Source organism: Aotus nancymaae, unplaced genomic scaffold, assembly GCF_030222135.1.
Source record: "Aotus nancymaae isolate 86718 unplaced genomic scaffold, 86718_ANA_hifiasm-v0.15.2.pri h1tg000011l, whole genome shotgun sequence".
Taxonomy (NCBI): domain Eukaryota; kingdom Metazoa; phylum Chordata; class Mammalia; order Primates; family Aotidae; genus Aotus; species Aotus nancymaae.
In genome coordinates, this window is record NW_026988422.1 from 17,874,059 (window position 1) to 17,946,147 (window position 72,089).

Consider the following 72,089-nt stretch of genomic DNA (forward strand, 5'->3'; position numbering starts at 1 on the left):
TGAAATAAGGATTGCTTTTTTTAAATAGGACATAAGCCTACCTGACTATTAACTTAAAAACTGTAATTTCTGAATTACTGCACTTTGTGTGCAGTCTGGAGATATAGAGAGCCAGAAGTTGAGCTTCCTGTGTTAGTGACCTGAGGAATGTCTAAGGCTAGATAGAATCTTCTCTATAATGTGAAGTCTTCTCTTCACTGTAACTGCAGACCACATTGCTCATCTGCATTTGGTAATCCTTCTTACAATGACCCCTTCTTGTGGGAGAATTATACATTCCCATTTTGTTGAAGTGAGTCATGGCCATATAATTTGGTTTTCCCAAATGGTGATGATCCAGATAGAAGCCATTCCATGAGCTGGAATCCTGAGATGAGAATAACATCGAACAGGAGCCAACTCATGTTACACATGCTGAATGAGTTGAAATTGTACTTACTACTCTGAGAAATTAGGGTGTAAGTGATCAGTTGCTACTTCGGCATAACCTAATTTCTCATAATTGATTACAATTTTTAATGTTGAGAGACTTAGAGGAGCTAGGCTGAAAGAGAAGCCACGCTCCTACAAACAGTAAGTGATACTACAGAACAAGCAAGGAATCTCAGTCAGTTGACCTTCCCCAGGTACAGGACTAACAGATTTAAACAAAGAGATAGACCCATATAAATGTTTTAACACCTATACCCTGCTAAAAGATCAAAGAAAACTCAAACAGAACGATGTGCACATAGAGAAATATTGAGGTACTGAGTACGAAAGGTTGGGCTAGATTGGAAGGAGTTTATAAACTATGTTTAAGACAATGACCCTATAAGGAGATCTATATGCCATCTAGGGAGTGAAGTGTCTATCTAGAGAAGTGATGCCAAAGTCTGAAGAATGGGAAAGACATAATAAAAGAATAAATATTGAATCAAGAGATCAGAATGATCAGAGTTATGGAGAGAATCTTATTTCAAACCAGCTCGGAGTAAGGGATTCAGTGCTGTAACTAACTCCTAAAAGGGTTAGAGCCTGGAAGGTGCTCTCACTGCAGTACAGGAAACCTCCTCATAAATTGCATGGATGTGAGCAGTACTCCCGATCTTCTATGCTCAAGAGCTCTGCATTCCTAGGGCCTACTACTATATAAAGGTTTCCCCAGGCTGGATGCCTGGAGACTTATCTGGATCTTGAACACTATGTGTCTGATGTTTATATTATACTACTGGCAGAGCACCTGCTATGCATTACCTGCAGTGGTTTCACATTCACAGATCACTCCGCTTTGCCGAGGAATGCCGTTTTCAGTATCTGCATGTTTATGCTATGAAATTTTCACTCCTTTTGGAGGCTGAGGCAGGTGGATTGCCTGAGCTCAGGAGTTCGAGACTAGCCTGGGCAACATGGTGAAACTCCATCTCTACTAAAATACAGAAAATTAGGCGGGTGTGGCAGCATGTCCCTGTAATCCCAGCGACTCATGAGGTTGAGACAGGACAAACACTTGAACCCGGGAGGCAGAGGTTGCAGTGAGCCAAGATCGCACCACTGCATTCCAGCCTGAGTGACAGAGTGAGACTCTGTCTTGAACAACAACCAAAAAATTTTTTTCAATCAAGCACATGGGAATAGAACATAAGTCTATTTGCATGACTCTTTAATTAGAGATCATAACAACACAAAAGCCCAGTGAGTAAACCAGATCTGGTCACTTCAGTTGTATCTCATTCCACCCTCACAGCAACCAATCTAAGGGGGTATAATTATTCTAATTTTGCAAATGAGGAAACTGAAGCCCCAAGAGGTAAAGAAACTTACTTGCGATTATACAGCTAAAAATGGTGGAGACAGGTTCTGAATCAAAAGATCTGGCTTCCGAGCCTATGCTTTTTCATCAATAGCTAAACTGCAGTCCATGCTGTTGTATAAATCTATTTAGTTATGGATTTGTGAGTTAAAAAAATAGGAAAATATACTATAGATATTTTTCACAGAGCCCAGCTGACCTTATGATTGTCCTTTCACGCATTATTTGGCTATGGAATATGTGATCTGATTATTTAATGAATCACTTTCTTTCTTGTCCAGTGCTCAAAGTAAGCCAAAGTATATCTTAAATTTAACTGATATTATATAGAAATTTTTAGGCTATATCTCTATGAAATAATCCAAGACAAGAGAAGTTCACCTGAATAATCTTGGGGGGAAATTTATTCTTCCTCCTTCCCTAAGGTATCCAGTTAGCTGACAGCAAATCAGTTGCTGTCTGCGAATAATTTGTGAAAATGTGCCCATTCTGATGCGGGCTGATGAGAACAGATTCTATTTGATCCTTATCTCATTATTCAGTGGCAGTGCACATCTCAGGTCATCAATTGGCAGCATCTGAGGAGCAGGGGTGAATAGCTGGCCCATTACCACTGATAAGCCTTTTACCAAAGACAGCTCACACTGAGAGCTGAGAACAAGACTCCAACTGGCTACAAAGTGGGTTTTGGATAAAAACTCATTACTCTCCAAAATCCAGCTCAAAGACCAGAGAGTTATCCTGAGGAGGCTAGAGTGAAGTTCACCTAATTATCAATAGCACTGTATCTTCCTTCCTCTTCTCTTTAATTTAATCTCTTAAATTCATCTTTTGAAATAATGACAGCTCGAATTTTTTGATCAGAAATACAATCAACTACAGACTTTTAAGAAACAGAGGTAAAAAACTATCCTAGAGAAAGCTTCATTATGAAAAATTATCTCTGATGTGTAATCCATGACTAAAACCAGGAAAGGAAAATGAAAGATAGCATGGCAATGAGGTCTGTCCACAATCACACCCTGCAGGGAGGCTCCATTATCTCACAAACCATACATAAGGTTCAAAACATGAATCGTATTTTTTTAAGTAAATATGTGGAATGGCCAGGCTGATGGGGAGAAAGGAAAAAGAAGGGACTTTATCTTTCTTCAGCCTGACACTAATCCTTTGTGATAGGGTGGGGAGCTGCATGTAATTTTTATAACTAAAGAGTTGGTTTATCTTTCTTAGCAAGAGCAAAGCTCCTCTCTTCTGCCTTTTTAAGATTGCTATTGGAGTAGGATTATATAATCCCCCAAATAATTTCTTTGACCCTCACTTTTGCTAAATTTTCAAGCATGTGTGAATCAATATTCCAAAGTATTGAGAGTCAAAGGGTTTTCCGGGATAGGAAATTCAGAATCTTTAAGATTTTGGAAATGCACATTTTCTCCCCTCAGAAATCATTACTCCAATCACAATCTTTCAGCTCCAGAACCACCCTATCCAAGAGAAACAACCTGGCAGGACTGCGCCACAGGATGGGCCTATTACAGAAATAAATCTCCATGGCACCAGCCAGGAGAGGGACTCAGGACAGCCCCGTGCTATCTGATCAGTTCATGAAAGAAAAAGCTCTCACTGAAAGTACCTGCTGACCCAGAGTCTCTGCAAGGCTTCAGAGGCCTTCAGAAGTTTCCCAGGGTTCAGGGAAAAACTGGGGGCAGCTAAAAATAAATAAATTTTAAAAAAAGGAAAAAAAATTCATCTGGTTGCTTCTCTACAACTAAGAAAAATTGTTTAACTAGACCTGAAAGCTCTGTTACCTGCCTGTAGCAATTTAGATATACCCCAACAGGTAGGTTTTCACAATACAGAAAAAGAGACTTCTGAGTATTTGTTTTATGGCTCCTGAACATCTAGCACTGCAAGTTGACATGCTCTACAAATATATGCAGTGATGCATTCCGTATGGATTTTCAGAATCCAAGATTAGGAATACAGCATTGGCACCAAGAACTTCAAGAGAACCTAGGTAGACCTGGAAATGCGGGCCGGGCATGGTGGCTCATGACTGTAATCCTAGCACTTTGGGAGGTCGAGGTGGGTGGATCACCTGAGGTCAGAAGTTTGAGACCAGCCTGGCAAACATGGTGAAACCCATCTCTACTAAAAAAATTAGCTGGGCATGGTGGGGCATGCCTGTAATCCCAGTTACTTGGGAGGCTAAAGCAGGAGAATCGCTTGAACCCAGGAGATGGAGGTTGCAGTGAGCCAAGATCATGCCACTGCATTCCAGTCTGAGCAACAGAGTGAGATCCTGTCTAAAAAACATTTGGGAATTAGGATACTCTAGGTTTTATTTCTTTTTTGAGCTCTATGCTAAAGGTATTTACAATATACACCAGCAGGCTGAAATATGGTTTGAACATGTACACAGAAAACGGCAAACACATTAATGTATGTGTGCAATATTGTCTATAACCATCTTACAGACATATTGTATTACATCTACTACATCCCTGACTGCTAAAATGAAGAGTGGGAGGAAGCCTGAAGGCTATCTACGCCATAAGACCATTGAATAATTCTCAATTTCTCACCTGTGAAGAACATATCCGAGTGGAGTATTCGTAAGACTTTTGAGAAAAACTTGAAAAGCAACCATTGCTCAAATAAGAAAGCAGATTTCATTGCATGCACAAGCCATGCCAAGATCTAGTCAAAAATGAAGAGACTTTAAAATGGCTAAGTAACACAACTGGAAATATTCATTGTAAGAAATTCAAATATGGATGCTTTCAGTGATAACTGCTAAAAAAGCAAGCCAAAAAAATATATCTGAAGTGCTCACACTTCTTTCTGCCTTATGTTAGACAGGCCCCTACCCTCACGGAGACTCACTGTCCCTGTCCTCATGTAAAATGAGAATAATGACAATATTGGCCCAATTTATTTCATAGAGTCATCATGAGACTTGAACAAAAATGTTGTGAAAACCCTTTACACACTGTAAAATAGCCTGCACCAGTTAGTAAATTTATTTGTTGTTAAGTTACCCGGGAACATTTGTTACCTCTCAAAATACAAATTCTTAGAGGACAGATTGCCATTTTAGGTCATCTGTGAAGAACTTCAATTCAAGATTGCTACCCAAAGGGAAAGTAACAAGTGGTTTTGTAAATGATTTGAGTAATGACATGACCATCAGAAGAAATCCTCCATTTCTTTGCCTCCTCGGTAACGAGCTCAAAATTTGTCAAAAAGCACCTACTCTTAACAAAATAAAAGTACTTCTAAATTTTCCCATTTGCTTTGGCTTGTGGTCTTTCTCTGTCAAATCCTACAATCTACGCATTGTGAATTGTTCAGTGTTTTCAAATTATTTTACAATGCACAAATTATTTTACAATGCACAGGGCTGTATTTAAATATATTAAATATATAAAATATATTTAATATATATAAAACATGAAATCTATCTATAGCTAAAATCACCTATATCTATTTACATATTTCTATATATACATATATATTTATGCTATGGAATAAATTAGAGGAACAGAGCCTCATATAACAGAAGAAAACACAGCCATATTTATCTTCTCCTTTTCTGTTTTGTTGAGGCTGCTGTTGCTTCCTTAGAGAATTCTAACCATTCTTTGAGACTCAACTTCAATACCGCCCCTCCCTTGAGCCTTCTCTAATTTCTACCAAACAAGAATCGATCTTACCTTTTTCTAAATTTCCTTGTCACTTTGTCTCCAATTCTCTCATGAAACCTAACTCAATCTAATATTTTATATCCTTCTTTTGGAGTTGTGACTCTGACACACTCTTCTGTCTCCTGTCTGCACTATGCAGGCGTTGGCTTAACACATAGTAGTTGTTCAATAATTATTGATTAGTAAGTGAATATCTGAAAAAAATTAAAATGCATGTGTGCTTTGCTTTTACTGTTATACAGGGAACCAAAGCTACTAGACATCAGTAGATAAGTAAATGATAAAAACCCCACCGTAGGCTGACTTTTTGCAGGCATATAGCCAGCTCTCATTAAAGAGTCCAGATGCTGGGGACTGTGAGCATCCAATCCACACCACATGAAACGTCCAAGCTCTGGATATATGTGTACTGAAAAATAATAGGTTAACATGGTTCTTGCATAGTATTAAAGTTCTACTCTACTAGGCTCTCAGGCACCTTGAAAAGTCAAATATTTAGGGGTCTGGCATTCTTATTCACTGACAACATGTTTTTGAACTTCTTTCTCTTCTTTTACTTTTGCATTTAGCCATAGCTCCATAAGTGCTTCCCCTGTATTGTGCTGTGGCTGCTGCCTTTCTTAAAGACAACTTTTTGCTTTGATTAATTATTAATACCTCAGAGCTGAGGGTTCTCCACTCTCTAATTCTCATTGCCAAGGTCTTGCAGGCTGCCTGCTCTGCTTGTCCTGATGCAGGGCTTCACGAATGCTCCACCCTGAGAAGATTTCATGTGCTCACAACTGCTGTGGCCTGGACAGGATTTTGTACATATTTACTAGAAACAGAAGCAACAAAACGTGTGTGTGTGTGTGTGTGTGTGTGTGTGTGTGTGTACGTGTGTGTGTGTTTAACCCAGAAGTCCGTCTGGTATAAAATGCCCAGACTACACCAAAGCACGCTTGACAGCAACAATGGAGCTGAAATTTATTTGTTTTTGCTCGAATTTTTGTTCCCACTTTAACCATAGGTACCAAACTTCTGATCATTTCACCCTTGGAAGAGACAAGCTTTCTTTATTTACTTTTTAATTTTTTGCTATTTATTTTTGCATACTTCTTATCAACTGTCTGTACCCAATGTTCTTAGGGATCTCCTTGAATTATCTAGCTATGCTATGCACCTCTTTTGTTCCTGTGGCTTTATGAAGTAAAACTCCCTTCCCTGATTTTAAAATCACCTAATGTAACTCTCACTCTTATTTATTCTTCTATACAATTCCATTGTTCCTTTTCTCTTCCCCAATCCTGACAGAGAACTTCCATATACTGAGCAAGGTTTAGTTCAGGGGAGGATGGAGCGAACCTGGTGAGGTGAGGTCAGGTATGACAATAATAACAGGCACTGTCAAGTCATTTTTCCACTTTAGCAAACTGGAAGCTGAGGGTTTTGGCTAGGCCTTTTCTGAGATGGTTCTAAAAAACCTGATGGTATCAGGCACTGTTGACACCACTTTATTCTAGCAAATAAGCCACTTATTTAAATGTTCTCCTTGGCTTTGTTTCTGAACAAACACGAATTCCCTAACTTCTCTTGCCTGGACCTTGCCATCCCTCTTTGGAAATCATACTGAACATGAGAAAGAATCACAGACCCCCAGTGCACCCAAGTATGCACAGTGACCCTCTCCCCCTGGATCAGTGCTTCTGCAGAAACCAATGAATTACAGGCTGTACAGAGTTCTCTTTGCTTCTCTCAGTATCTATGAAATAAGAAAAATTAGTTTCCATTGTCCTTCCTCACAAGGATACCATGGAAATTAGTGACCTAATGTCTTCAATCTGCCTCAACCCTATGGCACCAAAGTATGAACACAGGACAAAGAATAACTGTGACCATTTTGTTTCTGAAGCCTAACTTAAAAAATCTTTCCACTATGGAAAACTACCTAATTCTCCTGACATGGACTAGAGTACTTCTGATTCATGCCAGAGACTATTTCAGCGAAAAGAAATTAACCACAAACTTTTGTTCACACGCAAACACTTCTTCTGGGGCCTCATACTCATTTTTTTTTATCATGGTTATTACTGAAAAGACTGGAGAACTACATCCCACTTGGCTGTCTCAATTTAACCTTTTTCTCTTCAATATTCTCAAAACACATTACTCCAGAGGGCACAGCTGAGAAGGGTAGGCCAGGCAAGTCGGCTGGTGAGCACACACTCACCAGATCCAGTGGTAGCAGCAGGGTTGGGGGTCACGGCGGACGTGCACAGAGCAGGGGCATAATCATACCTGAGGTCAGACAACATCCAACAGAACTATGTGAACTGGTAGCCAATAGGTTCAAGACTTACTCTGGGCAGCTTACAGATGCACCATTTCATGGGCTAGTTTGTGGCCAGCCTAGTGAGTATGCTTCTAGCATTCATTTTTTGTGTGTGCAAATTTAGAGGCTACCATTTTGGAAGATTCCATTAAATGTGAAGCAACTCACAAAAGAACAGCTGCAACAGTTATGAGAATCAAGCATTTTGTTAATGAGAAAGATTGAAGAATGTTTAATGTATGCATCTTAGCTAGGTGTTAACTGGGTCATGAATCAGAGATGATTCGACTTCAGGAATAATTGAAAGCAAAAATAGGAGTTTTATCAAGAATACTGGGAGTCGCAGTATAATGAGGGTAGTTCAAACAGCAAAGTTGGCAGAAGATGTGCATTTGGTTAGAAATGATAGCCACCTTCTTGACTGGGAGCCCCAAAGAAATGCTCATGGAATAATTTTCCAAATGTTAACAAACAGCACTGACATCAAAATGAAAATTAGAGCTTTAAGAAATTAACTAAATTGAAAATTAACTAAGTTAAATTAGTAAATAACTGCCATTTTCTTTGTTATTATGTTGCATTAATGCCTGTTATTTGGTTTCCCATGCTTCTAATGAGTTCCATGGAATCTAAGCTATGACCAAAAAAATCATAAATTTTTTTGGCGTAAGGAAAATCATACATTTTTCCACAACTGATTGTTTGTGAAAATAATGTTCGTAAAAACTAAATGCTAGAAGCATGGCCAGAATTAAATTATTAAATTATCTGACTGTGTGAGCATTTTCTTTGTCAGAAAATGAAAAACTTTCTTCAAATTTAGCAGGCAGATTTGTGGTTTGGAGAAGTTGTGTGTTAACTGATCAAGCCACTCCTAAAGCTTTCTCACCATGCGCTCACAGATTGTTAAGGAGACAATCAGGTGTCATGCATTTAGATAATTTCTTACTCATAACACAGAACGCTCAAGTATGTTTTTCTTGCCCCTCAGGGTCCGGAGTAGTGAGGTGGAGCCATCCCAGGCAGATACTAAGCACTGAATTTAGGAGTTAGGAAATGCTTACTTTTAGAAGGAGCTGCTGGCAAGCCTGCTCATCATTCCCTCTGAAGAGAGATTTGGTTTGTTTTCTGTTTTTTGAGATGAGGGTCTTACCGTGTTGCTCAAGCTGGAGTGCAATGGCGCAATCATAGCTCACGTCAGCCTTGTATTACTAGGCTCAAGGGATCCTTCTACCTCTGTCTCTGGAGTAGCTGGGTCTAGAGGCATGTGCAATCACCCATGGTTAATTTTTAAAAAAACCTTGTTTTGTGGAGGCAGGGTCTTGCTATATTGCCCAGGCAGCTGTCAAACTGTTGAACTCCTCGCCTCAAGTGATCTTCCCACTTCAGCTTCCTAAAGTGCTGGGGTTACAGGCTGAGCCACCATGCTTGGCTGACGTTAGGAACTTTTTACTTTGAAAATTAAGCAAAACTCCACAAAGAAAATAAAAATTAATAAAAGAGGGCAGAAGACTTTACCAGATTGAAATATCTATCTGAAACTCTAAAGAATCACTCACTATGACTTCCAAAGCTGTTTGTAATGCAAAAACCCTTCTGATGAGTGAGAAGACACATAAAAATGCCAGAATTATCTCTGGCTTAACAGAATACACTTTAAGGCAGAGAGACCTAGGTTCAAATCTCAACCCCAATATTTTTTCACCTTTGGCAACTTACATAGACTGTCACAACACTAAGCTAAATACACGAATTGTTTCACTGTTGCACAACTCTCTAAAAGCTAAAATAAATAACTTAATGCCTTGCATATATTAGATCATTAAATTTAATTACCTGCCTTCCTTGATCTCCCAAACTCATACAGCTTGAGACAATTCATCAAATTGTACACTTTGTGTTGCTTCAGAAAATAAATGGGGGTAACCAAATAACATCTATATTAAACCACAACTACTTTACACATGCAATATTTTTGTCCTAGAAAATAGACAAGTACTCATTAGCTTCTTAGGCTTCAGTAAGTTATTGGATCTATTCTAGTCTCAATTTTTTAATTTTAAGATAATTACAGCATGATCACTGATTGCTCTTTTAAATTCTAAGCTATATTTTTTATAAATATTTTTATTAAGGACAATGCTATTTAATTTTTTATATTGCATTTTTATTAAACTGTGGATTGTTTAAAAATATTGCAGTTTTTTTAAATTACCTTTGCCAACACATAGTACAAACATGCTCACAATCAAACCTTTTATAACCACACTTGTTTAAAAAGCAGTCATAAATATACATATTTAGGATATATTCTCTTCTTGCCATATAATATCCTTAATATGTGCACGTTTATTACAAGATTAGAGTGGTTTCAAAAAAGAACCAATCTTCAAAGATTAGCATGAATGAAAGGACAAAACAATGAGTATAATCCAAAGAGACACAATCCAAATAACCGGTATTTGGCATAGGATTTGTTTATGTATTTGCTTTTGAATACAGGTGTCCTTTGTGCCCTAGGATGTCACTTCAGACAAAAAAGTGTAGCCACATTAAAAGCTCCCCCAGAAAACAGGATGCTTTTCCCACCCAACATGGAAAAGACCATTCACTTTTACAGGCCATTTCACTCTTGAGAACAGGGCATATATTTTACCATTATTTGCTCTGACAAATTCCACCTCTCAATTTTCCCTTTGGACTATGGTATTACTTTCATGTACAGATTTATAAAGTATTTATCTATTATCATAAATTTGCATGTGATAATTAACCTATCTGATATCTAGCACAAAGTTGGACACTGTTTAAGGGCTGGTCCACAGGAAATAAAGGTAAAACAAATTTCAAGGTAGATTTGCTAGAGGAGAGCAAGAGGTTAAATTAAGTTAAAAGAATATGAACTTCATCTGGCCTTTGGCTCTACTGGGAATCAGGAGATCTATGTGAGTCACATTGCCAGGAGAGGACCTTCAGCATAGGCTGAAAGTAGGAAGTAATTAGAATGGCAATACACAAACACGTCAAAAAAACAAAGAAAAGTGATCCAGGCCATTAACAAAAATGTGCTCAAAGGTGGAGCATAAATTCACAAGATATGTACTATACTCCTATTATATGCAAAATACTATCCCAGCTGTGTTTTGCCCAAAATGGGATCAGAGAGTTGAGAAAGCCACAATCTTGGCTCAATATGACACAACTTCTAGCTTATGATGAACTTCAATGCCAGGTATTGAATTAATCTACATACTCTTGTATTTTTATAGCTGTGACTTCATATCTCATTATTTATATATAAAAAGTAATCTTGCCATAAACACTATCTTGAGAACATGTTAAGTACAGTGAGATTTTGACAGAAAGGATATTTTAAATCCTTGCTAGCTACAGATACAAATATTTTAATCAAGATTATATATCAACATTGTTGACTTTTTGTAAAGATAGTATTTTCTGAACAAAACCCTATTTGCCAATTTATTCTTGGATCAATATTCTATATGATGCTTTTGACCCATTTCCATCTTTTTCCATTCTCATTTTCACTTTGCTAAAATTGTCTTTATTGTGATCAATGATGTTTTTTCTGTGTACACTGTACAATGAATAATTGAAAGATCAAGGTCTTTTGTTCATATTGAGTTTCATCAATTATGGCTTCTGCATTTTACATGAAGAGTTTTTCTGCTTATATATGTGTTTATTAATTCTACAAAATCCAATTTTTGGACCATTTTTGCAGATCTAAATTTTGTCAAGAATATTTTATTTTTTCATCAATTTTTTAGTCAATAACATGTTATTTTATAGAGTTTTAGTTGTTCTAAATTATATTTTGTTCCATTTGTTTCTACTATTTCTAATTTACTTTGGGTCAATTTTTGTAGTTCTTAGTGCTCCCATGAGGTATTTTTCTTCAGTCAGTTTTCAACTATAATAAATTTTAGTATGTGTACTTTTAGTTTACATGATTTCTACAAGTCTAATTTTTCCTGGGTCAGTTGTTACATTTCTAAAATTTACCGACAAGTGTTTCTTATATAACAGTCAAAAAATCAAGGTATATGGTAGAATCCAATTATCTTCAAGGTCAAAGCAATGGGGTCAACATTTTTTCCTTCAGTTGAGGATATAGGTAGCAAATTGGATGACAGCAATAATTCTAAATATGATCTATTATATTCCAGTCTAATAAGAAGGTGTTGAGGCATATTTCAGGATAAAGACAATTCCCAGGCCCAGAGCTAGACCTTGAAATTTTAAGGGTAGAGTATTCAGTAGTTCCCACTTAATCCATAGCTTCTCAGAGACTTTATTTCTTCCATGGCATCACTACAGTTCAAGGAGACTCATACTGTAGCATAATACTACGGTTTTCAAAGAAAGATTGAGATTTAGGAGAGACCAACTAAAAAATAAAACATGCTTCTAATTAAAGATGGGGCAGGTTGAACCCAAATTTACCTCTGCTTCTTTCCCAAACTTCACTTACCTGACAAAAGGGAGAAAATATTTTAAAGGGATTAAAAACAATAAAAGGGAAGGGGAAGAATGAGTATAACAGAACTTTGGAAACTGTAAAACAGAACTGCTAGTAGTAACTGACATAGACAACTTAGAAAAACAAATTCTAAACTTGAAAGCTAAGAGACATCCAATTCACCCCTTAGAAACAGCTTCCCTCTTCAAGGATTTGGTATTTGTAGCAACTAGGACCACTATAAGTCAGGTAAAAGTAGAAATAAAACAGAAGATTTTTTTTTTTTTTTTTGCAACTGTTTAAGAAATAGCCAGTCTTTCCAGTTACCTCCCCACTTATGTATAGAAAATGTCTATCCAGCCTTATCCCTGCCTTTCCCCACAAAAGACAATGGGTAAGTTTATTATCTGGAGAGGATAAAACAGAAGGTCTACATTGGGGAAACGCTGTACTGTCATAGTCCTTTCTGTATTTCTGTGAGCTGGGAATAGGAGCATGCATACTGTTATACTATGGGCATTTTAAAAAAATCATTTCATGAGGATGCCAAACATGAACATGTGTTGTGTTAGCTGCAGGGACGGTCAAATATGCTTGCATAGATGTGCAGGTACAAAGCTACTATCTGACAAGAGTGAGCACATAGAGCCATGCATTCTGCTGCAACCATCCTTCATTCTGAAAGATGCCATTCAAATCAACAATCAACCCACATAGACCTGTTGTTGCTATGATACTAACACTGCAAATTATTTACTACATTTTAGGAAATTTGTCACAGAAACAAAGTTGGAGGGGGAAAATGCAAACAGAAAGAAATATTCCCATATGTCAGGAAGCTACTGCTACACTTTTGTCCTTCATCCTCAAATACAATCTGCAACAGGTTAAGAGCTAGGAAATGAGGCATGAAAGCACATACTGAAGCCACTTCTAACACCTACAGTTTTTCATCTGCTCAGCCCAAAGAATTTAGAATGCAGTGTTCATTAGATATAGCTCAGGGCACAACTGAGAATCTGAAAGTTTTCTGAATCCACCGCCTTCTAGGAAACTACTGAGCCAGCCATGATTTGCTCACACCTGTCTCTCCTACATTCACCACAGCATGTACAATGCGACCTAATGAGCTTTAACTTTGTCCCAGATACTTTTATTTATTGTTACTAACTCCTGCAATACCTTCAGGTCAATATCTGGGACAATCCAATCTGATTTTGAATCTAGATACAACATCCCATCTCTCCTTTCCTCTCTTTTTCTTTCAGAAGCAGTGTAAATTACTGGCATTAGCAATGACAGCAAACAGAAATTCTCAATAGCAAAGGAAGATTTTGGCTGCAATGAGTAGATGTAATTTTCTTATATGAGTGCTCTCATCATAAAACCCAATCTCTTTATGTGCTAACACTGACACCAACACTTGGAGTGTCTAACTTTCAGCATCACTGTCTTACAAGTATTGGACAATTCTTACTCCCTCTTCTATTAACTGGTTCCTAAAAGTATAATATGGCCATAATATGTCCAACACTTATCTCTATCAACAGGCATGCCTTATTGTCTGAAAGTAAGCATCACTTGGTGGCAAATAGGACAAATTGCATGTGACTTTGCAGTTACATATGCCTGGAGTCATATTCAAATCCTAGGTCCACAACTAACTAGATAGAGCTCGAACAGGTCATAAACATTACCTTAGCCTTTGTTTCTTCAACTGAAAAATCAGAAGGATCATATTTACCTCAAGGGGTTAGTGTGAAGAGTAAATGACATCATGAAGGTACCTAGATTGATAGATTATATATATTGCTATATTACATATAGAAGATATATAGAGAGATTATATTACATATAATCTCAAAAGAAACTGATCCAGCAACACGTAGTAGGTGCTTAATACCTAACACTGTATTACAGAAGAGCTTTGCTGTTAGATTCTTTTAGGTTAAGATATTATTACAGAATTACTATGTCCACCAAAAGGTACAGATGTGCAAAATAAAGAAGTCAAGTACTTTCTCCTTGAACTCAGAACAACAATAGCAAAAACAAGAATCTATTTTTAAAAAGAACTTGTCCTCCTTCTTCCTAACTCCTTGGACAGAGGAATCTGGGTCCACTGGGAGCAGGGCTCTCATTGGCCGTGTTACTAATATGTATAATTCTTTCTTGCCAGTTATAGACAGAAATGAATCCTTTAAATGTGGCCTCTCATCAGAAGCTGTGCCAAGCCAGTGGCATCTCCCTGGCAGCAAGTATCTCACCAGCTCCATTTTCATCTTTCAATGTCAAGTTCACTTTAAGAATCAACCTTTGAAGAGTCTCCTGTGGCCACCTGCCACCTCCACTAAAGGCTGCCTCTGTAAAGTGTTTTTAAAAAAACAAAAACAAAGAAATTATTTTCATGTTCCCATAGTGATATGGCATCTTTGAAGTTGACCTAAGATAGAGCCAGAGATTCCATGTGATGCAGAACTTCTCTTCATCCGCAGCTACCCTCTGGCCCCTTGGGTTTTGGCAAAAGAAACAAAAAGACAATGAAGACATGATAAAGATAAAAGAAAGCCTCCCTTTAAGGAATCAGAAATTGTTTTTTTTCTCCTAGAAAGCCATTATGAAATATGAGGGTAGAGAGATGATGACTCCCTTAATACTAGTGTTGCCCTCAGAACTGTACGACTGAGGGCAGAAGATTCTATAAAGCCAGGAACCATAATAGAGAAGTGGAACATGCCTTTATAGCTAAACATATGCAACAATACATAAATTTGGTTGGAAAATGGATATGAATTCAAGTATTTTGGAGAAATGAGAGGAGGACCAAGAAAATGGTATTCCTAGGGCTAAATCAGCTAACTACAGAGCAATCCATCACTGGCTGGATCATACGTGTGCAGTAGTTAACAGATACCATAAGAGAATACCCAGAAATGAACTCGTTAAGAATACTCAAGACTAGAAGCACCAAAAGTGTGAGACAGAAGACATTCATTCACCAATACTCAAGTTAATTGCCAAAATGAATGACCAGCTAGAGATTCCTATACTTTTTTCCCCTCACTGGACTCAAAGAAGAGTCAGAACTAAATTTTTTGTGACATAAAATTTACATACTGGGAGAGAGGACCCTTTAAAAAATAATTCATTATTAGAAATGTAGCATTACTACAGTCCTTTTCAAGGTCTAGAAAGGAGCCCATGAAAATGAGGGGCTTATGCTTTATGAGCCCGACAGTAAATCCACCTCTGTTCCAAACATTATCAATGAGGAACTCATTTTGCTGTCTGAATACTTTCTTTGGGAACCATCCCCATAATATCTTACTATAACTTTCTGGGTTGAATTGGGAGTTAGAAAAAAACAACACTGCCAAACTTGAATTAGTAGAATTGCAATAGATAATTTGATATGGAAAGGAGATCTTAGTTTTCTCTCTAATTTATTTTGACATGTTAAATGACATTTTAAAAAGTAGTTTTAATTATAAATATGGTAGATTTAATTAAAAATGAATTTAAATAAAGGAATACAGCAAATATCCATCAGAATCATGTCATTATAATTTCTTTCTAGGTTTTTCAAAGGTCTGTGTGTATGATTGTGTGTGTTTAACCCAAATTATATTCATGACATAGTCATTCTATCAGATGCCACCTTATTCTTCTACAAGATTTAGTGGTTGACCTTTCTTCTCTTTCTCTTTTTATTATTTATGTGTGGTAGTTTGTTTTTGATGGCATTCTAGAATCAAGTTCCATGTTAACATATTGGTTTTAACATAGAAATAATACAGTTTTAGAATTTTGAAAATTAAATTGCTGTAGATGGAAGAACTACATTAAGATGTGTATACTGAAAATCTTGACATAAATTAACTCCTTCTAACTGGATTGCTGAAAAACAAAACTTACCCTAAAGTCCAGGAAATCTCTGACCTGATGATTGGCCAACTTCTGGAATGGGGTTATAATCTATAATTCCTACCTCTGTTATTTATCACATCTGGATGGAACAAGAAGAGGAACTGCCTTTTACATTTAAAAAATGGCTTTAATGTATGCAAACAATACTTCAGAAACAGTAAAAGCTTTTTTGGGTGACTGCCATAATGCCATTTTCTACATAATATGTTTCAGAGATAATATTCAGTCTTTTTTAAAATTTATATGGCAAGAAAGAAAACAAGGCTACAGATTATCTTTTTACAGTACGTGAATTCCACTGACTTTCTTTTTATAATTTCTTTTTAAAGTCCAAGTATCCCTGACAGCTATTATTTTTTTGTAAGCAGAATGGTGTGGCAAAGAGAGCACGCATTACTTGTAGAGACCCTAGGATTATTGTTGCAATTCTGCACTGTGAGGATTCTGCTTTCTCTTTTTTAAAAGGGGAAGATTACTTCTACATAACGTTGGGGATTTTTTCTAGCTCTAACACTGCATGACTGTTTTATAGATTTATTTAGAAACTATTTTCTTGATGGTTTTAAAGTGTTATCTTGGCAATCATTAGATTACATTGCTTTTCTTCATCCAGAGTCTGCTGAATTCAGCATCTTTCATTCAGCCCAGCTGATGGTATTCTTTAAGCAGAGGAGAGAACCCTAATATCCTGTATTCTTTCTGCAGCCAAGCCAGTGAAACATTTCTGCTAGAGTTTTTTCTGTTTGTCCAATATCCTAGTTATGTTTGATGGCAATACAGGCATGAGTTAAAGTCAACTTTCAATCATTCAAAACTTTTTTTTTATTTTAAAAAACAGGTGCTATATACCAGAAACCCCTGTAGGCACTAGAGATGCACAACAGTGAACAACACAGGCTAGATTTCCCTTCTCAAATAGCTTAGAGTCTAGTGAAGGAGGTAGACATTGATTGAATCATATAGATAAATGTGAAATTGCACATGTGATAAGTGCCATCGAAGAAAAATATATGATGTTCTGAAAATCTCTAAGTATTATTTGACCTGCTCAGAGAAGTCAAAGAAGGTTTCCTAAGAAAATAATACTTATACAAGATCTAAAGGGTGTCTTAGAGTAAAGAGCAAAAGAAGGAAAGGAATCTACGTAGAGAGCATATCACATTCAACTGTCCTGTGATGGCAGCAAGGAACATGAGTATATGGAGTTATAGAAGGCAGATGGGCTGGATCCCAGAAAGTAAAGAATAGCCAGATAGGCGATGATATTGGAGATGTTTGCAGGGGCCTTATCACATAAAATTCTTTTGTATCAATTAAGAAGTTTCACCTTTAAGAACAAAGAAAAATCATGGATAAGAACATAGCAACATAATTAGATTTACTTGTTAATCACCTTTCACTTGAGAAAGGAAAGAGGTGAGGCAAGTTTGCCTAGAGTTAGATTATGTGGAGAATCGAACAGTAATGTAATAGGTTTATTGTTATTCTGGATTCTGCTCTGGACTGGTAACCAAACTTTTCTTGAATGCTTTATTTCTAGAGTACATCATGGAACTAGTCAAGACAGTACCAGAGAGACAATAGACAATTTATGTTCTCTTAAGCATTTCTGTATTATTTATGTAACTGTAATGAACTTAGACTTCTGAAGGGTAGTCTTAGTTCCCACAGAATTCCTAGGGTAGACTTGCAGCTTTTGCAGGTGAGTGGCAACACAGCTGTATGTTCTCCAGGAGCAGTTCTTTCATGAGCCTGACAGGTAATAGACAATATGCCCAAGAGAGGTCACACAAATTATTCTGCTCATTCTTCCTGGGTCCTTGAGATAGTTCCACATTTTCTCCCTTTTCTTTTTCAATTAAATGCACACATCTTCTTTATTCCTGAGAAACTACATAATTTCCAGATTCCCATTTCTGCTAAATAGCACCTCAGCATCATATAGCCACTATTCAAAAATAATTTCCCACAATATTGAGCACCAGGAAGCCCACGTCCTTTCTAGCTTAGAATGCCCCAAGGGAATCTTATGAAGTATCTCTGGCACTCACCTACCCTTTACCCTGCCACTGGGGTGATTTCAGTTGAGTCTTAAGAAGTAGGGGCTGAATGGGACATAGCTTGATACTTATCCTTTCAGTCTCCTCAGTCCCAGTTTTCTAAGGCAACACCAACAGAAACTTCTAGTAGATAATGTCACAACATTATTCAGTTTCTTCTAATATGTCACAAGACTAAGAGCTCTGGATCTGGTTAGTGGACAATATATATGCTTAAGACACATCAGACACCCAATGACTATCCAGAAAATACATATTCATCTTATTCTATGACTAAGCCCATTTGTTGACTTGTCAAGATTGGCATGCTGAACTTGATAGTAGAGTAACAGGCATAAGAACAGGAAATAACATTGAGGAAGAGTGAGATGGGGCAGGGAGCAGGTAGTTTGTTAACTTCCGGACTCTACAAAGCTATATAACCTGATGAATGATAAGTTCATCCTCTGTGTTCTCCACAAGATCAGATACCTCCCACTTTAGATGAAATTGTTCCCTAATTAAACAAAGTCTGGTAATGGAAAAGAACATCAAGCAATTATTTGAATAGCTTCAGAAGGATGCAGTGATTGTAGCTGTTAAATCAACTGGCCAGGCGCAGTGGCTCACGCCCGTAATCCCCAGCATGTTGGGAGGCGGAGGTGGGTGGATCACAAGGTGGAGTTCAAGACCAGCCTGACCAACATGGTGAAACCTCGTTTCTACTAAAAAAACAAAAATTAGCTGGGCGTGGTGGCACACACCTGTAATCCCAGCTACTCAGGAGGCTGAGGCAGAAGAGTTGCCTGAACCTGGGAGGCGGAGGCTGCAGTGAGCCAAGATCATGCCTCTGCACTCCAGCCTGGGCAACAAAGTGAGACTTTGTCTTAAAAAAGAAAAAAAAGTAAAGCAATGACAAAAACAAAAATAGGAAAAATACATGGGGATTTGATTACTCTGTGTAGAGATACATTTTTTTCTCTTCTAGAAAAATGGGATTAGAATACAAGGGAGAATATGAGTACAAATGGCAATGTCTTGCTGATACAACTAGAAGTGTGCATGTTTATTTCTGTTATTCTTCCAAATACGGTTAAATAAATTTTACTGGTTGGTAGGTAGCCTAAACATTACATCCATCATCTTTTTTCTCTGATTTTTTTTCCCTCTTTGAAATTTTTATTAAAATGAGAATAGAATGGTTAGTGCCTGTGATCATTAGCTTGCAGAGGCTGGCTATAAAACAGATTGTTAGTGCCATAAACACAGGCCTAGGAATTCTATCATCCAGTCCCTGATGTGGCATGTCAATTCTCAGGAAATGGCTTATCCTAAATAGTGTTTGCTGTTATTCATAAATATATAATGACAGTGATCCTTAAGTAAACTTCATCCAAATCACTCAATTCTGCACAGCAATGACTGTACACCCAATAAAAAGCAGTAAGAGGCAGATGCTCTACACTGTTTGCAATATTTGCCATTATTCAAATACTGTGTCACTAACCCTTCACAGCTAAAAGGCTAGTCTCCAAAATTTGGAAGCACTAATTCTCTGCTGTGGACTTTTTAAATGTCCAAGGTTAATGAGAAGACAAAGCGATGACATCAGGAAAAGGAAATGAGCAATGAAAATAAAAACATTTTAGAGGTTTGGATGATAAACATCATTTTCTCTCAGAATTTATAGAGGTTATTACAAAAACTAAGAAAGGAAAATATTAATATTTAGTTACCCTGTGGTACTAAAAATGAATAAATGGAAAAATGCCTTATTCTAGGATAAAGATTTGATTTATAATGATAGCATTTCTCTATAAAATTGGCACAATCTCAATTGAAGTACCAAGGAAATCTAAATTTTGTAAGGAAAAAAAAGCATGCAGAAAAGTCAGGATAAAATGAAAATAAAATTTAAAAAAGAAAAGTTGGCCAGGTGTGGTGGCTTGGGTTGGGCACAGTAGCTCACCCATAATCCCAACACTTTGGGAAGCTGAGGCTGGCAGAATGCCTGAGTCCAGGAGTTTGAGACCACCCTGGGCAACAAGACGAAACCCTGTCTCTACCAAACAATAACAACAACAACAATAAACAATTAGCCAGGCATGGTGGCACACAGCTGAAGTCCCAGCTACTTAGGAGGTTAAGGTCGGAGAATCACCTGAGCCTGGGAGGTCAAAGCTGCAGTGAGCCGAGATCACGCCACTGAACTCCAGCCTGGGCAACCGAAGTGCAGTGAGACCCTGTCTCAAACAATGAGATACAATAAAAGAAGGGAAACTGGCACTACTAAATATTAAAACATATTGAGCTACAATATTTTACACAGTTTATACTGGCTCAAGTTTTCAGAAGGACAATGAACAAGGAAAATAACAGACAGATAAATACTTAAGGGGATTTAACATTTGATAAGGGTGAGTAAATGACAGATTAAAAAAAATTCACAACATTGGGCTAGTACTTTAAAAAATATGACTGGATCCCTGTTTTATATCATACATGAAGGTCCAAGTAGAAAAAAGAATTAATGAAAATATGAACAGAAAAAAATAAAGAAAAAGACCATGTAAGGACAAAAGATAAATATATAATTTTTTTCTAAAATACCTGAGGTGGAAAATCAAAACCAAGAAGCTGTAAAAAAAATTTAATAACTTAGTATAAAACTTTAAAACTCCTGCCACTTTCCAATTTATCATAAACTAAGTCAAAAGAAAACTGATACTTGTGGAAACTACTTCCATCCCATATGATAGTCTAAATTCAGTATTAAAATCATTTTATAAAATAAAATTTTATTTTGTTTATTTTTGTGGGGGTTGTCACCTAGGTTGGAGTGCAGTGGCGCAATCTTGGCTCACTTCAGCCTCTGCATCCCAGGTTCAAGCAATTCTCATGCCTCAGCCTTCTGAGTAGCTGGGACTACAGGTGCATGCCACCACACCTGGCTAATTTTTTTTTTTTTGTACAGATGGGGTTTCACCCATGTTGGCCAGGCTGGACTCGAACTCAGGTGATCCGCCTGCTTGAGCATCCCAAAATACTGGGATTATAGGTATAAGCCACCATGACTGGCCATGGATAAAATTTTAAGCTATTCAATGGATAAAATTTTAAACTACTCAATAGAAAAATGAGAAAAATAACATGGACAATTTATAGAAGAACAAAACATCAGAATTTTAAAAATTTAAAACTTTAATGTTACATAATGCTGAAGGGAAATACACTGAAACACTAGATACAGTGTCGGTAGAGATTTAAATTGATGCATTTTGCATAGTCTTTGGTAATATCTGTAACAATGTGTAAGCTGTATTTCCTTTGACTCAACAATTATATTTCTAAGAACTTATCCTACAGAGATATTCACCAGTTTCTTAAAATATGTGTGTAAAGAGGTTCATTGTAACATTCTTTGTAATAGCAAAACAAACCATACAATAAAAACAAAAACCATGGAAACAACTTCATCTGTAAAAAGAAACAGATTAAGTCACTATGCACTGATTAAAATGAATGAATATGCCTATTTATAATGTGTGCTTAATGTCCTGGTGACACTGTTGTGTTAAAAAAAAATCAAATTATATAACTGGGAACAGTTTGATCTCGTTTCTGCTTTTTTCCTCTTAAAAAATGTAAATTTCATATGAGTTTATATAAACAAGAAAAAGCTAAACAACACTTTAGTTCATACAACATCCCTGATAAGTACTGTTTGGGACCATTCAGTTGCCTCTAATTAAGAACCTAAACTTTAAGGCCAACCAGTAATTCCCAACCCCATTTGCACAAATCTAACTTATTCAGCTTTAAGAATACCCTGTTGTCTCTTAACTCATGCAAGTATGTTTCCTCTTTAACATTTCCAGGGACAAATGAGAACACAATACACACAAGTACACTGGATGAAATATTTATATCGGAAAGCATATGAGTGTTATAGATCAGTGGATGTTATATAATGGAGAAGCTGCCTAAACCACAGTCTATAAATAACTGCAGTTTTAAGTATGCAGGTAAATGAGGAAAAAGTAGAATCTATCATTTCCATCAATATATTAATCCTGCTGAGTCTTTCCATACAGTTCAGTTAATTCCTAAAAGTCAAGAATGTTCAAAGGTGGAAGATTCCAAGAAGGGAAGTATTTTCAAGTAACATATGCTGGCTTATATATTTCTTCAGTGTTACAAGAAAGAAAAATATATTTTTGTATTTGAAGGGATTATGGGTAAAGCTGTAGGGGTCAGTCTGGCAATGCCTTAGGTCACTTTAAATGAGAAGAGTGGAATAAAGGGGATTTGACTGGTCCTCGACAGGATGTTGCTTATTATCATCTCGGCACGGTGTTTATGCCATTTTCCTATCTGATCTTCCCAGGCAGCATAAATTTGCCATAAATTCGTAAGTTCTGAAATACACAGGTTCTGAAATTTGCCAATTTGCTGCCTACTGATTTGGACAAGTTACTTAACCCTCAAACTATGAAATATACCATAATCCTCTCATCTATAAAATGTACCATAAAGCCTATGTCCTTGGGTTGTTGAAAGGATTAAACTACATGAAGAATGCAAAGTGCTTAGCATGGTGCCTCACACATAGTGAAGACTTAGAAGATGCTGTTTTTATATTACTTTCTAATCATCTATTAGAAATTTGCCATCTAATGTGAAGTTTGTCTGATGTCTTTTTCTTTTATTTCTACAGCTAGCACCTATATAAATTAATCCTGAAACTTCACAATTCTACATCCCCTTGTGCTTTCACGTATCTGTTGATCCTGCTAATCTCCCATAACATGGTAAACAATTACAGGGTACAGACTATGCACTTTTTTTTTTCTCTAAGCAGTATCTGTTACATGCACACACAACAAATGACCAATAAATGGTGCTGCCTTAGCTCTCTGACAGCTAGAGAGATGAAGCACTTCCAGGTTGTAATATTTACTGCCTGAATCTTACAACTGAGTAACTAGTTAACCAACCATCCAAAGAAGAAAACAACAGGCTGATTAGAACTTATGTTAACAGTTCTTGTGGGTCGATTTCAGAATTCACCTTCTCACTCAATTTGTTTAGCTGCTTCTCTAGGAGAAACACCAGGGCTACATGTCATAATTCCCCTTTAGTATATGGGCTGCTGTACAAATGATGCAATCAGTGAGGAAGAAGCAGCTTACTTTCTCAAGCTTTTTAAATATCATACCAAGAGATGAGTCATCTCTGCTGGGAGATATATAACAAAACAATTACAGAGTGTTTGCAGGATATGAATATAATATTTACATAGGGCATTTCACCCAGGTATATCCACTTGCACATGTGTATTGTACCACTAATATTAAAACACTAATTTAATATTTAGTAATTAGCAGTAAGGCTATTATAGTGATATTTCTCTATAAGGATCCTTCTCATATTTCTAGGGAAAAATGAATCAACTATGTGTCTAATTAAAAATTCTTACTGCCTCACACATCAGACACCAGTTTGATTTCTCCTTTCAACTGCAATGAGGTCACACTCCTGCATTTGTGACATAGCAGCAGGTTGCCATGGAGATGATAGCTTTATCAGCAACTCTGCTTTGCAATGACTTCACAGCAAGGTTACCAAGAAGCAGATGGGCTGTGAAGGAGACAAACCCTCTTGTCTAAACACAAATAGCACTGATAATTAATTAGCTGAAGCAGCAGGGGAAATTATGAAAATGTGTGAAAGGTAAAATGATTTCTATTTATTACAAATTTGATAGTTTTATTCCTCTTGCCAGAGGAAAAGCACAGCCCTCTCCACCTTGGAAAGGGTGTATGATATACTGACTCTGGCACTAATTGGTTTGAGTACGCTGGTGTTCACTTTCTAGACCCTTGATTTCTTGGTTAAGAAAGCAAAGTAAGTATAATAAGTATTTTCAGCAGCCATGAGTGAGATTCCAGCAGTCCCATTATTCTTGCATTCATCGTGATCCAGTTTCTGAAGTTGTAAGCTAAACTGCAGGTGTCATTCAATTGATGGGATTTGGGAAGGGGTGGAAACAACTTCCAGTGTTCCTGAAATCACATCATGGTTCTCTCTGGCATTGAAGAATTTTCAACCACAGGATAATAAAGCTTTAGTTATAGAAAGGACTTTGCAGACTGTCCTTGTCCAGGGTCTCTGAACAACTAGGTTCTTCAAATGTTTTTAATAATCAGCTCATATTCATTCAAGATAAAACTGAATAGTTTAACATGATTTAATTTTTTTTATTATACTTTAAGTTCTGAGATACATGTGCAGAACGTGCAGGTTACATAGGTATACACGTGCCATGGTGGTTTGCTGCACACATCAACCCATTATCTTCATTAGGTATTTCTCCTAATGCTATCCCTCCTCTAGCCCCCCAACCCCCAGCAGGCTCCTGTATGTGATGTTCCGCTCCCTGTGTCCATGTGTTCTTACTGTTCAACTCCCACTTATGAGTAAGAACAGGACTTCTGTTCTTGTGTTAGTTTGCTGAGAATGATGGTTTCTACCTTCATTCATGTCCCGGCAAAGGACATGTACTCATTCTTTTTATGGCTGCATAGTATTCCATGGTGTTTATGTGCCATATTTTCTTTACCCAGTCTATCATTGATGGGCATTTGGGTTGGTTCCAAGTTTTTGCTATCGTGAACAGGGTTGCAATAAACATGTGCATGTGGCTTTATAGAATGATTTATAATTTGGAGCATATATACCAAAAAAATTACTGGTGTATTTGACCCAGGTTTTGGATCGCTAGGTTAAATGGTATTTCTAGTTCTAGATCCTTTAGGAATCACCACACTGTTTTCCGCAATGGTTGAACTACTCTATACTCTCAACAACAGTGTAAAAGTGTTCCTCTTTCTCTACATCCTTTCCAGCATCTGTTGTTTCCTGACTTTTTACTGATCACCTAACTGGTGTGAGATGGTATCTCACTGTGGTTTTGATTTGCTTTTCTCTAATGACCAGTGATGAGCATTGTTTCATCATATGTTTGTCTTCTTTTGAGAAGTGTCTGTTCATAAACTTTGCCTACTTTTTGATGTGATTTCTTTCTTGTAAATTTAAGTTGTTTGTAGTTTTGGATATTAGCCCTTCATCAAATGGATTGCAAAAATGTTCTCCCATTCTGTAGGGTGGCTGTTCACTCTGATGATAGTTTCTTTGGCTGTGCAGAAGCTCTTTAATTAGATCCCATTTGTCAGTTTTGGCTTTTGTTGCCATTGCTTTGGGTGTTTTAGTCATGAAGTCTTTGTCCATGCCTATGTCCTGAATGGTATTGCCTAAGTTAATTTCTAGGATTTTTATGGTTTTAGGTCTTACGTTTAAGTCCTTAATCCATCTGGAGTTAATTTTTGTATAAGGTGTAAGTAAAGGGTCCAGTTTCAGTTTTCTGCATGTGACTAGCCAGTTTTTCCAACACCATTTATTAAATAGGAAATCCTTTCCCCATTGCCTGTTTTTGTCAGGTTTGTCAAAGATCAGATGGCTGTAGATGTGTGGTGTTATTTCTGAGGCCTCTGTTCTGCTCCATTGCTTTATATATCTGTTTTGGCACCAGTATCATGCTGTTTTGGTTAGCCCTGTAGTATAGTTTGAAGTCAGGTAGCATGATGCCTCCAGCTTTGTTCTTTTTGCTTAGGATTGTCTTGGCTATATGGGCTCTTTTTTGGTTCGATATGAAATTTAAAGTAGTTTTTTCTAATTCTTTGAAGAAAGTCAAGGGTGGCTTGATGGGGGTAGCATTGAGTCTATAAATTACCTTGGGCAGTATGGCCATTTTCATGATACTGATTCTTCCTATCCATAAGCATGGAATGTTTTTCCATTTGTTTGTGTCCTCTCTTATTTCCTTTAGTAGTGGTTTGTAGTTCTCCTTGAAGAAGTCCTTCGCACCCCTTGTAAGTTGTATTCCTAGGTATTTTATTCTCTTTGTAGCAATTGTGAATGTGAATCCACTCATGATTTTAATCTGTTTGTCTATTATTAGTGTAGAGAGATGCTTGTGATTTTTGCACATTGATTTTGTATCCTGAGTCTTGGCTGAAGTTGCTTATCAGCTTAAGGAGATTTTGGGCTGAGAATACAGGATTTTCTAAATACACAATCATGTTATCTGCAAACAGAAAAAAAAGTGACTTCCTCTCTTCCTATTTGAATATCCTTTATTTCTTTCTCTTGCCTGATTGCCCTGGCCAGAATTTCCAATACTATGTTGAACAGGAGTGGTGAAAGAGGGCATCCTTGCCTTGTTCTAGTTTTCAAATGGAATGCTTCCAGATTTTGCCCATTCAGTATGATATTTGCTGTGGGTTTGTTATAAATATCTCCTATTATTTTGAGATAAGTTTCATGAGGATTTTTAGCATGAAGGGGTGTTGAATTTTACTGAAGGCCTTTTCTTCATCTATTGAGATAACTGTGGTTTTTGTCACTGGTTCTGTTTATGTGATGAATTACGTTTATTGATTTGCATATTTTGAACCAGTCTTGCATCCCAAGGATGAAGCTGACTTGATCATGTTCAATAAGCTTTTTGATGTGCTGCTGGATTTGGTTTGCCAGTATTTTATTAAGGATTTTCACATCAATGTTCATCAGGGATACTGGCCTGAAATTTTCCTTTTTAGTTGTGTCTCTGACAGGTTTTGGTATCAGGATGATGCTGGCCTCAAAAAAATGAGTTAGAGAGGAATCCATCTTTATCTATTGTTTGTAATAGTTTCTGAAGGAATGGCACCAGCTCCTCTTTGTATTTCTGGTAGAATATGGCTATGAACCAATCTAGTCTTGGACTTTTTTTGGTTGGTAGGCTAGTAATTACTGCCACAATTTCAGAACTTGTTATTGGCCTATTCAGGGATTCGAATTCTTCCTAGTCTTGGGACAGTGTAGTATGTGTCTGGGAATTTATCCATTTCTTCTAGATTTTCTAGTTTATTTGCATAGAGGCGTTTATAGTATTCTCTAATGGTAGTTCATATCTCTGAGGGATCAGTGGTGATACCCCTTTGATCATTTTTATTGTGTCTATTTGATTCTTCTCTCTTTTCTTCATTAGTTTGGCTAGCAGTCTATCTATGTTGCTAATCTTTTCAAAAAACAGCTCATGGATTCATTGATTTTTTTGAAGGGTTTTGTGTGTCTTTTTCTCCTATAGTTCTGCTCTGATCTTAGTTATTTCTTGTCTTCTGCTAGCTTTTGAATTTGTTTGCTTTCTTCTCTAGTTGTTTTAATTGTGATGTTTGGGTGTAGATTTTAGCTCTTTCCTGCTTTCTCTTCTGGGCATTTAGTGCTATAAATTTCCCTCTAAACAATGCTTTAGCTGTGTCCCAGAGATTCTGGTACATTGTGTCTTTCTTCTCATTAGTTTCAAATAACTTATTTATTTCTGCCTTAATTTTGTTATTTACCTGGTAGTCATTCAGGGGCAGGTTGTTCAGGTTCCATGTCACTGTGCAGTTTTGAGTGAGTTTCTTAATCCTCAGTTCTAATTTGATTTCACTATGGTCTGAGAGACTGTTCGTTATGATTTCCATTCTTTTGCATTTGCTGAGTAGTGTTTTACTTCCAGTTAAGGGGCTGATTTTAGAATAAGTGCTATATACTGCTGAGAAGAATGTATATTTTGTTGATTTGGGGAAGAGAGTTCTGTAGATGTCTATTAGGTCTGCTTGGTCCAGAACAGAGTTCAAGTCCTGAATATCCTTGTTAATTTTCTGTCTCATTGACCTAATATTGACAGTGCAGTGTTAAAGTCTCCCACCATTATTGTGTGGGAATCCGAATCTCTTTGTAGGTCTCTAAGAACTTGCTTTGTGAATCTGCATGCTCCTGCATTGGTTGCATATATATTTAGGACAGTCAGCTCTTCAGTTGCATCGATCCCTTTACCATTATGTAATGCCCTTTGTCTTTTTTTGATCTTTATTGGCTTAAAGTCTGTTTTATCAGAGACAAGACTTGCAACCCCAGGTGTTTTTTAGTTTGTTTGTTTTGTCTTCGTTTTGTTTTGTTTTTTTGCTTGGTAATTATTCCTCCATCCCTTTATTTGGAGCCTAAGTGTGTGTCTGCACGAGAGGTATCTCCTGAATACAGTACACCGATGGGTCTTGACTCTTTATCGAATTTGCCAGTCTATGTCTTTTAGTTGGGGCATTTAGCCCTTTTATATTTAAGGTTAATATTGTTATGTGTGAATTTGATCCTGTCATTATGATGCTAGCTGGTTATTTTGCCTGTTAGTTGATGCAGTGTTTTCATAATGTCAATGGCCTTTAACATTTGCTTTTTGCAGTGGCCAGTGCCAGATTTTCCTTTCTATGTTTAGTGCTTCCTTTAGGAGCTGTTGTAAGGCAGGCCTAGTGGTGACACAATTGCTCAGCCTTTGCTTGTCCATAAAGAATTTTATTTCTCCTTCGCTTGTAGAGCTTAGTTTGGCTGGATATGAAATTCTGGGTTGAAAATTATTTTCTTTAACAATGTTGAGGCTGGGCGCTGTGGCTCACGCCTGTAAACCCAACACTTTGGGAGGCTGAGGTGGGTGGATCACAAGGTCAGGAAATTGAGACCATCCCAGCCAACATGGTGAAACCCTGTCTCTACTAAAAATACAAAAATTAGCTGGGTGTGGTGATGTGTGACTGTAGTCCCAGCTACTCGGGAGGCTGAGGCAGGAGACTTCCTTGAACCAGGGAGTCGGAAGTTGCAGTGACCCGAGATTGAACGACTGCACTCCAGTCTGAAGACAGAGCAAGACTCTGTCTCAGAAAAAAAACAAAAGAATGTTGAATATTGACCCCCACTCTCTTCTGGCTTGTAGGGTTTCTGCAGAGAGATCTGCTGTTAGTCTGATGGGCTTCCCTCTGTGGGTAACCCGACCTTTCTCTCTGGTTGCCCTTAACATTTTTTCCTTCATTTCAAACTTGGTGAATCTGACAATCATGTATCTTGGCGTTGCTCTTCTTGAGGAGTATCTTTGTGGTGTTCTCTGTACTTCCTGAATTTGAATGTTGGCCTATCTGCTAGGTTGGGGAAGTTCTCCCGGATAATATCCTGAGGAATGTTTTCCAACTTGGTTCCATTTTCTCTGTCACTTTCAGGTACACCAATCAGAAGTAGTTTTGGTATTTTCGCATAGTCCCATATTTCTTGGAAGCTTTGTTCATTCCCTTCCATTCTTTTTTCTCTAATCTTTTCTTCACTCTTATTTCAGTAAGTTGATCTTCAATTTCTGATATCCTTACTTCCACTTGATCGATTCGGCTATTGATACTTGTATATGCTTCATGAGGTTCCCCTGCTGTGTTTTTCAGCTCCATCAGGTCATTTATGTTCTTCTCTGAACTGGTTATTCTAGTTAGTAATTCCTCTAACCTTTTTTTTTTTTTTGAGACAAGTTTTGCTCTTGTTACCAAGGCTGGAGTGCAATGGTACGATCTTGGCTTACCGCAACCTCTGCCTCCTGGGTTCAACCGATTCTCCTACCTCAGCCTCCAGAGTAGCTGGGATTACAGGCACCCGCCACCACACCCAAATAATTTTTTTGTATTTTTAAGAGAGATGGGATTTCTCCAAGTTGGTCAAGCTGGTCTCAAACTCCTGACCTCAGGTGATACACCCACCTCAGCCTCCCATAGTGCTGGGATTACAGGCATGATCCTCTAATCTTTTTTCAAAGTTCTTAGCTTCCTTGCATTGGGTTAGAACACGCTCCTTTAGCTCAGAAGAGTTTGTTATTATCCAGCTTCTGAAGCCTACTTCTGTCAATTCATCAAACTCATTCTCCATCCAGTTTGGTTGCCTTGCTGGCAAGAAGTTGTGATCTTTTGGAGGAGAAAAGGTGTTCTGGTTTTTGGAATTTTCAGCCTTTTTGGACTGTTTTTTCCTCATCTTCGTGGATTTATCTACCTTTGGTCTTTGACGCTGGTGACATTCGGATGAAGTTTCTGTGTGTACATCCTTTTGTTGATGTCGATGCTATTCCTTTGTCTCTGTTAGTTTTCCTTCTAACAGTCAGGCCTTTCTTCTGCAGGTCTGCTGGAGTTTGCTGGAGGTCTGCTCCAGACCATTTGCCTGGATATCACAAGCAGAGGCTGCAGAATAGCAAAGATTGCTGCCTGTTCCTTACTCTGGAAGCTTGACCCAGAGGGGCACCTGCCAGATGCCAGAAGGAGCTCTCCTGTATGAGGTGTCTGTCCGCCCCTGCTGGGAGGTATCTCCCAGTCAGGAGGCACAGGAGCGAGGGACCCACTTGAGGAGGCAGCCTGTCACTTAGCAGAGCTCAAGTGCTGTGCTGGGAGATCTGCTGCTCTCTTTAGAGCCAGCAGACAGGAACATTGAAGTCTGCTGAAGCTGCACCCACAGCTGCCCCTTCCCCCATATGCTTTCTCCCAGGGAGTTGAGAGTTTGATCTGTAAGTCCCTGACTTGGGTGGCGACCTTTGTTTCAGAGATGCCCTGTCCAGAGAGGAGGAATTTAGAGAGGCAGTCTGGCTGCAGCAGCTTTCCCAAGCTGCAGTGCACTCCACTGAACTTCCTGGTGGCTTTGTTTACACTGTGAGGGGAAAACCCACCTACTCAACCCTCAGTAATGGTGGATTCCCCTGCCCGCACCAAGCTCAAGCATCCCAGGTCCACTTGAGACTGCCGTGTTGGCAGTGAGAATTTCAAGCCAGTGTATCTTAGCTTGCTGGGCTTCGTAGGGGTGGGATTTGCTAAGCTAGACCATTTGGCTTCCTGGCTTCAGCTCCCTTTCCAGGGGAGTCAATGATTCCATCTCACTGGCATTCAAGGTGCCACTGGGATATAAAAAAAACTCCTGTAGCTAGCTCATTGTCTGCCCAAATGGCCACCCAGTTTTGTGCTTGAAACCCAGGGCCCTGGTGAGGTAGGCACCAGAGGGCATCTACTGGTCCGACGGTTGTGAAGTGGGAAAAGTGTAGTGTCTAGGCTGGAGTGCAGTGTTCTTCACGGGACAGTCCCTCGCGGCTTCCCTTGGCTAGGGGAGGGACTTCCCTGACCCCTTATACTTCCCAGATGAGGTGATACTGCACTCTGCTTTCGGTAACCCTCTGTGGGCTGCACCTACTGTCTAACCCATCCCAGTGAGATGAGCTGGGTACCTAGTTGGAAATGCAGAAATCACCTGCCTTCTGTGTTGATCTTGATGGGAGCTGCAGATTGAAGCTGTTCCTATTTAGCCATCTTAAAATATGACCTTCTGTACTTCAAATTAGAATGTAAACTCAACGTGATAACAGTACTAAAAAAAATCTTAAGCTCTAATTGACTGCTCTATGTCTTGGGACAGCTATAATGGGAGAACAGTTATTACTTAGTTAATGTAGTATATTGGGTATGAAAATATTCTCAAGCATAGGGTCTTGAAAAAAATAACAAAAGAGATACTTGGTAATGAAAAGGTTGGGAATCCATAATCTATTCCAAAACTGTACAAAAATGAAAAGACAATAATGATTAACGTTTAATAAGTGATTGCTGTGTTCCAGGCACTGAGCTAGTATCATTTCACTCTACCTCTTCCCCCTACAAAAACTTGAAGGAGAGATGTATTATTTTCCTCACTCTACAGATGAAAAGGACTTTAGTAAGGCTTAGAAACTTTAAACGTCTTACACAGCTAATATTTGTCATGAAGAGGTTATGTGACTTTTGTAGATGCCATGACAATCTAAATTATTCTAATTTTCCAACTGATTGATGTATATTACCACCATTTTATGCTTTTTGCTACTTTTTTTTAGAACAGTCCTGTTGAGGAGAAATGAGTATATTATTCAATCCTTTCTTTATTATATAGTACCCACTTGTTAGGTAAAATCTCCGATGAAAGTACATTTTTCCTTTTTAATAAAGACAGCAAGACACAGCTTTCCTGATATGGTACCTGACCTCCTTTCTCCACCTCAACTGAAACACATCCTCTGTCTCTGTCTACTTGGTAGAAAGCACTAAGGGGGAGATGATGTATAATTACTTGTCTGGTGGGGTTTTAAATTATGTGAACAACTGTCTATCTACAAAAAAAGTATAGCTATCCATTCTTTCCTCAGTCAGTATATGATAAGAACTTTGGGAAGTGAAAAGAACTTTGAGGTGGTTTAAAATGAATGACCTAGAGATTGAATGATTTATGTCCACTATCTGATTTTCTCTGAGGAAATGACTAATTTCCCAAGCCTGCAAACAAAGAACATGAAATAAACAACAAATTTCAAAGATGAAGCTAAAAACACTCCAGAATCAGAAGGGGTATGTTCAGTCTGAGCCAACCGTCATGTCTTTAACCCTTCCATCTGTTGATATATATTAGAAAAAGAAAGAGGAAAAAAAAAAAAAAAAACCCACATCCAGCCTGTTAGCTGGGTAATTTGATTTTCATGTTATCTGTGAGCTGGTGAGGCATGCTTACCTCTTTCTGTGTGTAAGCATTGAGGCTGGCAATTAACCCTGTTCCCTTTAGCAATCAAATTTGTTTGGGGACTTCACTCAAAGCCATCTGAGACTGAGCACTCTGCTAATGACCTGTGCTGGGCTTGACTAATGTAGAGGTGCAAAGGATGGCAGGCAGAATGGTGTGGGCTTTTCTCTCAAAAAGATCTTTATGTGTAACTCATTAGACCAAACAGAAAAACAAGGTGGTTGGAGAGATTATTGAAATGGTGTTTTAAAAGTTGTTTCAGTTTTCTTTCATATTCTCCAGCTTTACTGAGGCATAACCAAAATAATCTTTGTGATATTTCATATGTTCTTTATTATCTTTCTCTACATTTCTGTTTTCTCATATCTCTTTGTGTCTCATACTAGAAAATTATTTTGGTTATAAAGAAAAACAAAGAAATCTTCATTAAAGATGTAAACCCAGATTTGGGGGAGGGAGGATTCTAGAATGTCTCCTCAGAGTCCCCTTTCTCAGCTGTTGAGGATCGCTTTTTAATGTTATAAGAAAAGCATAACCCTGAGATGTTTGACCAATACGGCTCTCAGATGTATGAGTTCAGAGATTCTCATGTTTTTCATGGGTGTCCAATCTCTTGGTTTCCCTTGGCCACATTAGAAGAAGAACAGGTGTCTTGGGTCATACATAAAATACACTAACACTAAAGATAGCTGATGAGCTAAATAATAGTAATAATGAAAACCTCATATGCAGCCATAAAAAACGAGTTTGTGTCCTTTGTAGGGACATGGATGAACCTGGAAACCATCATTCTCAGCAAACTGTCACAAGAACAGAAAATCAAACACCGCATGTTCTCACTCATAGGTGGATGTTGAGAACACATGGACACAGGGAGGGGAGCATCACACACTGAGGTCTGTAGCAGAGGACTAGGGGAGGGACAGTTGGGGGTGGGGAGTTGGGGAGGGATAACATGGGGAGTAATGCCAGATACAGGTGATGGGGATGGAGGCAGAAAACCACATTGCCATGTATGTACCTATGTAACAATCCTGCGTGTTCTTCACATGTACCCCAGAACCTAAAGCGCAATTATATATATATATATATGTGAAAATAATATAACTTCACCAATATTAAAGAGTAGTTACTGAAAATTAAAAAAAAAAAGAACCTCAAAAAATCTCATGTTTTAAGGAAGTTTACGAATTTGCATTGGGCCACATTCAAAGCCAGGACTGCATGCAGCCCATGGGCCACAAACTGTACAAGGTTGTTTTAGTGCTTTAATCCACTTTCACTCACAGTTTTGATTACTGGACTGATAAGATTCTGAATTACTTTCTGCCTCTGTCCACCCCAAATCAGCACAGCTGTGAGGCATGTAAAGTGGTCCTACTCCAGATCTGGTCTACTCGCCAGCAGCATCTCCATCACCAAAGAGTTTTGTTAAAAATGCACAATGTCAAGCCCTACCCACGATGCACCATATTATAACCTACATTTTATGGTGATCCCCAATGACTTATATATAAACTAAAGACTGAGAAGCACAGGCCTTTGCCTTCCTTTTGATAAAGGGCGAAAAGAGGAGATGGCTCAGAGGTTGGAGTAAAATAACTCTCCTGTGGTGATAGAGAAAAAAAGTGTGGAGGGCAAAGAGGGGTGTCTGTGTATTTAAGTGTGTGTATTTGTAAGAGAGAGAAAGATGAAATAAGTTAACAAGATTCACCAGTACAATCAGCCCTGCATAAAAGTCATCAGCACACTCTGGATCTCAGCTGCTAGGCTGACTACTGGGCCTATTTAGTATCTATATCCCACCTGAGATATTCACAAAATGTCCCAAGTAGCAGGAAAATAACCTGAACTTTTGTCCTTAACCCAAACATTAGATTTGACAGAGGCAGTCTTCCTGACTTTTCCCTCACTGGCCAAGAGTAAGGAAGCTCACTAAAAGAAGTTCTCATGATTATTTGAAGCATGATTTCAGCCTTTCAGCCATACTATTCTACAAAAAGCGGTACACATCTCTCTTGGTCATTTGGCATTCTTCATATTACATCATCACACATAAAACTGTTGATTCTCTGGGTTAAAAGAAGCCATTTAAAAAAAGTATAATATCTTACCTGATATTGGAATCCCTGCCATAATATAGCTAGCCATTGCCAAGCTATGCTTGGAAAAAATAAATGAAGGAAAACTCAAAATTCATGCTCATATGCTACTAAGCATTTAGTGACATTGCAGCTACCGTATTTGAGAAGGCAGCATTCCACTGATAACATATGTCACCCTCCTTTAAGTGTGGCATGCTCCTCTTAAAAACAGTTAAGCTTCAGAGCAGAAGTACAGAACGGAAAAAAGTCCCTTCATAAACAAATCCTTTTGCCTAAGTAAAAGAACATACAATACTCATAAAACTGGTAATTAGAGCCCAGCCTGAGAAAAATATCCTAATAATAATAGCAATCGTAATAGCAAGAGAGACTTACTGTTCCAGAGAAAATATTTGCTATTATTATTATTATATTATAGTGGGTTACTTGCTAAGTGATTGGGCCTTTGCTGTAACTAACTAAGCATACTTAGAAAGTGCTCCCCTGAAGACATTTCTTCAATTAATATAGAAGACTGACAGATCTCACAGCCTACTGCCAGGTACCAACTGACTGCCTCCCTGTAATAGCTATTTGTTTTCCGGTACTAATCGTGTTGTGCAAACTGTTGGCCCCTGCCATTTGGTGACAAGGCAGATGGCATTTCAGTGGGCCCAGTTGTGCTGCCCACCAGTCCCACCTCCCACCCTTGGCCTTTTCCATTCTCCCTTCCCACCCATCCTGTCCCTTTCTCCTGCCTATAACCCAGACACAGATCTGGGACTACACGTTCCTCTAGGAAGATGTTGAATAGCACATTGGCAATGAACGAGTACACTGATTGGACCTCTAGAACGGCAGCTACAGGATGAGGCATCCCTTTGCCATGTATCTTGACATCTCCCCTTCTCAAAGAAAAGCTGTAAGTTCACAGCATGAATTTGCATGGTCCCACCACAGACACAGATTTAGTGGGTCATATAAGGCCAAAGTGGGTAACTTGGTGATTAAAAATAGTCAAAGTCTCAGAAGCAGGGGAAATTGTACCAGGGTGCTGGAGAGGGAGGGGAATTGGCAGTAAATATGATGAAAACACATGAGTAGAAAAGAACACTGATATATATGTGGTACAGCAAGCATATCATTAGTCATATCAGGGAACTCCAGGACACAGTCAGAGCTGATGACTGAAGTATAGTTTCCTAACCCTACCTTTTTACCCATAGCTCCTCTGTCTTATTTGGGGGTATGCTTAGTTTTTGGCTTCTTGCATAACTTTCATCATTCTGCTTCACTTGACGAAAGGCCCACAAAAAATCAGGCATAGACAGAGGGATGCATTGTGGTTGCAACCACTTATATTAAAGTTCCCAAATGTACTTGGTACATTCACATCTCTACATGTCTAGACACACTATTCTGCCATCTTGGTGGAATGCCCTTCACATTCTGAATTAACAACACTTATTTCGAAAACCCCAGTTCTTGCACGAAGCTTTCTATTCCTGACCAGAGCACAGACTGTGCCCTCCTAAGGCAGTGTTCCTTTCACATTCACTTGTTGCTTAGCTAAGTAAGAGCAGACCCTTCAGTCCTTCACACAACACCCTCCATGCCATAACCTAAAGTGTTGTCTGTTCCATCTTCTACCGCCATTCAAGACCTATGCTATGGACATATTTTACTAGCCCACATATTTCCCTTCCATCTGTGCCTTGTCTTTGCACTTTCTTCTGTCAGAAATTCATTTCTTACGAGTTCAGAAATCAAATATTCCATCTGTTAAAGACAATCACTGAAACCATTTCCTTCTTGAAAATGCTATAGGAAGTGATATATCTCTCTGTTAAAAGCGATATCACTTATATTATCTGCATACATATCCGATTCTTTGGAGACATTACAAATTACTTGATGGGAGACATTCTTAAGACTTTCTGATAAGCCACTGTAGAACTTTATTTTTCCTCTTGAAACTCATAGTTTGCTTCATGTGATGAAAACCGTTTCTAAGGACGCTTTTTAAAAAGAGGTTTACATAAGAAATTTTAGAGCAATGTGAAATAAGAAAATCTTTTTTAGCTTTAACTTTAAACAAAGTTACTTTCCACTGCAAGGAGTTTAAAATTTCTTTCCAATTTCCAAGGAATACAGGAGTGCTGATACAGGACAAAATCTCACGTTAGGAGCACAGAGAGGTGTCATGCCGCTCAATCATTTCTGCAACTGGTAAAGTGGACAGTATTGGAGAAATGTAAGGCCTAAGAAGAGTTTTGTTAAGAAAGATTTGGATCTTAAAGATAACAGTGTGAGAAGTACTTCTGAACCACAGCTCAGTCTCAAGCTAATACTGATTACCTAAATGAGATACAGTGAAAATGGAATGTTTGCAAAACTGAAGAGTACATACTTTATTTATTTGAGATGGAGTTTTTTTGCTCTGTCACCCAGGCTGGAGTACAGAAGCACAATCTTAGCTCACTGCAACCTCTGCCTATTGGGTTCAAGCAATTCTCCTGCCTCAGCCTCCCCAGTAGCTGGGATTACAGGCACTCGCAACCACACCCAGCTAATTTTCATATTTTTAGTAGAGACGGGGGTTTCACCATGTTGGCCAGGCTGGTCTTGAACTCCTGACCTCAAGTGGTCCACTCACGTTAGCCTCCCAAAGTCCTGGGATTATAGACGCGAGCCACCACACCTGGCCTGAAGTGTACATACTTTAGGATGCTCAGTTACTAAAACATAATTTGTCTTTAAAGTATCTGCTTGGAAAGCCAAATATCACATATTCTCACTTATAAGTGGGAGCTAAGCAATGGACATACAGAGTGGAATAACAGACATTGGAGACTACAAAAGGTAGGAGAGAAGAGAGGGTTGAAAGATTACTTACTGGGTACAGTGTTCACTATTCCGATGACAGGTATACTAAAAGCCCAAACTTCACCACTATGTAATATATGCATGTAAGTAATCTGCAGCTGTACTCCCTAAATATATATTTTTAATGAAATGAAATATAATCAACACTTAAAATAAATTTAGTTTGGATAAAAAAATAAAAAGTGCTGAGTACCTGACACTGATATTGGGAGCAAGCAATTTTAGAAGTGGGAACTCCTTTCAGAGGAAAAGAAGAAAACAAGAAAAAAATACAGAAAAGAAGAAAAAATATTATAAAACCCTGAAAAATAAATAACCAACCAACCAACAGAAATCAAAACCAAGAAAACCTAATCATAAGACAACCACACAGAAGACTGGCAAAAAAGCATTCCCATTCTCAGTGGCAGAAAATTCCATTCTCACTGCCACCATCCAAGTTTAGACTACTATCTTTTCTTGCCAAGGTCAATGCAGTCATCCACTAACAAGTTTCCCTAAACTCTGCCTGGCTCTCTGTAAGTGAATAGATAAGCTAGGTGACTGAAAGAACATTTTTTCTGAATGAAAAACCAGCTTATATCATCACCATCTCCTACATCCTATCCCATTATTTCAGTCTCCTGGCTTATCCATTCACTCCCTAAAGACTTATTCAGCCTTTATAGGCACTATAAGTACAGAAATAAAGCAGGATGAATTACTCTTAACCCCTACCCCAGTTCCAGGAGCTTATCTATTAGGGATCAAGTCCAGATTCCTCAATATGACATACCAGGCTCAAGCAATCTAGAAATGCTTCTCTCTCCAACCTCCTGCCCACTTCCCCTTGGCTTCTCCACTCCATTCTTACTTTTACCAATACAGTTATACTTTTGTTTCTCTATTAGCATGCTCCACATTCTCTTTTGATTCCCATTTTTCTCATAAGAGGCTTTTTGTGCTAAAATACCTTTCCTCTCCCATCTTCACCTACATTCCCCTGGCTAACTGCTACTTCTCTCCTGTATTGCCTTTATCACTCTGTTTTCTTTGTAGTGTCTGCTTCCTCCACTAGACTGACAGCTCCCTCAAAGAAATCTAGTGCTATTCATTGATAGGTAACTCCGTTACTCAGCACAGTGCCAGATTTACGATGGTGCTCAATTATCATCAATTGAGTGAACCAGCTAAAGGTTGACTTTGTGTGGCTGGTTTCTACTATACTAAGAGGATTAGTATTTCTGTACTGTGCCTGAGGTTAGGGAATTCGTTTGGTTCCTACCTCTTCCAACTTCGTGAGTATTTATTGAATGAATAAAAGAAATGATAAATTCAACCAAAACAACAACCACAACAAAAGAAATTCAGTATTAAAACTATGTCTATGTCAGGCGCAGTGGCTCACACCTATAATCTCAACACTTTGGGAGGCTGAAATGGAAGGACTGCTTCAGGTCAGAAGTTTGAGACCAGCCTGGGCAACAGAGCAAAAACCTCCTCACTCATTTTTTAAAAAGTAATAAATAAACAAACGTATGTCCACACAAGTACGACTGCAATCAGAACTGAAACTGGATGACAAGCATTCTTTTGACCAAACAGAAATCTGGAACTTTCTCATGAGAATTTTCTAATGGGATTAGTTACGTTAGGAAAAAAAATAACTTTAGCTCATTTTTGTATATTCCAATTTCCCTTCTCTTCACCTGGCACAGTAAAGGCACCGGAGTTGAAATTGTGAGAACCTTTTTACTTTTACATCTGAATTATAAAATGTCACATTCACCTGCCTCTGCCAGACACAGGCAACATTAATATTAATGTTTAAAAGGGCCTTCAGAATAGCAGTGGGATGATTTAAAGAGAAGAATAATCAAGGACTGCATCTTAGTAAATAAATCCAAGGTCCAATTTGTTTAGTCTTTCACCCACATTTTTTAAGGAAAATTAATATTCTTTTTAAAAAGCAAATCAATACAGATTCTGAACTGCTGACTTAGTAGATTTAAAATGGAAATGTTTTTTTCTTCCCCAGCAGCCTGCTGGCTAATCTCCCTTTTTTCAGCCCCTCTCTATTCCATTCCAATAGAAAGAGGCACAGGGATACCCTCAAAATATCACTCATGAAGCATACAGGAAACTGTTGAGGCTGCGTGTGTGGTACTATGTATCTCTTGTGGGCATGCAGACCACAGGAGAGCTTGTCTTTGCCCTCAAGGGGGCCATAAACTGGAAGAGTAAAGAAAACTCTCCTAGATCAAGAAATCCAAAGGATAATATCAAGAAACGTCTTCCAAGATACGGTGGTTAAAACCATTTTCAAGATGGAATTTATACCTTTGCAAATGCCCCATGATCCTTTGTGAACTCCTTCCTCTGCCTAAAGAAGCATTAGACACTTTATGTACACAGGTAAAGCATGCCTAATTTAAAAATCCCAAACCTGAAATGTTTCACATCTGAATCTATTTGAACGACAACATGACACCACAAGTGGAAAATTCCACACCTGACCTTCTGTGACAGGTCATACATATTATTAAAAGTATTATATGAAATTACCCTTAGGCTACATCTGTAAGATGCACATGAAACATAAATGAATTTCGTGTTTAGACTTAGTCCCCATCTCTAAGATAATTTATGATATATATGCAAATATCCCAAAATAAAAAAAAAATTCTGAAATCTGAAACATTTCTGGTCCAAAGAATTTCAGATAAAAAATACTCAGTTTGTATTATCTCATTTAATCTCACAATAATCCTCAGAAGTCTACGATATCAAGCCCATTTTACAGTTCAAGGAACCAAAATGCAGTAAAATTAAATGACTAATGCAGGATTCTACGTTTGAGAAGTGGTAAAACTAGTACTTAGAGTTCAGTTCTGCCTAACTGCAAACTTCTCTTCTTTTCAACAGCCTCACTCTTCAGTATCACCCACTATCTTCAGCATTTGTCTATGATTTTATTTTCTAACATCTCTACACTGCTGAGTCCAAGTTTATATACATGACACCCCTGGAACAAATTTTGCTCAAGCATGTTTTCAGGTCTTGTTCACCCACCACGATGAAAAACTTAGATATTAGCACAGCATATAGGTTCAAAGTGTAATACCTGAAAGCACACAGGTACATATTCAAATTCTGCCTTTACCTCTTTACAGACAGGAGTATGATCATTGACAAACCACTTTCTCTATCTGTATTTCTTTATCTGTAAAATGGGAAAATAGTAATAGAATCTACAAATGTCATCAGCTACTTTTGGTACTAATGTTAGTTACCATATTTTCATCTGTGATTTATGAATGGACATCTTGCTATATGGATCTTAGATAGTAACTGGGTTGAAAAAATAGTCTGAGGATAGGAATATTAAATGGCAAATTCCCTTGTCCATTAAAAAGTAAAGTAAGAATAATCTGATTGTATAGATGGAATAAAATTTATATGTATTTTAAATCAATCCTCTAATTTTACAGATGGGAAAATTACAGTTCAAAATGGTAAAATAAATTTTTCAAAGTTCACACACCTCATGGAAGAACTTTTCTAGAAGGTTATATTGTTGCTTTTGTCTCATAAGCAATTTCTGAAAGTGCTAATTCTTCTTGTATTAAATATTCTTCCACCCTCTAATTACAAAAAGCAGGTTCCAAAAGCGCCCACCCACTCACTTGCCCCATTTTTAGCCTTCTCTTTATTGGCCAAAATACTGGTAGCTTGTAAAGCTCAACTAAGCTTTCTTAGATGAGCCTTGGAGTTTACTCCAGTTTTAAATTATTTCAAAAAGTATCACTGAAAAGTTTTATTTTTCTATGAAACCTTTTAACTATGAGTTAGAAATCTAGTTCAGCTTGCCTGGTGCGGTGGCTCATGCCTGTAATCCCAGCACTTTGGGAGGCCAAGGTGGGCAGATCATGAGGTCAAGAGATTGAGACCATCCCGGCCAACAGAGTGAAACCCCTTCTCTAGTAAAATACAAAAACAGCTTAGCTGGGCGTGGTAGTCTCTGCCTGTAGTCCCAACTACTCGGTAAGTTGAGGTAGGAGAACTGCTTGAAGCCAGGAGGCGGAGGTTGCAGTGAGTTGAGATCGCGCCACTACACTCCAGCCTGGCACAAGAGCGAGACTGTCTCAAAAAAAAAAAAAAAATCTAGTTCAGCTCAGCTCAATAAATATTTGAATGTCAGTTCTGGTTCTGGCACCATATGCTAGATGTTGGGAAGAAGAAGGTGGGACAAACAGCATGGACTATCATTTTAGGTTACCAGAACTTTAATTTTAAAGTTCAAGTTTCACATATTACCTTGATAATTCTCTTTTATTTTGAAGTTAAACATGCCAAAACAGAATTTTGTTCTAAGATAGGAAACTGGAGGCAGTGTTAGTATGCCTCTTCCACTTAGACAAAATATAATGTGGAGATTCATACTGTGAGCTTTTTTCCTTGAAGCAATGCAGGAACATAACAGGAAAACTGAAAAACAAACAAACAAACAAAAAAAACCAAACACAGACCCTTTGAAAGAAGCATGAGGATGCAGCCAACACCATGAGTCAGGTGAAAAATAGTAAGTCCCCAGAGTGTGAGAGAAGGAGAGACTGCCGCCAGAATATATACCACTGGGGAACCTGACAATCCAGGCCATGGGGGAAGGCTTTAACCCTATCTAGCACTGGAACTTATTTAGGGAGCAGCAGTGTGACAACCCTTGTGGCCATTCTCAGTCTCCAGCATGGACTGAGGGAAGCCATCCCTGATTCTATCTCACAGGAAACTTCATGGAATTCTGCTAGCTAGTTCAGCCAGCAGTAGCAGGTTAAGAGGAACTCCCAAACAAAACTGGGAAATGAGTGAGAAACAGGCTGCAGCCACAAGCAGAGGAGCTGGGAACCCTGGCTGTGTGGGCAGATAGGGAGAGGCATGGCCTGAAAGCTGTGGTAGCTGTCTTCCATGGGGTAGGCTTATATCCTGAGGTAGTTTTGAATTCTGAGCATAGACTGCCTGGCACTAAGGCACTGAGGGTGTGAGACCTGCCTTGCCAAGTATGTGGGAGCTGGGTGGGGTTTACTGCTGCCTGCTATTCCCCACTGCATGCATGAACTCTTCTGAGCATCAAAGGCAGCTACACTTCTCCCTGCAACATTACCCCCATGGCCAGAGACATGACTCCTCCCATTCTAACTTCCAAAAGAACTACTGCTTGCTATGCATGTGGGGAACCAGAGCACAGACCTACCTGACCCAGCCCTCAGTTGGCTTTGCCCCTCCACCTGCCCTAGTAGCTTAATACAAACGACACAAACTTTTGGGAGGATCTATAGCCCCATCCATCACCTGAGAAATCAGCATAACTCCCTGGGTAGCATAAGACAAACACAAATCCCACCACCACTGTGAGAGCGGGTACTCTTTTGCAAGCACCACCTCCTTTCTGCAGGCCAACCGACACAATCCATTACAACATTTCCAGGTAGAATAACATGACACCCAGGAAAGAGAAAACTTGTGTATAACCTCACCTATCACCATTGCCTTCACCAGACTGGTTAACCAGAAGGCCCTGAGTCTCTCTGTGTTAGCAGTTCATTACTACTACAACTGTCATTTGAGAAAGTCAATGCACTAAGGCTTTTTATAACCAAGGAATCTCACAGAGTCTATGTCACTCACCTGCCACCCCCCATGAGAACTGGTGTTGGTACCCACTGCTGGAAGACTTGAGGACAGGTCACATCACACCAAAATTCCTTTCAGACATTCTCCAATACCAGTCTAGAGTATGGTAGCCCCACTGGGCAGCTGGACCCAGAGAAGCAGGAGATATTCACAGTAATCTGGTACTGAGGGACTCCTAATCTTAGGGGAAGAGGGCATGTACCACATCAAGGGAATACCCTGTGGGACAAAATAATTCAGAAGGCAGGCTTGAGTCCCAGATCTTTTTTCTGGTGGGAAGTTTCTTTCAGCAGAGGCACAGTTGCAGTGCTGGGCCCAGCAAGGAACTTCTGCAGCTCTACCCTAACGGTCAGGCAGCCTTGGTGCTCATGAAGTGTCTTGGAGAAGGATATTTCTTTTGCTCCTCATCCACCACTCCAGACACAGCTGGGACTTCTCCCATGAGAGCTCAGCATTATTACTAAGCTATTCCAGGAGAGACAGGTGAAAACCAATATAAACAATATTTAAAAAAATATAATTTAGGATATGCATGAAAAATTTTCTAAAGAGATGGTTATTTTAAAGAAAAATCAATCTGAACTTCTGGAAATGAAGAGACACTTCACGATTTACAAAATGCAATGGAGAGTTTTAATAGACTAGAACAAGTGGAAGAAAGAATTTCAGAGCTTGAAGACAAGGTTTTCAAATTAATATAGTTAAATAAAAATAAAAAAGAAAAGAAGTGAACATTCTCCAAGCAATACAGAAATACTTAAAATGGCCAAATAAGTCTAGTTGGTGTTCCTGAGGAAGAAGAAAAAGGAAAAAACTGAAAAACTTATTTGAGGATATAATTGAGGAAAACTTCCCTGGCCTTGCTAGAGATTTAGATATCCAAATATAAGAAGCTTAAATAAATCCTGTGAGCTACATTGCAATAAGGACATCATAAAGGCACATAGTCATCAAGCTACCTAAAATCAACGTGAAGGAAAGAATTCTAAGAGCATTGAGACAAAAGCATCAGGTAACCTGTAAAGGAAAACCTATCAGACTAACAGCAGACTTCTTAACAAAAACCTTATAAGCCAAAAGGAACTGGGCTCCTATCTTTAGCCTCCTTACACAGAATGTCAGTCAAGAATTTTGTATCCAGCAAAACTAAGTTTCATACGTGAGGAAAAATTAAGTCATTTTTAGACTAACAAGTACTAAGGGAATTTGTTACTGCTAGATTAGCCTTACGAGAAATGCTAAAAGGAATTCTAAATCTTGAAAGAAAAGGTTGATATGCATCAGAATAGAGCCTCTTGAAAGCATAAAACTTATAGGTCCTATAAAATAACAACAAAATAAAGAAAACAAAGTATGTACGTAAAAATTAACACAATGACTAGAATGGTACCTCACATTTAAATATTAACATTAAACATAAATGGCCTAAATGCTCCACTTAAAAGATACAGATTGGTAGAGTGAATAAAAAATTACAAACCAAGTATCTGTTGTCTTCAAGAGATTCATTTAACATGTAAGGATTCATATAAACTAAAAGTAAAGGCATGGAAAAAGATATTCCATGTAAATTGAAACCAAAAATAAGCAGGAGTAGCTATTCTTACATCAGATAAAACACTTTAAAGCAACAACAGTAAAAATAATAATAATACAAAGAATGTTATTATATAATGAGAAAAGGATCAATCCAACAAGAATATGTTAAAATCCTAAATTTAAATGCCCCTAACACTGGAGTTCCCAGATATATAAAGTAATTACTGCTAGCCAGCAACAAAATAATAGTGGGAGAGACTTCAACACTCCACTGAAAGCATTAGACAGATCATCAAGAAAGTCAACAAAGAAAAAAACTGACTTATACTACACTCTAGAACAAATACATCTAACAGATATTTACAAAATATTCTACCCAAGAACTGCAGAAAATACATTATTCTCATCAGCACATAGAGCATTCTTCAAGATAGACCACGGGATAGGCCACAAACAAGTCTCCATAAATGTTCAAAAAAATTGAAAATAATATCAAGTAATTGCTTAGACCACAGTGGAATAAAACTAGAATTTAACTACAAAAGGAACTCTCAAACTATACAAACACATGGAAATTAAATAATTTGTTTCTGGGTGATTCGAGGTTTGACAATGACATTGAGATGAAAATTTTAAAAATTGAAATTAGTGACACAAGTTATCAAAACCTCTGGGACACAGCAAAAGCAGTGCTAAGAGGAAAGTTTATAGCACTAAATGCCAACATAAAAAAGTCTGCAAGATCACAAGTTGGCAACCTAATGTCACACCTCATGGAATTAGAGGAACAAACTAAACCAAAGCTAGCAGAAGAAAAGAAATAACAAAGGTCAGAAGAGAGCTAACTGAAACTGAAACAAAAACTCAAAAGTCAGTGAAATGAAAAGCTAATTATTTGAAAAGATAAACGAAATGGACAGACCATTAGCTAGATTATCAAAAGAGAGAAGATTCAAATAAACTTAATTAGAAATGAAGCTGGAAACATTACAACCAATACCACAAAAATAAAAACATTATTCAAGACTATTATGAACACCTCTATGCACACAAACTAGAAAACTTAGAGGAAATGGATAAATTCCTGGAAACATACAGCCCCCTAGATTAAATCAGGAAGAAACAGAAACCCTGAACTGACCAATAACACATAGTAAGATCAAATCACTAATTAGAAAAAAAAAAAAAAAAGCCAACCAAAAAAGTCCAGGGCCAGATGAATTCACAGCTGAATTCTACCAGACATTCAAGGAATTGGTACTAATATCACTGAAACTATTCCAGAAGATTGAGAGAGACAAAATCCTCCCTACTTCATTCTATGAACCCAGTATTACCCTGACACCAAAACCAGGTAAGGGCTAAACAACAACAAAAATCTGAAAAACCTGTAGGCCAATATTCCTAATGAACATTGATGCAAAAATTTTAAACAAAATACTAGCTAATCTAATCCAACAGCACCACAAAAAGATAATATGTTACAAGTAAATGCATTTCATTTCAGAGATGCAGGGATGGTTCAACATATGCAAGTCAATAAATATGTCTATGATACATAACACAAACAGAATTAAAAACAAAAAACATATGATCATCTCAATAAACATAGAAAAAGCATTCAATAAAATCCAGAAGCCTTTTTTAATAAAACTCCTCAACAAACTAGGAATAGAAGGGACTTAAAATAATAAAAGCCATATATGACAAACCCACAGACGAAATTGTACTGAATGTGGAAAAGCTGAAAGCATTCTTCCAGAGAAATGGAATAAGACAAGGATGCCCACTTTCATCATTTCTATTAAACATAGTGCTAGAAGTTCTAGCCAGAGCAATTAGGCAAGAGAAGGAAATAAAAGGCACCCAAACTAGAAAAGAGAAAGTCAAATTATCATTACCCATCAATTATATTATTATATACCTGGAAACCCTAAAAGACTCCTCCAAAGGACTCCTAGATTTGATTTAAAAAATTCAGTAAAGTCTCAATTTACAAAATCAATGTATCATTAGAACTGCCAGTCACCAACAATGACCAAGCTGAGAATCAAATTAAGAACGCAATCGCTTTTACAACTACTACTACAAAAAAATTAAGATAACTAGAAATACACTTAACCAAGATTATGAAACATCTCCACAAAGAGAACTACAAAAACACTATAAAAACTTAATTTGTGAAGCAGCAATAGAAAACTACTAAAAGAAATCATACAAGACACAAATGAAACACATCCCATGTTCATGAAGTGAAAGAATCAGTATCATGAAAATGACTTTACTGCTTAAAGCAATTTAGAAATTCAATACAACTCTATCAAAATACCAACATCATTTTACACAAAAATAGAAACAAAAGCAATCCTAAAATGCGTATGGAACCAAAAGAGAGCCTCAATAGCCAATCAATCGAAGCAAAAAGAAGAAATTTGGAGGCATTACGTTAAGTAGACTTCAGATTATACTGAAAGGCTACAGTTACTAAAACAACATGGTACTAATATAAAAGTAAACATATCAACAAATAAAACAAAAACAAAAACTATATGATCATATCAATACACAGAGAACAAATAATAAAATGGAACAGAATAGAGAACGTAGAAATAAAGCCAAACACTTACATCCAACTTCAATAAGGCATACAAAAACATAAATTGGGAAAAGAATGAAACTGGATCCCTATCTCTTACCATATGCAAAAATCAACTCAACACGGATATAAGACTTAAATCTAAAACCTGAAACCATAAAAACTATAGAAGATAACCTGGAAAAAACTCTTCTGGATGTTGGCCTAGGCAAAACAAAATATAAACAAGTGTGACCTAATTAAACTAAAAAGCTTCTGTACAGCAAAAGAAATAATCATCTGAGTAAACAGACAACCCACAGAATGGGAGAAAATATTAGCAAACTTTGCATTTGACAATGCACTAATAGCCAAAATCTAAAAGAAACTCAAATCAGCAAGAGAAAAACAAAGAACTCTATCAAAAAGTATGCAGATGACATGAATAGACATTTCTCAGAAGAAAATGTACAAATGGCCAAAATCTATATGAAAGAATGATGAATATCACTCATCATCAGGGAGATGCAAATTAAAACCACAATGAGGTACCACCTCACTCCTGCAAGAATGGCCATTACTAAAAAGTCAGAAAACAATAGATATTGGCATGGATGTGTTGAAAAGGGAACACTTACAGACTGCTGGTGGGAATGTAAATTAGTACAACCTCTATGGAAAACAGTATAGAGATTTCTTAGGAACTAAAAATAATTATGAGCATTTTCTCATATGTTTGTTGGCTTTATAGGGGAGGGATAACATAGGGATAAATGCCAGATATAGGTGACAGGGGGATGGAGGCAGCAAACCACCTTGCCATGTATGTACCTATGCAACAATCCTGCATGATCTGCACATGTACCCCAGAACCTAAAGTAAAATAGAAACAAACAAACAAACAAACTAAAAGTAGATCTACCATGCAATTCAGCAATCCCACTACTGAGTATCTACCTAAAGGAAAACAAGTCACTATATCAAAGACACCTGCACATGTATGTTTATTGCAGAACAATTTACAAATGCAAAGATACGGAACTATCCTAGATGCCCAAACAATGAATGAAGAAAATGTGGTATATTTAAAGAATAGAATACTACCCAGCCATAAAAATGCATGAAATAATGTCTTTACAGCAACATGGATGGAGCTTGTGGTCATTATTCTAAGTGAAGAAAACTACATACTGTATGTTCTCACTTATAAGTGTGAGCTAAACTATGCATATGCAAAGGCCTAAAAAATGGTATGGAGACTCATAATGGGAGTTTCGTGAAGGATAAAAAACTAATTGGGTACAATGAACACTACCTGGGTGACAGGTGTACTAAAATCTCAGACTTCACCACTATACAATTCATCCACGTAAACAAAAACCACTTGTACCCTAAAAACTATTGAAATAAAAATTTTAAAATAACATTAGTGTAGTCTAAAAAGATATCAAAAGAACCATTTACATATTACATTTAGACATATTTCATGCTATGATAAGAACTGCATATGCATTATCCTATGTAATCTTACACATAAATAGGGATTATTGTTCCCATTTTACAGAAAGGCAACCGTGGATTAGTCTATATAAACTTGCCCAAAGTCACGTGGGTATACATGGTACGACTACAATTTGAACCCAGGTATGCCTGACCAAGTATTAAACATTTTTCTAGTTTCCAAGACCTTTTTTTTTTTTCCCACAAAGTGTCCAAAAAATTTTTGTTGAACCACTGAATGCTGAAGCAGCAGAAAACCAACAAAAATGCTATATTGTGAAATAAACTTTTGGAAAAGCTTAGCAACCAGACTTTGAAAGAGCTGTTACAACAGAATCCCTTGTGATTGGGCCTATATAGGTTTGTGAAAGACCCTGAAACAGCTTTGCAGAAACTGCACCAAACATGCAGCAGTGAATTCTGAAGAGGTTTTGAACACATTTTCATTGCTACAGAAAAGGAAATCGAACTTTTAGTCATGATTGATCTAATAAAGAAATCCAACTTTTTGCTCTACAGAGAGTGTCATAGATGCCCTCTGTACAAAACTTCTAGGTTTGACCAAAATGTAATACCATTGTTTAGTAAGAGGCACTGGGGTACCAAATTCCAAAGACTATGTACAATTCTCCCAAGCCAGTTTATGCTTTCAAAAGACATCTGGATCACAATTTTACTATTCCCATCATCATCACTAGCTTAAAACACACACGCATTTCTACGTGAGATATTTTTAAGCTACACAAATAGATGTACTGTTGGTCCTGTACCTTTGCTCTACCAAGTGTGTTCCTCAGACCAGCAGTATTCACATGACCTGGGAGATTGTGAGAAATGCAGATGCTCAGGCCTTACCCCAAAACTACTGAATCAGGATCCACATTTTAACATGAGCCCCCCAGTTATTAATACAGTCAGTCAAGTTTGGGAAGCACTGGTCTGTAGAAGGATCTGACAAAAGCTTTTCCTGCAGGTGTTAAAGAATAGAGTAATGAGCTACTAAGAAGAACATCCACAGTCATTTCAGCCATTTGTTGATTTCACTATGGTCAGCAATTCAGTTTCATGTGAGACTGAACCAGGGTCCTACAACCGTCTTTCATGCACTGTGACAATGCAGTGGTCAAGCAAACTTTGTGTATTCATTTACGGTGGGTTCAGTTATAATGCTTAAGTCCTTGATGTACATCATTAAAACACACCCATTGCATTCTTTAAGATGCCTACCTTCTATAGGAAGATATTTCTGTCCCATTCTAAAGACTTCACATATGGACATCAAAGCACTATATTTATTTGAGTCATAGTGCTACAGTTTGCTTATGTTGCTTAAACTGCTTTCTATTTATCTCCTCAATTAGAATCTTTGAAATCAGGGGCTTTGTAATCTACCATTATTTAAGAGGGAGAGGGGAGGGCTGGAGAAAAATAAGTATTGGAGGAAATTTAGAATCAAGTCTACTTTGGCCTTCATTTCTTATTTTGTGTTTTTAATTTTTTCCTGAAGAAAAATTATGCTTGGATTTCCCCTAATTACATGAGGATTCCAAACCTTTGTTCTCGATGGAAAATCAAACTGTGGGAGCTGGAGTCATGTCTGAAAATGAAAACTAAGCAAATCCTGCTACATTGTGAGTGGGAGCTGGTCCAGCAGATTTTCAATCACTCCTCATCTCAGGACTTGAGTCTGGTTTGTGAAACAGCCACAGCTGTGCAAATCTTGGGGTAGAGAAAGAAGGACTAAGCACTTTCTGTTTGCCTCCTGTGGCTTTTGTTTCATTTAGGTTCCTATCCTATAAGCTTCACTTCGCATTGCCAAGGGTAGTGAAAAGACATTCAAAGTGGAGTTCGCTCAGAACCACAGCATTTTTCCTTATTTTTAGGTCACAACTGAAATTGGGTTTTAATGTGAAATTTGCCTCAGGCTCAGCAGATGGTTCTCAAACATCACAAGCAACAGTTTGCCTTCTGTACACTGATGTGGCTATAACTAAGTATAACTAAGTATAACATTTCAAGGGGACAAATGTTGTGTCCTAATCTGCCCTTTCTCTCTGTCTCTTGTTCCTCATTTTTTTACTACTTGTATTAATTGGTGCTGCAACATACTTTGCTGCATTCCGCTCATACCAATCATACATGTTTATGAGAGGTGAGTGTGGTTGGAAGAAAAGAGGGAAACATCCTTGCTATACTTAGTGGGCTTAGATCATATGCTGATTTTTATTTCTTTAAAAATAAATTTCCTTTAAAATTTGGGATGAAAAGGTAAACAAATTGTATAGTGGATTTATTTACTTGAGTGACACTCCTGATAATTCTCATCTTTAAATCTTCCTGCAGCTGCACTCCCAACCTTTCTGGACATCAATATTAATGTTCCACACTCCTGGCAGTAGCTAGTAGAGGTGGCATTTCATAATTCAGATGTAAAAATTAAAAGCCAAGTGCTAGAGGGGGTATACAGTAGCAGAGTACATCCATCCAATTGCTGATTGAAAGCCCTTCAGAAAGTCAGCCTTTCCCAGTTCTTCCTTAGCAAGGAAATGCAACATTACTAGGTAAATAATTGTGGCCCCCAAATTCACCCTCCTTCCTTATTTGAAGAAAAAGTAACTATAAAGGCTATAGTAAGTTTCCAGAAATATTTCAGAGCTGTAATGACTCAAATTTTGAGAATCCTCAATGAGATCTTCAATCATTACACATGGAGACAGGGCTTTGACAAATCCCATCTGAAAACAAAGTTTGACCAACAGATGCATGAGATTACATGGTGCTTTAGGTAGCACGGAGTTAACTTCACCAGATAGTCCAGCAATTTGCCTCTGATTCCTATTGGTAGATAACTCCATGGAGAAAAAGGTCTCACAATCCTGCTCACTAGTCATCTGGCCTAAAGTCTTACAGTTTTTGTGAAAAATATGTCTGTTAATTTTATATGTTATAGGAATCCCAGATCCTCAATTCTCTGCAGAGAAAAAGACTACCTTGTCATTATTCTCTTCATATTATTCTTTTCTTCCTTCGAAATGAAGTAGACATGTTTGAGAGATGCAGGAACTTGGAGAGAGTATAAGAATAATTTTAATTAACTATAAATTAAAATAAATGCTTATTAAATTAAAATAATTTAAAAAGACACTCCATTATAAATTCAACACTACGAGTATATGCAGTGAAAGAAAACCACACCCAGTGGTATCAGCATGTCTTACTACAGTTACCGTCTTTCATCAGTGATCTGATATTTTAGGGTGGAAACAAAATTACAAGAAGGTAGAGAAAAAGTATTATCCCATTAACTTATCTCTCTCCTAGCATTTTTTGTTTGTTGCTTGTTTGGGTGTTGCAGTTATTTTATGTTAATATTTGGTTGTCTCTTTTACACAAGAGAATGTGGCCTCTTGTTAATTCTAGTCAAGGTCCTATTTCTTGGATACTTATTGTCATGATTTAAGATAAAATTCTTAAGTCTCCTTCAAAAACATAGCTGATTTTTGCAGAAACTTTCGACTAATGTTTACATCCAAATATTTATCAGAGAACTGATTGTATGAGGAATTCCATAGTCACTTCCAAACCTTTACTTTAAATGAGGCCTTGTTTTTCTTTTTGGCTAACAAAGGATATGCCATGACAGGTGTTCTTCATTACTCCAAAAATAGGTAAGTACCTCTTGCTTGCTATTCACTTTATTCTGGTAATTTCTGTCCTAATCATCGCTAAAGTGATTTTCCTAAAGAACCAAAGCACGAGCTGCTTTTTGTCTTTGTCTTCTGTTTTGTTTTCTTTTTAAAAATGTTGCAAATGTGGTTTTATTTCCTATGACTCCAAAGCCTCAAGCAACTTGTTTGTGAGGTCAAACAATTTACGAGGGACAGCATACAGACTAATTTTCACAAGTTACAATAATTCCAAAGCTTGAAAAAAATAAAACGTAAAAGAAAGATGAATACAGGCTGTTCATTAGCCTGTTTCAGGTCTAGACGGAGACTGTCGTTAAAGTTTAGTTGCTTTACATTTTGCAGGGAAGGTCTTTCAGGTAAAAAAAAAAAAAAAAAACACACACTTCATAACCTGTCTTTTCAGCCTCTCATGAATAAGAATCCAGGGACCTAGGAAGCTTATAATCACTGCAGGTAATGTTTGTGCTAACCAAAGTATGGCAAGAAGGCCAATTCAGTGAAGCACTGCAAATATTTGTGTGGTTCAAGAAAGCAAGGAGATGTCCCAGGTTGAGAGCAGGTCTATAAAACAAGGTGCACAAAAGACTGTACGAGCTTAGGGAAATAAAATAGAAGATGAGTAGGTGAAAGGGGCGACACGGAGTTTGAATTCCAACTTGGATTTAGATTTGATGTGAAGACAGTTCAACATGCATTCAGAGATAAAGCCCATTCATATTTTTTGCAAAGGACACTAAAATAACTTCAGACTTCAAACATCCTGAGAGATGCTCCTACTCATATTAGATTCTGGCCTCCTTCCACCACTTACCGTGTCCTATATGATGTAGCTCCATAGTCTTCGGGCGCCACAACAGATTGCTCACCACCCACATACTCTTCCATATGTGACGGCAGAGAAGAGAAATTCTGGTGACTCTTGCAGAAATCAAGTGGAGAGTAAAACAATAAGGCTACTCTTTTTGGGATTATGCTGAGATTAATCTGTCTGGCTATACAGTTTATTTTTTATTCGTTTGATGGTTTTTTGAGTGTGATGCTTTTAAATAATAAAAGGCACGATTCACATTATTTGATTAGCTCAAGAAAATTGCCCTGATTTTAGAGTAAGTATGAACAAGGAATCTAAAGGGCAGTATCTAGTTTTATTTGGCTCCAGTGAGCATATTTGTCTTCCACAACGATATCAGGCAATGGTAATGTACTGGTCTCCTGAGCTCACTTGTTTAAATAATTTGCCCTCACCTTCCCCTGCAAGGCATCAAAGAGCACAACAGGCAGCTGCCACTTTTGGGACCTTTTTAGTATTGCTGCCATTTCTCTTCAGTATGCACAGCCATCTTTCCCTCGACCTCCCGAAGTTGCACTCAATGCTATTACAGTCCTGCCACAATAGTAGTCAAAATGTTTGCTGTGGTTCAGTGAAATTTGGGGAAGTCTCAACATCCACGTAAACGTCAGGGAGACTGGCAAAAACATGCCATAGATTTCTTGGCTGTAAAAGATTCAATAAAAGTAGACTCCAGTGATACAGCTGGCTTTCCAAAACAATGGAGACTATGTTCTTTGCTCAACAGTCTGACTTCAAGGTCCATAAAGAAATGTATCTGAATTTGCATTATAGTCCTGTGGAAACAGTTTTGGGTTCTACAAAGAGTGTGTGTTATGACAGAAAATAAGTAAGCAACAATTGGCTTACCAAAATGCAAGTCTTTCCCCATGGTCAGGATAATGTAGATTAAGTTTTCCTTGTGATCAAGTACTAGATATGCTTTCACTATTCTTTGGCATAATTGTAATTTCAAGCATGCCTCAAGTCAAAATAGAACATTGTAAATTCTTCGAAAATTATGTAATAACTCTAAGCAGGCAGGCTGTCGATATTAGGTTTTCTAGAGCCAGGCAGACTTGATCTCAAGTCCCAGCCTTAACATTTACAAACTTGGTGACTTTGAACAAGTTAATAGACCTCTCTTGGTGTCAGTTTTCTCTTATATAAACAGAAATAATTGTAATTTTTGTCAACGTTGTTGTAAGGATCAAGTAATATCATGCCTAACACAGCATTTCATGGTTGACATTTAGTAATTGCTGAGATAAACAGTAGCAGGAATTAGCTAGAAAATGTCTTATATTTTCTAGTATTTAGCTGAAATCCCTAAAAGCCATAGCTGAAAATCTGCTTAAAGCCCTATTACTTTACTTTAATATTGAACAAATAATGAAGGGGCAGAAAACCATGTCATGATAATTATCTTAAAAAGGTATTTGTTCATCTTTGAACTTGATACTTGATGATTTTCATCAAAAAACAATGAATACACTTCAACCATCTATCCAACAAATCTGTACTGAGAACTTCCTGTTTACAAGACAAACCAAAAGTATCCCCTTCCTGTGTGTTCCATGCTAAGTATCTGACATATCACACATGAATAGAATTCACATCCAAGAAAATCTCCATGTGCACTAGACTAAACCTATTCGAAAACAGTCATCTCATTTTGATTCCCAGGATCTCCAGGAAATAAAATATGTGTATTTTCATAAAATGAATGACCTTGAAAATATCAAGTATTTCCAGTGATAAAACAGACATCTGTATGACTCAAATGATAAAGGTCATGTAACAGTAAATCCTACACTACACTCTGTTTACTATAGTTTGAAGAACTCTGCAAAAGGTAGAATTATTAATATAGTAATTTTTGCACTGGGCTTTCCGGAGCACTAGAATTTCAATAGTGGGTGACTTGGGAATTGGAGTTGAGCAGGGGAGGCTCTGGCTCCCTTTACCCTACTTCGTTCAAAGCAGCTCATCCGTATAACTGTTTCATATACTAAGTTCTATTTTTTTTCTTTTAAAAAGGAGTTCAGCTGCTTAAAAGAAAAATAGAATTTAGGCCGGGCACAGTGGCTCACACCTGTAATCGCAGCACTTTGGGAGGCCGAGGTGGGTAGATCACAAGGTCAAGAGATCGAGATCATACTGGCCAACATAGTGAAACCCCATCTCTACTAAAAATACAAAAAAAAATTAGCCGGATCACGCGGTCAAGAGATCGAGACCATCCTGGTCAACATGGTGAAACCCCGTTTCTACTAAAAATACAAAAATTAGCTGGGCATGGTGGCGCGTGCCTGTAATCCCAGCTACTCAGGAGGCTGAGGCAGGAGAATTGCCTGAACCCAGGAGGCGGAGGTTGCGGTGAGAGGTTGCGTTAAGCCGAGATCACGCCATTGCACTCCAGCCCGGGTAACAAGAGCGAAACTCCGTCTCAAAAAAAAAAAAAAAAAAAAAAAAAAAAAAGCCGGGCGTGGTGGGACGCGCCTGCCCAGCTACTTGGGAGGCTGAGGCGGAAGAACCGCTTGAACCCAGGAGGCGGAGGTTGCAGTGAGCTGATTGCGCCACTGCACTCCAGCCTGGTGACAGAGCAAGACTCCATCTCAAAAAAAAAAAAAAAAAAAAATTGAAAACCACATTAAGAAAGTTCAATTCAGTGACTTTTTTTCTTTAACGTTTTCAAAGCTTACCTGTCACACAAAATTTACAACAGCTTAAAGTTTCAGCATTGTGTCAAAGGCTGCTCTAAAGTTAACAATAAGGCCTAACCACTGTGTAGCATTCACCTTGTTTCCTTGTTCTACCCAGGAATCTTTCTATTTACATACTCTGGATGAGAGTAAGGAATTGCCCATCTTACAGAGGCATGCACTGTACTTGAAAACAAATCCAATAACCGTATTAGTGTGTGTGTGTGTTTACACCATTGGCGGAAAGAGGGTGAAACGGAGATATAAAACATTACATGTATTTTTTAACGTTATTTTTTTTTGCTTCAAATTTTTTAACTTATTTAGATCTTCAAAATGACTTTATAAAAATGCCAATTTTCCCTAACACTGTTGTGAAGATACTAGCACAAGTTCTTTATTACGTCTCTCTAGGCTTTATTCATTACTTCAATCATTATCCATATAATAAGCTCTGCAGAGTTCCCATCACGTTCCAGAGAGTATAGAACGAAGAAATAGGCAACATGTAGAAACAGATGGAGCAGAGGCTTTGGGGTGAGACCAGTCATCATGTGAGTCTCATTCCAGCAATTATAAATTATGTGCACTGGAATACATGACTTATTCTCACCAAATTTGTTTCCTTATCTGAAACAGGGCTTCAGAATAATGTCCTTATAGAGTTCTGATAATTAGATGTGGAAATATATGTTCAGTAATATACATCCATTACTTAGCACAAAATAATAACTGGTAAGGTTTATTTGTTCTTCAAAAGGCAGCTTAAGGCCATGAAATACAACCACATCTCTGCTCCAACCCATGAAGGAATACCCAGGTTGCAGTGCATTTGTGAAACTACATATTTGGAAAAAGGCCTTAAAGCAGTCTCCATTGCTCTCAGCTTCTTAGGGAAAATTGTGCTGTCTCCAAGCACTTACTAAATTAATAAAACTCTAACTTGGTTTAGAAACATACTTAGTTTAAATTGGCCTTTATTATGGAAACGAGTGCCATGTGAACCCAGGTGTAAAACAGAGAGGGTTCCAAAATGCTCTACAAACATGCTTTCTAAAAGCGGTAACATGAAAGATTAATCTAAATTGATACTTTTCCCAGTACAGGAGCAATTCCCTGGGAGTGACTTAGAAGATTTAGGCCATCATCATCAGGATAAGAGCTAACACACTGAAGCAATAATGACTAAATGGTACCCTGAGTTATTAATGCAATTTCTAAAAGAGCCTAGCTCATTATGAGGATATGGCTATCAAACAAGGGAAATTTGGCTCCATAATACGTTGCACATATTACATATTTTTAATGCTTGGGGCCCAAAAAGCTGTGAATGCATTTGGCTTAGTATTTGGGCTTGTCTGGTGTACGTTTTCTATTGCTGCTAAGTTACCAGAAGCTTGGTAGCTTAAAACAATTCACATTATGTTACAGTTCTGTAGGACAGAAATCTAATATGTGGCATCGCTGGGCTAACTAAACTCAAGGAACTGACTGAGCTGCATTTATTTCTGAAAACTCCGGGGGAGAATGTTGTCCTCACTCCTTGCTGTTGCCTCCTTGCTGCACCTTCAAGACCAGCGATGTTTCCTATCTCTGGTCCTTCTTCCTTTGTCACATTTTTCTCTGACTACAGCCAGGAAAAAATGTCTACATTTAGAGACTCATGTAATCAGATCAGGCCTACCAGAATAACCCAGGGGTGTTTGAACCATAATCACATCTGCACAATCTTTTCTGCCATCTAAGGTAACAGGTTTACAGGTTCTGGGGTATAGGACATGCACATCTTTGGAGGGTCATTATTCTGTCTACCACATATGGCACTGGGGAAATTGGGTTATTATAGAGAGTATTAAATGACATATGGCTACAGGCCTTCTGAATGCCCCATTGTGTATATCCCTTAAGGAAGATGTGAATTTTTCAGAAAGCTGTCCCACTTGGCACATCTAGCTAAAATTTCCTCCATCTGTAAATGAACCAGTTAGACTAAGTGATCACTAGATACTATTCTAGCTTCAAAGGCTGGGGTCCCCTCAGTCTGTATAGGCAAAACTTTATGCACTGTTCCATGACAAATTTGGATTCAGATTTCAAGGCAAATTAAAGACTTACAAAAAACAAAATAGGAAAAGAACAGAAAAAGTACTATTTAGATCACGTGGATTACCCAGTCTTACGTTCTATGTACCGGCCAGTCTCCACATACAGTAGTACTGTGTTCCTTTGGCACTGCCACTTTTTAAAGCAGCCACTGACACACTGGAATGAGCCTAGAGGACAGCAGTCAGAAGTTTATTACTGTCTCCCCAATTTGAGATACAGCAGAAGGAACAACAGAAGTTAATTGAAAGAACTGAAATGGGAAAATAGAATAAGGTAGGGGATGTGATAGCTGTCTTTAAATAATTGCGCTTATTGAAGAAAAGTGAATTTTATTCTGTGATGCTCTAGAGAGCCAAGGTTGGATCAATGGGTGGAAGGTACAAGAAGGTTCAATATAAGATGAAACTTTCAAATAGTTAGACTTGGAGCAAAATCAAAGCAGCTGCTTGTGGAGCAGTTAATTTTGTATGATTAGATTATGTGTTGCTGGGATAGAAATACTGGATAAGCAATTCCTCCACTGGTATTAGCTTTATATAGTAGTCTTAAAGGTACTCCCCACCACAAAATTGCTAGAAATTTTATGAATCTGATTACTACAGAGACATTATTTCCATTTCAATAAAAAGTAGATTAAAAAGGTAATTATGCAAGATGTTTGATAGACATTATACATAATAAAGCCATTTCTACTAAGCAAGGGTAGATAGATTTGGAAAAACACAAAGTTCCTGGAAGAAAGAGTTGGCATTACATCATTCTTAAGATAAGGAGGTAGACTATAGCCAAGATTTCTAAAGTACATCAGTGGAGTCCCAGGTTCTTCCTGGTTGCATCTGGACCCCCTAGGTATGGCAGAATGAAAAGGAGAAAGAGAAAGTAGGGATGAGCAGAACACAGAGGTGTTAGGGCCTACCATTTCCTCCATCCTGCCTTCAACCACAGAGGCTCCACTTCAGGGCTCCTCATAAAGTTCCCTTTGCAGAAAAAAAAGAGGAAAGCTCAAATACTTTTAAAAAAAAGGGGAAATCTACTGGCATAGAGTAATGAGACACAAAAATAGAAAACTGGAAATGAAAGAAATGTAAAATCCTTTCCCATAGTTAAGAGCTTTATTTACTAGATGGGTAGTTTTTTAAACTTGTATACATTTCTATATATATTTATGTCTTGTCATGCCCTCCTTGGGTTCAGCTTTCTGGCATGGCATAGTGGAGATGGAAAACATGCATTTTTAACATTTAACCTGTAACCATACTGTATTTCAAGAAACTCCATAGACATGCCTTGTGGAAGCCTGAGGCTTCCTGCAACTAAGATAAAAACTTGCTCCTCCAGAAAATACTGCCTTTAGCTAAGTTCATTCGAACAATTCCTACGTGAATGGTACCCAGTAACAACAAACTTTGGCAACTTTTTAAAATAAAAAGTTCACAAAAGAAAAATGACCAACTGCCAGGAGGGGGAAATAAAATGTTAATCTTTTGAGTAAATAAAGGACTCCAAGACACTGATTTAAAAAGGGTTACAACCCAATTTTTAAAAAGATGGGCAAAGGCCACATATACAGACAGTTAATAAAAGGAAAACACAAATCATATTTAAATATGTGAAGAAAGCAAATCTCAACTTTCTTAAGCCTATCAAATTGGCAAAATCCAAAAATAAGGTAAAAATATCAGTGGATTTGTAGAAATAGACATTCTCTTATATTCTTATATGCTCTTTTATTGAAGATTCTTGGATAGTATATATCAAAATTACAAATAAATGTTCTTCAATGAAGTAATATTAGAGAATGTATCCTACAGATATACATGCATATACAAAAAGATTTATACATAAGGTTACTCACTGCACTTATTTATAAAAACTCAAGACTGTAAACAAAATAAACAGACTTGCTAAATACATATGGAAATCCATATAATGAAATAATATGCAGCTGTAAAAATGAATGCTAAAGGATTTTACCCACTAACATAAGATCTCTAGAAAATCTTTCAGATAAAAAAATGAGATGCAAATTATTATGCAGAAAAATTTACTTTTTATGTAAAATGTATGAAATGACATGTATTCATTTTGTTTTTCTATGCATCAAGAAAATTTGAAAGTATACACACAAATGAATAAAAATAAGTATTCATGAATGAGTAGATGGTGGCAGGGATGGAGAGACAGTTATTTTATTGTACCACACTTTAAACCACATGAATGCATTACCTTTTAAAAAATAAAAATTTAAAAATAATTAACTTGATGACTTCTGACAAGCTGGGGAGATTCAGTAACTATTTACTTTTTAAGAGGAGCTTGTTTCCTTAAATCAAAAAAGTTTGAGCCCATTGAGATTAAGATTATATTAAAAATAATGAGAACATAAATTCATATCGGTGAATGAGAAGTATATCATCCTCCCCAGTTAATATGGATTAAGTAATTTTTAAATTCAATTCTAAACTTTCAGATAAGCATAAAAAAGGAAAAAAATCAAGTTATTTAATTCTTATTATCTGATAAAACAGAACCTACCATATTTTTCATAATCAGTTAAAATTGCCATAATCTACTACATGTTCTAGAGATAGAAACAAATACATAATTTTAGTAAAATTTTAAGGAAGTTTATCTTTGAACTATGGAGTAATTTCAGCATTCTACAGATTATACAAAAGCACAAGTCATATAAAATAGATATTAGCTATTTGTACTTCCTAAAACGGGCCATTTTAAGTAGTAAAAATAGCTAATATTTATTTGTCACCATGAGCTAGGCAGTGTTAAGTGTTTCCTAAATGTGTGTGCTACCTGCACAGCAACTGTAAGAGCCAGTCACTTAATATCCCCTTATGCAAATGAGGAAACTGAGGCTTAACAGGCAACTTGATCAAATGTACACTCCTTTTAAGTGAGTAAGGTGAAGGCGAGCCCACAGGTAGTCTCCAGAGGCAATGCTCCTGGCCACCACACAATGCTGCCACTACTCACCCAGCAATAAAAACTTGGGCAGTATATTTATGGCGTAACTTAAGAATGTCTGGATTAGAAGAAACAGAGGTTAAGGTGAGAAACTTTCTCATAAGCCAATATAAGCTCGCAATCTGTATTTTAACAAGTTATCTGTATATTCTGAAATAGCTCGTGTAAAGTCCAGTGTTGGGAATGGTTACCTTAGACTTCCTTCTATGAACACATCACTCAACTGGAGTTCTGAAAGGAGGCAAATAGCAGTCACTTCAAGGACATATTGTCACAAGAGCCTGGTGTGCTGCTATTTTCTGTTGTTGAGGAAAGAACGATCCATATGCTTTGGCTACCACACTCTCAGTTGGCAAGGTCAACATTCTATTTTTAAAAGTTTTGAAGGCTGACTTCATTCAGCTGGAGGGTCATCTCAACAACTGTTTTTCTCCACTGACCTTGCACTGTGATAGATTTGTGCAGCATAGTGAAGACACAATCTTTGTCCTTGAGAAGATGGAGAGTTGTCAGCTTGGGCAGATGAGATTTACACACTTAGAAACAACTGAAGAACAGCAAAAGACTGCATAATTAAGGGCTAGATTGTGTGGTATGGCTCGGTTAGTTATGAGAACTCAGGGAAGGAATATGATGAAGCCTAGTGAGAGAAGGCTTTGCAAAGCTCAGTTAGCCCTGAATCTTAACAGAGGAAGAAAAAGGTAACATTGAGGAAATAAAATAACTTCAGAAAAGATTGAGAGACAAAAATGGTATTTTCAGGGAGCAGCTTCAAGGCGTCAACAGTGTTCATATTAATTGTTTATTCATGCATTATTTTATCCTTGTTTTGGTAGCCCACTATATGCACATACTCTGCTAAGAGTCCCGAATACAAAGAAGAGTAAGATGGAATCCTTTATGTCTGAAGATGAAGTGTTTACTTTTTGCTGGGATAGGATTTATATATGTTGAAAATGGAGATGATGTTTATGGTGGAGGAATAATGGGAGCAAAGGCAGGAAAGCTCAGAGAGTGGACAAGGAATGGTGATTGTGGATGAAAATGCAAACGGGGTCTGATGAAAGAAACTGCAGAAATGAGAGACTCCATAGGTGTTTTGTTTCATGTTGTGGGGAGTCAAAAACACCATAATCCAACATTATTATGACTATTACGAATTACAAGGAGGGCAAAGGAGAGATAGTGAATGTCAGTTGAAGTAATTTGGAAATAATCCTTTAGAGTATGGAAATAACTAAAGGAACAATATAAATCAACATTCTTGAAGATTAAACTGGACGATGTAAGTACAAGGAACAAAATACAGGATAGAGTGAAGCCTGGAGAGATGTCTAGGAGGCATCAGGAAGAGCCGGGACTAATGTGGCAAGGAAACTAAAGTTAAAGGAATTGAGAAGAGAATCCTTTAGGATGAATAATCTGCGAGATTTATGAGTGATATGATAAACATTAAGAATTGAACTGGCTCAAGTTCATTCGCAGGTACTCAAGTCTAGTTTTTTTTTCAACTTTATGTGTAGGACACAAATAAGGAAGTATTTCTGGAAGTAAAATAGTTCAATCTTACACATCAAGGGCATATGCACACAGGGTGAGATCCATCTTCAGTGTTAATATTTGTCTATATCTGTATTAATTGCCTTGTGGAAGCTACATCTCACACTTGCGTTTACTTTTCCGTTTTCTAAATCTCATGGTTCACCAGACTACAATTTAATCTTTAAAGATAAAGTAAAATTGAAAGTGAAATTCTGTTATTTTTTTAAAGTTCTAAACTACAGTGAGTCAAATCCAGGAGGGAGGTTTAAGTGGGTCAGATCAAAGAATGTCCAAGAGTGATGACAGCTAAAAGCATTTCTGAAGAAAGAGTAAAGACCTGATGGATGGTCCAACCATTTGTGCAGGGTCTGAAATAAGAAGCACGTGTTAACTATTTAAAGTGCTTGGGAATGTGATTCTTAATAACAAGACCAGGTGACTGCTAACAAGTCCAGGTGAGAAAAGTAAACAAGCTACAAATCAAACCCAGTTTACCTATTGAATTATGAACTTGCTTCAGAAAAGCTAGACAGAAAGTCCTAAATGGATCAAAAGCAGCAGGAATTTTGGACGCTTTGAGATTCCCTCACAAATAAATGCTGGTATCGTAGCAAATTCCATTTTCTAAAGGCTAGAGAAAGCACTATGGGCCAGAAAATTCTGTTCCCTTCTCTTTCCAAACCAGGACCCACTAGAGCTCCTAGAAGTGAACACAGAAAGTGAAACAAGTGGAAGAATAGCATTAATTTTCTGAGTTAATGGAGAACATTTAAAATCCCATGGGTCCCGGCAATCATTCTGGTTCTTACACTGAGACCAAGACAAAAGAACTTAAAGCTTAAGCCCACGTAGTTTGGTCAGACGAAAGCTTTGGTGCAGATAGAAGCTTGGCTTCTTGTGCGCAGGCCACTGCCAGCCAGTCTGGGGTAAACTTTAAAACTTAAAAGAGCTATTATCTGAAAATGTGTCTGTTTCTTTATGTTTGTCTTTTCACTTGGGGCTTTGTTTTGTTTTCCTTTTACTTTTCTAATAAACTTCCCCTTGAAAATTTTCCACCTTGTGATTAGAAAGCTGGAGGGCACAGGCAGGGTGGTGGCAGCTGCCAGCTCAGCTGGATAACATTCCCTCCCCTTCTTTTTCCCTAGCAGCTGATGAGGCTGAGGCTGAAACAGACAAGAGGTGAAACCCCTGGAGGAGAGACAGACAGCTATGATCACTGGTTTCTTCCTGCCTGAGGTGTTCTCTCATTGCAAGGCAAAAGTATCTACTTAATGTTAGGTATAATACATGCAATGTTTTGTAAGAAACTGTGCAGTAGCCACTGATGATTTCACTACTGATGAATACCGCACAATTTCTTAGTCTTTAACACAAAACAATTACTGTTTTTGAACTTCTATTCAAATAATCTTCACCTAAAATAGATATTACATATAAACTACATATAAACAATGTTGCTAGGATAATGTGTTCTAACGACACTTTGCCTCAAGCAAATTGCATTCCAGCATACTTCCTTCCAATTTTATGTTATGTTGGGAAGGAATATACGTCCCCGAGCACTCTATAACCCAAAGTACAAAGCATACAGAGAAAATCCTGCAAGTAGTGCTCAGTTTCTTCCATGTGTCTGTTGTGCAGTGTTGTTATATGCCTTTTTGCAAATCAGAAGTAGCCAGATTTCAGTGACAGCACAGGAATTACAGGGAAAGTTATTTCTACATGTTGGTTGGATGGGGTTTTAGTTGAGCCAACTTTTTCCTGATCTCACTGGGAGTGTTGGCTGAGAGGTGGTAGAATTAAGCCTCATAGTTTATAAAGCACTTGAACTGTTTTTTTCTTTAAATCAAATATATTCATGTTCTATTTCATACTGCTGTGACTCTTCCATGCACTAAACTATTATTGACTTTGGAGGTAATGCGGGACATGGAAAAGATGGGGAAAATCCGAAGCAAATTGAAGATCTAGCCAATATCATTATGCGTGAAGAAGCAAATGCTAATGCCTTTTTTTAAGAGCAGAGTCTAATGCATGTCTTGACTATTTGCTCCACTGAGAAATTGAATATTGAGAAATCAATCTTGTAGCTTTCCGCGAGCTGATGTTTATGGAATGGGACTGAGCCAAGCTGATATTGCCTGATTTATTTTGCATATAACCTTTTTAATCCCACAAATATGAAACACAACATTGAAAATATTCACTGTTCAATGAAGACTTCTATTACTTGGAGAAATAGTCAATAAACATATTCTTTCTGAGCCAAGATATTATTATTAAAGCTCCTGTGATTCAGGCTGCCCATACAATCTTTGGGCATAGCTTCTTAAAGTAATCACAAAATGCCTAATAATAAAAATTAGACTATATGTCAATACAATCAATAGACATGCAAAGTCATTTAATATGTCATTCTCTTGCTGGGGGAGGGGACATTAGGATGATTTTTTGGATAGTATAAATGGTAAAGGAGTTCAAGAATATAAGAAAATATCATCTGAAAATGAAGTCAGCATCTTCATTGGGGCTCATAAAGAGATATGGGGTTTTGTGATACCACATATATCCTTCTCAAGAGGGAACACTACAAAAACACCAAAGGGCTTGACAACTGTGAGGGATAGCTCTGCTGTTCAGAAAACTGTATAGAGCCCTCCATCAAAGGTGTAACTCATAAACATGACCTTTCTCTGGGTGCCTCATGTCTATAGGAAACAGACAAACTCAAGGGACAGCACGTACCACAAAGAGTGTTTCCTTGGCTTTCAGGATATGTGGCCATAGTTACAGCTAAGCCCAAGCATATACCAACATAGGCAGTGTAATTGCTATAATTACTGAAGAAACTGGCGTTAACAGAAAAGTTTTTGTGAAGGCTATGAGTTCTAGATAGAGTTCTGAATGAAAAGAACTATAGCTCACAAAAAAGAGAACATGTCAGGCAAGAGGAATTAAACATGTGAAAGGTCAAAGTCAAGAATGATAAATTCGGAGTTGGAGGACAGCTATTAGATGTGAGATGAAAACTAAAAGAGGTAAGAAGGAGAAATTAGTAAAGGGCCTGCCTGGAAGCTTAATTAGGCTAATAAATCACAAAGAATAGTTATTCTAAATATTTGTTAAATAATTATCAAATACACATTATATTCTATCATAATAAAAATAGTTCTCATTTATTGAATCCATGTCATTTCTCAAGCGATGTGTAAATTGTTTTGTATATTATCTCTTTTGACCATTTCAACACTGAAATAGTATTATTCTTATTTATAGAATAGCAAACTGTATTCAGGGAAATTAAATAACTTCCAAAGCATTTTAGTTTATTAAAATAGACAATTAAGAAACGTAAAGCTATTACTAGAGAGTGACAACATTACAAAGACTCTAGAGGAAGACGCCCTGTTGTTACACTTGGGCTAGATCAGAGGAGAGCAAGAAGCTTGAGAAAAGAATCTTGTAGTAACTCAAACATGAAGTGAATGTTGTGCACTGTACCTGGGAAGGTGTGATCTGAGAAAGTGTAGGGCAAAAACAGCAAGGGCACTGAACCACTAGTCTAAGCAACAGTTAGAGCTTGTAAACTGGTCCATAACTCACCATACAGAATGTTTGCTCTAAAAATCTTATAGCATAATGGTTCAAGGCATAGGTTCAGAAGTCAGTTTTCCTAGGCTTGAGTTTTGTCTATTCCCAGTGCAAATTTTGACATCTTTGGCAAGTTATTGAGTTTCTCTAATTCTTAGTTTTCCCCTCATAAAATATTTGTTATCATTAATAGCCACATTTCATGATACTGTTGTAAAAATTAAATTATATCTTTCATGTAAAATGCAGAACACAGGACTGATTAAATGTGTTTGATAAATGTCAATTATTATTTATATATCATAACCACAAATCTTCCTCTCCTTTCTATACACTAGTGCCTAGAAAAACGCCCTGTCCATTCTTCCCTCTCTCTCTAAACTCAAGGTCTTTCACAAATTTTTGTATATGTAGCTACTCTGGTATGTTTAGAAAAAAGAAATATAAAAAACATTTTGTAACTCACAAGAAAAACTTATATCATGATCATGTGTGAGTACACAGGCACACACATACACAAGCACACACATACACAAGCATGCACATACCATTGTATGAAAATATACTTACTCAATGCTGTAAGAATTGATAATCTATTCTATTCCATTCTCTTTCATTTCTTTCTTTTCAAAACTAATGGTTGTGACTCATTAAATTGACTTTATGACTCAACCATGGGTGTCAATCACAGTTTGAAAAGTACTTCTGAATCTCTCCTTGGGTTAAGCAAGATTATTACAGAATTGTGAATCTGCATCTCATTATCTAGCCCCTCACAGATTGTTTTTAAATTTTACTTAGGCATTATGCTATTATACTATATTGAGGGGCATTATAAAAATCAGTCTCATGATAAGAAATAGTGTTGTTAAAGATATGGAAAAAGGGAACTTTGTACACAATTGTGAAAATGTAAATTAGTACAGCCATTATGGAAAATATGAAGATTCCTCAAAAAACTTAAACACAGAACTACCAGATTCAACAGTTTCACTTGCGGGTATAGATCTAAAGGAATTAAGTTACTATTTTGAAGAGATATCTACACATGCTCATGTTCATTGTAGCATTGTTCACAATAGCTAAGATATAGGAGCAACTGAAGTGTCCATCAATGAATGAATTTTTAAAACATAGTATAGTTACATAGTAAGATATTATTCAAACAGGTTCATCCATGCTGCCATTTGCAACAACATGGATGAACCTGGAAAAAATTATGCTAAGTAAGATAACCCCCAAAAAGAAAGACAAACTATGGTATCACTTATATGTGGAATCTTAAAAATATGTATATATAGTCAAACTCGCAGAAACAGAGTAAAATGATGGTTGCTAAGGGTTGGTGCATGGGGTAGATGAGGAGATGCTAGTCAAAGAGTACAAACTTTCAGTTTCTGAGGAGCTAATGTTTAATATGGTGGCTCTAGTTAACACTCCAGTTAACCCTCAAACAACGGACATTTGAACTGTGTGGGTTCATTTATGCACAGATATTCAAAAATACACTAAATTTTTTTTGGAGATTTATAACAATTTGAAAAAACTTGCAGGGTAACCATGACCCCTGAGACAGTAAGATCAACCCCTGCTCTTCCTCCTCCTCAGCCTACTCAATATGATGATCAACTTCCACTTAGTGAATAATATATATAGGTATAAATATTCTTTTTCTTATGGTTTTCTTAATAACATTTTCTTTTCTCTAGCTTATTTTATGTAAGAATATGGTAAAATATAAGAAAAATACTTATAACAAAAGAATACATATCAGAAAAAGTATGTGTGAGCTAACTGTTTACATTATCTGTAAGTCTTCTGATCAAGAGTAGCCTATTAGTAGTTACGTTCTGAGGAGTCAAATGTTATATACAGATTTTGATTCGTCAGTTCCCCAACCCCTACGATGCTCAGGAGTTCACAGTACTGTGTTGTATACTGGTATAGCTCACAGATATTTGGATCTGGATTCAGATTACAATAATAAAAAGCATATTGTTTAAAGTCAGTCACATGAATTTTTTGGTTTCACAATGCATATAGAAGTTAGTTTACACTATACTGTAGTCTATTAAGTGTGCAGTATCACTATGTGTAAAAGGAAAATGTATATATCTTAATTAAAAATGCTTTGTTGATAAAAATGCTAATAATCATCTGAGCCTTCAGTGAGTTGTAATCTTTGCTGGTGGAGGGTCTTGCCTCAATGTTTGATGGCTGCTGACCAATCAGGGAGGTGGTTGCTGAACACTGAGGTGGCTGTGGGAATTTCTTAAAACAAGTAATAATGAAGGTTGCCATATCAATTGACTTTTGCTTTCACAAAAGATTTCTCTGAAACAGTCATGCTGTTGGAAAGCATTTTGTCCACAGTAGAACTTTTTTCAACATTGAAGTCAGTTCCCTCAAAACCCACCACTGCTTTATCAACTAAGTTTATGTAATATCCTAAATCCTTTGATGCCCTTTCAACAAGGTTCACAGCATCTTCATCCAGGAGTGAATTCCATCTCAAGCAACCACTTTGCTCATCCATATGAAGCAACTTCTCATCTTCTAAAGTTTTATCGTGGGATGATTATCTTTAATTCACTCACATCATCAGGTTCCACTTCTAATCCCAGTTCTCTTGCTCTTTCCACCACATCTGCAGAGAGTTCCTCCACTGAAGTCTTGAGCCCCTCAAAGTCATCCATGAAAATTAAAATCAACTTCTTTCCAATTTGTTTATGTTGATATTCTGACCTCCTTCAATGAGTCATGAATGTTCTTATGATATCCTTTTGATATCACTAGAATGGTGAATCCTTTTCAAATCCATCAGAAGAATCACTATCTACGACAGTTACAACCTTAACAACTTTATTACCTAAATAATAAGGCTTGCAAATCAAAATTACTCTCTCATGCACAGACTGTAGAATAGATGTTGCATTAGCAGGGACAAAAACAACATTAATCTCCTTGTATGTCTCTCTCAGAGCTCCTGGATGACTAGGTAAATTCTTGATAAGCAGTAATATTTTAAAAAATATATTTTTGTCTGAGCAGTTCTAAATGGTGGGCTTAAGATATTGAGTAAACTATGCTGCAAATACATGTGCTGTCATTCAGGCTTTGTTGTTCTATTTATAAAGCACAAACAGAGTAGATTTGGTAATTCTTAAGGGGTCCAGGATTTTCAGAACTGTAATAGAGTACTGGGTTCCACTGAATGTCACCAACTGTTATTAGCCCCTAACAAGAGAGTCAGCCTGTCCTTTGAAGCTTTGAAACTAGGCATTGACTTCTCCTCTATAGCTACAGAAGTCTTAGATGGCATCTTCTTCCCATATAAGGCTGTATTGTCTTAATTAAAAATCTGTCGTTTGGTGTAGCCACCTTCATCAAGCTGGATCTTCTGGATAACTTGCAGCAGCTTCACATCAGAACTTGTTCCTTCCCTTGTATTTTTCTTAAACCTTATAAACCAACCTTTGCTAGCTTCAAAGTTTTCTTCTGTAACTTCCTCACATCTCTCAGTCTCCACAGAATTGAAGGGAGTTAGGGAATTGCTCTGGATTAGGCTTTGGCTTAAGGGAATGCTATGGCTGTTCTGAGTTTCTAAGAAGACCTCTAGTATTCTCCTATCTGTCAGAAGGCTGTTCTGCTCATTTTTTTTTTTTTTTCCCCGAGATAGTCTCTCGCTCTGTCAACCAGGCTGGAGTGCAGTGGTACAATCTCGGCTCACTGCAACCTCTGCCTCCCCGGTTTAGGCAATTCTCTGCCTCACCCTCTGGAGTAGCTGGGATTAAAGGCATGTGCCACCACGCCTGGCTACTTTTTTTATTTTTATTTTTAGTAAAGACAGGGTTTCACCATCTTGGCCAGGCTGGTCTTGAACTCCTGATCTTGTGATTCACCCACCTCAGCCTCCCAAAGTGCTGGGATTACCAGTGTCAGCCACCATGCCCAGCCTCTGCTTTCTTATAATCTGTGTGTTCACTAAAGTAGCACTTTTAATTTCCTTTAAGAACTTTTCCTTTGTATTTACAACTTGGCTATTTGGCATAAGAGGTCTAGCTTTTCATCTGCCTTGGCTTTCAACATACCTTCTTAACTAAGCTTTGTCCTTTCTACATCTTGACTTAAGAAAATTTGAGAGATGTAAATTTTCTTTTCACTTGAACACTTGGAAGCCATTGTAGGGTTATTAACTGACCTAACTTCAGTATTGTTGTGTGTCAGGAAATGGGGAAGTCTGAGAAGAAGCAAGACGGGGAAACGCCAGTCGGTGGAGCAATCAGAACACACACATTTACCGATTAAGTTCACTATCTTATGTGGCTGGGGTTTGTGGCATCCTGAAACAATTTTGATAGCAATATCAAAAATAATAAAGATCAAAGATCACCGATCACAGATCACCCTAACAAATATAATTAAAAAGTTTGAAATATCATAAGAATTGCCAAAATGTGACACACAGACAGGAAGCAAGCATATGCTATTGGAAAAATGGTGCCAATAAAATTGCTTAAAGCAAGGTTGTCACAAACCAATTTGTAACAGAAGTGCAATATCTGTAGAACAAAATAAAATGACATGCAATAAAATGAGATATGCCTGTATAGAAAAAACTTTTAAAACGACATAAAACTTCCAAGCAAAATTTTTGCAATTATGTATAACTACAGAAGATCAATTGCCAGACTACATTAAAAAATCCTACAAATCACTAAGAAAGAGGTAAATAAATTCAGTTACAAAATGAGTAAATGTTATGATTAGGCACTTTTGGAAACAGGACACTCAATTTTTGTTGTTGTTGTTGTTGGCAGAGACAAGGTCTCACTATGTTGTCTCAAACTCATGAGCTCAAGCAATTCTCCCAGCTCAGCCTCCCAAAATGCTGGGATTATAGGTGTGAACCACTGCACCAGGCCTAGAATGTTTACTAAACATAAAAAGATGCCTAAACCTAATTCTAATTGGAGAAACACAAAGCAGAATATTGAAATATTTATACATAGATTAGAAAATAATTTATAAGTCTAACAATACCAAGTGTTGATGAGAATATAAAGAAGCAAATACGGAGGCCAGGCGCAGTGGCTCACACCTGTAATTCCAGCACTTTGGGAGGCTGAGGCAGGTGGATCACCGGAGGTCAGGAGTTCAAGGCCAGCCTGGCCAACCTGGTGAAACCCCATCTCTACAACAAACAAACAAACAAACAAACAAAAGATTAGCTGGGCATGGTGGTGGACACCTGTAATCTCAGCTACTTAGGAGGCTGAGAGAGGACAATTGCTTGAACTTGGGAGGGGGAGGCTGCAGTGAGCCAAGATCGCACCACTGCACTCCAGCCTCTGCACACCAGCCTCCAGCTTGGGCAACAAGAGCAAAACTCTGTTTCAAAACAATAATAGTAATAATAATAAAATAATAACAACAAGAACAAAATCCACAAACAAAAAGCAAGCAACCACAAAATATTGCAGAGAGTTTGTTTTAACGGTATGTGATAACAATTTGACAATCTGACAAGATGTTAAACTAGCATGTATCTGCATCTTATAGATTGGAGAAATATGCTTCTAGATATACCTGTGTAGGCAGAGTAACATTCTCAAATGTACACACAGAAATATGTAGATCATGTTCCATTTGACATCACT